The 61,684-nt window shown below is 46.2% G+C and overlaps 3 protein-coding genes and 1 pseudogene across 3 annotated transcripts; 2 read left to right on the forward strand and 2 right to left on the reverse strand.

Annotated features, from left to right (window-relative positions):
* Positions 1–2,717: 2,717 nt before the first annotated feature.
* Positions 2,718–5,344, reverse strand: LOC117851797 (uncharacterized). Its single transcript, XM_034733697.2, has 3 exons — positions 5,054–5,344; positions 3,264–4,451; positions 2,718–3,186 (listed from the first exon to the last, which is right to left on the reverse strand). The coding sequence occupies exons 2-3, from the start codon at positions 4,043–4,045 to the stop codon at positions 2,976–2,978; spliced, it is 993 nt and encodes a 330-aa protein (XP_034589588.1). The 5' UTR covers positions 4,046–4,451; positions 5,054–5,344; the 3' UTR covers positions 2,718–2,975.
* A 38,342-nt stretch (positions 5,345–43,686) lies between these two features.
* LOC117851640 (uncharacterized) lies at positions 43,687–45,069 on the reverse strand. The gene is made up of 2 exons (XM_034733496.2): positions 44,334–45,069; positions 43,687–44,258 (listed from the first exon to the last, which is right to left on the reverse strand). The coding sequence occupies exons 1-2, from the start codon at positions 44,780–44,782 to the stop codon at positions 43,829–43,831; spliced, it is 879 nt and encodes a 292-aa protein (XP_034589387.1). The 5' UTR covers positions 44,783–45,069; the 3' UTR covers positions 43,687–43,828.
* A 5,279-nt stretch (positions 45,070–50,348) lies between these two features.
* LOC117853447 (early nodulin-like protein 12) lies at positions 50,349–51,542 on the forward strand. Its single transcript, XM_034735806.2, has 3 exons — positions 50,349–50,664; positions 50,747–51,021; positions 51,055–51,542. Exons 1-3 carry the CDS (start codon positions 50,451–50,453, stop codon positions 51,289–51,291), a joined length of 726 nt encoding a protein of 241 aa, XP_034591697.1. The 5' UTR covers positions 50,349–50,450; the 3' UTR covers positions 51,292–51,542.
* An 801-nt stretch (positions 51,543–52,343) lies between these two features.
* LOC140222572 (uncharacterized) lies at positions 52,344–60,613 on the forward strand (annotated as a pseudogene).
* The last annotated feature ends 1,071 nt before the right edge of the window (positions 60,614–61,684 follow it).

Below are 61,684 nucleotides of genomic sequence, written 5' to 3' on the forward strand. Positions count from 1 at the left end.
TCGAGCTTAGGGAAGACGAATCCATGTGTAGGGAAGCCAAATCCCTACGGCAGCAAAGGAGGCAAGCACGGCGAGCACCATGTGGCATGACCCATGTGCTAGGGTGTGGATTTTTTGTGTGGAAATTTTATTTTTATCTAGATTTTGTTTTCAAAATTTTGTTTCCATTTTTTTTTGAAATTTTGTTTACCAAGAGAAGTTGAAGCCTAAGGAACACAGCCATTGATGTAATGAAAAAGGTTTCATTACGGGGCAGCTCATGATCTTCATGTCGATCTATTGTCCACATCTTCATCTAATCTTTCTTAGCCAATAAATGGATGGAAGATCCATCCAATTTAGTTATATCATGGACTCACATGTATTTCAAAATTTTGAATCCAATACTTTATTTCAAAATTTGTGCATCCAATTTTTGTTATCCTTTTTTTCTTTTTTTGCTAGGATTTCTCTTTCCATTTTTGAAATTTTGTTCTCTCTCTTTTGTTTCTGAGTTGTGTTCTCAATTGAAATTTTGGGGTTGTTGGATCCAGAGTGTTTGGTTCCTAATTTTTCTCTAAATTTTTGTTCCAAACTTTTTCTTCAATGTTTTATTTCTCTATTTTTCAAATTTTTGTTCTAAACTATATTCCAAAATGTTTTGCTTCAAACTTTTGACTTTGTTTTCTAATTTTTCATAGACATTTGTTCATATAAACTTTTTATGTGTATAATTTTATTGTATTTTTTGTGTGATTTGTGGGGAGAATGGAAAGGCGTGGAGCGCACGTGGGGGGCGTGATTGGTCTTGGCAGTGGTTTAAAAAGGATTCCCACAGTATGTCAGAATTTGATCGGGAGGAGCCCTGCTAACGAGCGACCATCGATTCAAGCCTAGAAAACCGTGCAAAACCAATACTCCGCGTGTAAAACCCGAAGAAAACCGGCAATGACACGCCAAACGCCGTACAAAACCAGGCCTGCACGCAAATGGAAAGAAACCAAGCTTCACGTGTGGAAACCCATCCACACCAGTTTTTGCATAAAAGCCGTTTGACATATCGTTGAATAAACCTACAATCCTCTATTGTACAGTAATTTTCTTCCTTACACTATAAAACTTACTTTCATTTACATTTAAGCCTCTATGACCTTTGCAAGTTTATGTCTTGCTCATATGATCAGAATGGTGAGACTATAGTTGTTACTCCTTTAATTCTCGATAAATAGCATAAAAGGATATAATATGTCACACTTCTATAAAATCATGTTTAGTAATATAGTGTGATAGTATACACATATGATGTAGCATGGGCAGCCTCTGTTCTCAGCAGGTATCAATTAGGAAATGATGTCTACAATTGGCTGGTCCTTCCGCTTGGGTTTCACAACAAAAACAGGTATATACTGTTAGGTTGGCGAAGTAACTTGGACTAAAAGTACTGGCAAGCCTATTGAAAGCCATTCGAGTCTTGTACAGTTTATCTCTATTTTTAGCAACTCCCATGCTCGCGTCATCGTAACAGTGAGATTAAAGTTATGAATCCTTCAATTCTCGACAATAGCGTAAAAAGATATACAATATATACTTCCCCTGTCTCAAATTGTAGGTTGTTTTAGCATTTTTAGGTTCATAGATTTTGCTATCTATCTAGATATACGCTATGTCTAGATACATAGTGAAGGTTATGAATCTAAATATACCAAAACGACCTACAATTTAGAACGGAGGTAGTAATATATTACACTTTTACAAAATAAATCACTTTATTAGCATTATAAAGTGACAATATATACACGTGTCCTTCACTTGTAAGTAAAGCATGAACATATTTGCTAGTTAAGATTACATGATGGGGAAACCTTTGCTCTCAACAGGTATCAATTAGTTAGGAATGATGTCTACAAAAGCAATTGGTTGGGTTTCACAACAAAAACAGGTATACTATTAGGTTGGCAAGTAAGCGTGAACTAAAAGTACCGGTAGGCCTATTGAAAGCCTCTACGAGTCTTTGTAACTAAGAGGAATGTGTTAGAAATTTAGGCATTATTCGGTATATTTTAATTTCGAAACTAATTATGTAAAATGACAATATTTCTATGACTGTGGTGAGTGAATTGAAGCATGTGTGAGTGTTTATGTTTAACACAATTTTAAGCATGAACAGAATGAAACAAAGAGGTTTTAGTGTTCATGTTTAACACAATTTTAAGCAAGAACAGAATGAAACAAAGAGGTTTCAGGATGTACCCTGGGACGGGCCAGTGCCGGAGGCACCGGATGCGCTGTTACCATATGGATTAGTCATACCAATCGTGGGATGGTCTCAGACGACGTAGACGAACAGCTCGGCCACCAGGACGTAGACGAACGGCGCGGCCACCAGGATGTAGACGAAGTAGTCGATCAGGGAACGAGCAGTCATTTTCAACGCTCCCCAAAAACCTTATCGCCCGCCTATCCCGAGCAGGATCTCCAGCAGCAGGTGAGGTTCCGGAGGCTCTGCTACTGTACGCGCAGTGCTAGCAATGGAGATGCAGAAAGCGCATCAAAAAATAGAGAGGGAGAAGAGAGAGGTCTCCTTATATAGGCGAGCAGGGGAGCAGGAGGAGGAACCTGGACGCCTAGCAGTCAGCACAACCCATCAATGGCAATCAATCTGGACTCTGACTGCATCGCTCACCTCACCTCGCCATGCCCACGGCCTTGGCCCGGCGAGGCGAGCGAGCGCGCGCATGTGGCACGCTAATCTCTTTTATCAACTTCACAATGGTGTACACATAGTCCACCTTTTAAGTCGATTGAGATCCTCCTCAAATACCATGTGGGACTAAACACATAGCTCTCTAGCATTTATTAGTGGACTTTTAATTCTTTTAGTTGAATTAAATAAATGGGCCAAACCCATATATTCCAAAAGAATGACGGCAAGCAAACAAATATGCCAACACAGAGCTTCATCAGATCACTGCAGTAGTGGCGCCCCGCCGTCGCGTTCAGCCCTCCACGCTCGGCGCAGAAGCACAACACGCGCTGCAGGCCGCACGGCGCTGATTGCTCGTCGCCGCGGTCCTCGTTTGGCTACGCTCCTCGCGAGGCTGCAGATTCCTCACCACCTCCGCCGGCGCCGGGAACCACTTGCTCTGCACTAGCCTGAGCATGCACGGCATCCTTCTCATGACGAACCTGCATAATTCCGCCATCACCCTGCAAAAAGTATTCGATTACCATCACGCCTTGCCTTGCATTGCATTCGAATAATACGAGCAGCTGATCACACGTACTCTCCGATGTAGATGACTCCTGCGAAGGCGACGCAGGCGATGACGATGATGTAGATGCAGGAGGAGAAGAAGCGCGTGGTGCCGGCGATGTAGGCGCTGATGAGGCTGATGAGGTCGACGAAGGTGGTGAGCATGAGCGCCACCACCTTGGCCTCCGTGTGGTAGAACCGCTCGCTCATCAGCAGCACCATGATCACCAGCGACGTCACGAACGCCGTCGCGTTGAAGTAGTAAAAGATCATGTACCGCGACCAGTGCCGGTCCCGGAGCACCGGGTTGCCGGCGTGGTGCCCATCGTCGTCGTCCTGCCAGAACCCGCCGGGAGGGTTCAGGCCAGCCTGGTAGGTCACCGACGCCGCCACGGTGGCGAGAACCATCAGCCACCCGCGCATCTCCTTGAACCACTTCTTGCGCTGCGCGTCCGGGTCGTCGTCGTCCTTCCGCTCCAGGAGGAGGAAGCCCTGGAACCCCATGCCCATCTCCTGCGCGGTGGCACCGCGGGCTCGCCCGCCGTCGCTCTGGCCCTGGAGCGGCGCGATGAGCACCGGGATGCCGCGCTGCCCCGTGGCTCTGATCTCCGTGGCGCCCGGCGGTGCGTCGGTGACGCTGATGGCTCGACCTTGCTCTGCTTCGTCGACGACATTGATCGGGCAAGACATTTGGGGCGTTAGGTTTAGACCACGCGTTGAGACAAGGTGATCTATACAACTATGCACATGCCCGTTTATATACACTTGATCTATGCGCCTTCCTGTTAACGTCCTTGTGGGCATAGTCTCCATTGCAAGCAAGCAAAGCCTTTCACATTAGTATTCTGTATCTTTAGTAAAGAAGACAAAAGAGCGAAATGCATACATGCGCATTACAGCATTACAAGAAAGGCATTGCATTGGAGAATCGCATACCTCTCATACGGAAGAATGGAATCTCTACTTTTTCATGAGAGATTTCCAGGAGTTCCAGCATTTTTGGATAAAATGGAGATGGCAAATAACAAATTCCGATTAAGTATAGGTAGAGTTATGCAATTCAGGAATTGTTAAAACTTTTGTAACTGAAGTGTTGGACTAGGAGAATAATGCACAATGAGGTTACCTTGTCCATCTCTCTTTCTGCCTGCATTGTGCAACATTGTGCATAAAAAGCAAGCTGCGGCCTAGCCATTGATCCTCAGTGCGCCTCGCTAGCCTGCCACCCCAAAAGTCTCGTCAGTAGCGTAACAAATCTGGTGGAACGAGCATTAGGAACGTGTAAAAGCTATATTGATGGATTACTATATAGTCAGCCCCGTACGAGAATGATGGGAAAAAAGTGGAGTATACATCAGATGACATTTTTATTGGTTGCTTAATTTAATGGGCTACCTTCAAGGAGAGAACAAAACTGATGCTCCTTTATGATCTGTGTAGTGGAAAAGAAAGAAGCAATAATCGGCGAGCTGACGCTCAGACGTTGGACGTCATTTGGGTGTTTAAGCATTGCGTGTGCTGTGTGCATGGAACAGCTCCCATCACATGCATGTTCCGTGGTGGTGGAGTCAGAGAATTGCGTCGCCGTTTGGCACTGTGGTAGCCTTTCACAAACACGTAGCTTAGTTTGCTTTTGAGTATACTTGAAAGCAGCATTTCTAGTTTTTATCTTTTGAAAAATTAAGGTCTCATTTACAGCTTTGATTCATTATGTTCACTAGTAACATGCCCACGTGTGCCGCGCGGGCTATATAATTATACGATAATAATGAAAATTCAATGTTCATTTGCCCGTCTACTAATCAAAAAACAAGAGCTCACATTGCTAGAAAGAATAGAGCCAGAGTTTGCATCTTCATCCTTCTCACTGGATCGGACCATTTCCTCCCAATAAACATAATTGAGCCACTCCTTGTGCTCCGCCGACGGGCCGTAGGAGACCGCCGGTATCTCCCGCGCATCTTCTTCCCTGTCGTCGGCGACTGCTCGACAACGAATTTGGTCGCCGGACACTGCACAAGCTCACGATGGTGCGTGTCACGTTGTCAGGTGGGCTTTGTTTTGCTAGGTTGCCCGCGCTAGACACTTGCCAGTTTATCTTTGTTCCCTGACAGACATGGGAACGTGTTAGAGCTAGATCGCACTGTTATTATACACAGGCATCTGGCATCCGCATGCCTTGGGCATATATGATTGGTGTAGAGCATATTCTCATGTTCATAAAACTCGAAATCGATCTGACCTTGCCGAGGGATGAAGCTAGGTAGAAGGATATAGCTGCTTTTCTTGTTTTCTATAGTATATATACTGTTCTATCTGTAATAAAGCCATCAAAAGAGTTATTCCATCTACTTTTTTTTGCCTTTGGGTTCGTTTGGTTCTTTGCTTATTTTTAGCACATGTTAGATTGAATGTTTAGATCCTAATTAATTAGGAGTATTAAATGTAGACTATCACTACGGGAAACGAGATCTTTGCCGAGTGCCAGGGACACTCGGCAAAAGTCAAAAAACACTCAGCAAATTGTTTGCCGAGTGTAACCCTCGGCAAACGACACATGGCAAAAATACTGCCGGCAAACAAACCGTCTGCCGAGTGCTTTTGTTGGCACTTGGTGAAGCTTTCGCCGAGTGCTCAAAAAATACTCGGAAACATTTTTTGAGAAAAATAAAAAAAACTATCACTGGCCGCTCCAATCACCACCACCGACCGGCCACCACCACCACCACCACCACCACCGGCCGCTCCAACGCTCGGCAGCCACGCCGGAGCTGCCGTCACGCCCCGCCGCCGCCACGCACCACGCCCCGCCGCCGCCAGATTCGGCCGCCACGCCCCGCCCCGCCCCCCTTCCCTACCGGATCCGGGGAAGAAGAAGGGGAGGGACGGCCGGGGAAGAAGGGGAGGGAGGGGCGCCAGATCCGGCCGCCACGCCCCGCCGCCGCCACGACCCGCCCCCGCCGGCCGCCACGACCTGCCCCCGCCCCCGCTGCCACCCCGCGGCTGGGGAAGAAGGGGAGGGAAGGATGCCAGATCCGGCCGGGGAAGAAGGGGAGGGAGGGGCGCCAGATCCGGCCGGGGGAGGAAGAGGGGAGGGGAGGGGAGGGGAGGAGGTGCGCCGGGGAGGGGAGGGCCGGCCGCCGGTGATGGCCGGCCGGCGGCGGGGAGGGAAAGGAGAGGAGGGAGGGGGCGGTGTGTGCGGGAGTGGGAGGAGGGGAGCTGTGTGTTGGGGGGGAGGCAGGAGGGCGTGGGTGGGTGCGTTTATGGCACCGGTGGGGCGCGCGCTGAGTAAAAAAATGGGTCGCCGAGTGTGGAGAAAAAAAACACTCGGCAAACTCTCCTTTGCCGAGTGTTTTATTATTTACGCTCGGCAAACCTCCTGTTTGCCGAGTGTTTTATTTTTGCCGAGTGTTTTTGGGTCGGCAGTCGGCAAAGACCTTGTTTGCCGAGTGTCCGAAAAAAAACACTCGGCAAAGAAAAAACACTCGGCAAATTTGATGTTTCCTGTAGTGTATTTACAAAACCCATTACACAGATGGAGGCTAAACGGCGAGACGAATCTATTAAGCCTAATTAATCCATCATTAGCAAATGGTTACTGTAGTAGCACATTGTCAAATCATGGACGAATTAGGCTTAATAGATTCGTCTCGCCATTTAGCCTCCATCTGTGTAATGGGTTTTGTAAATAGTCTACATTTAATACTCCTAATTAGTATCTAAACATTCGATGTGACAGGTGCTAAAAATAAACCAAACGCCCCCTTATTAGCTAGAAAACTGACCTACAAAATGACAAGTCACATCTACTTTTTTCTATAGTATATATACTTCTATCTGTAATAAAGCCATCAAAAGAGTTATTCCTTCCAGCACACAGCAGGAATAATGGAATAACGCATACAAAATGACAAGTCACATCTACTTTTTTTGCCTTTGTGTTATTAGCTAGAAAACTGACCGTGCAATTGCACAGGTAAGCCAACAATAGGCTGATCAAGGACTTGTATCATCGCTCTTTTGCCTAATTGTTATCAAATCCCATAGTTCTTTTAATAAAAGAGGAGGATTTCTCTGACCAACAGCGAGGTCTCTCCATCTCGGCTGGTGACACATTGTTTAGTATTATCATTTAATACCTGAATAATATAATTCTATTATTGGGAAAATTATTATGTGCCATCTTTTATCTTGATCCATCCAAGAACTAGTATATACATTACTACAATTTTGACCCGAGAAAATACAGGTAGCAATAGCCTAAGTCTTGTTTTTTTTCCAAAAAATGGTATGAGACTAGGAGCCCTAACTATTCAAATACATCGAATATATGTTGTTTTGAAACGTAAGTCACATATGTCAATGCAAAACGTAGAAGCAAACATTTCTTGCAGCGATAGCAATAACAAAGAGAATAAATTGGGGCACCTGTAATTTAATTGTGAATATCCTATGCGGCTATTCCTACATGCAAGTTCATTTCCCGTGTTTCTATCGTTTTTCCCGTGCAAATACATATGTCGATAAAGCTTTGTAAACCAAATATAAAAAATTATATAAAAAACTTTAGAGCCAAGACTCCGACACAAAAGTTTGGGAAAAAATATTTTGACAAAAAATTAACAACAAAAAAACCGTAAAAAGCTTTAGAAGCAAAAATGTTGTAACAAAATCTTTTAAAAGATTGTTAAAATGTTTGAGAAGCAAAAAACTGGATAACAAAATTTTAGAAAGAAAATTTGGAACAAAATTTTAAAATATACACAAAACTTTGGGGAGAGTTATTTATTTTTTTAGAAAAAAACAAAAGAAGGATGGATGAATCATGCCACTCCAGCCTGCATCGCCGTCGCGCCGGAGCTGGGAGCGTCAACGCCGCATGCGCGGGCCCGCATCGCCTTCCCCTGTCCCTCGTGGTGCTGCTGCCAGGGCCCACTCCCCGGCCACCGCCATGGAGATGGCACGCGGTGCTGGATGTAACATCCCGTTTTTTAAAGCATTTAAAAATACGAGTTTTTTAACATTTTTCTTTAAATCAAACCTATTCTCTTTACCCCAAATATTCAAAACTCTGCATGAATATGAGCATACCTGATGCATTTGATTGTTTTAGGAATCAACTCTAACCCCTTTCTTCTGACCCTACAAATATGCCCTTGAAAGTACCCTTCATCCAAAACCTTAGAAATAATATTTGAATTTATTCAAATCCTATGTCAATCTCCTTTGAATATTATTCAAATATAATATACAAATCCTTGATTCTATCTCTATCAAAACCTTTCATCATTATCTTCAACCCTCCCAAAATATTCCATACCTAACTTAAGCTCACACCTCAAACTCCCTTCAAATTTGAACCTAAACACTCCCTTCAAACAAATGGGAAATCATTTAAATGCAACATGGGCTGTAACCTCCATTTCGGCCCACCCTTCCATTTAGCCTGGCCCACCTCCACCTCCCTCCACGCCTCTACCCTAGCTCGCTCTGACCCACGCGACGCTGCGGCCCAGCACCTTGAGCATGGCCCACCCAGCCTAAGTCACCCCACGCGGCTGCTCGCCAACGCCGCCACCGCTAGTGGGAGAAATTCCCCCGCCGCCACCTCATTGCCCCACGTTGCCGCGCTCTGTCACGCCATCGCACCCTAAGCCGCTGCACCAGTGCAGCCCCCTTGCCCGCCTGAACGCCCACGCAACCCTTCCCCCCTGCCACCGCTGGTGCCACCTCGCCCCCGTTGACACCCGCCACCCTGCCGCCATAAAAGCCAGTGCAAAGCATCCCGCCTCACCGGCCTCATCCACCAAGCAACCTCCGCCCCTCCTCATCTCCTTGTCGACGTGCCCGGCGTGCGAGCTCCCTACTCCACCTATAAATAGCATCTCACCTCCCCTCGCCAGACCTCACACCACACCAAGGCGGGCCATGCCGTTGTCCCCCAACGACCACGCCTGTCCTTTCCCTAACAGCCTAGATGAGCTCCCCTTGAGCTCCGCTTTCCCCTAGCTCTAATCGAAGGGCCAGCGACGACCGAGAGCGCTGATCCGGCAAGATCCCGGCACCCCACGCGGCGGCAGTGTCGCCTGACGATGGCGAATCAGTACGCCACCATTTCCCTTCTGTCACCCCTTCTGTCATCTCCCTCCCTTACTCAACCCACATCGTAAACGCCGTCGCCTCGCCGTCCCTCCTCAACACCCCTACGCACATACACCGGGTTCATGTGGACCAGGGGCAAACCACTGACTCACCCACACCCTTGGTCCACAGCCCAAGTCTACAGCTCCACGTAATAGTAGAGTGTGGCCCTGCCACCTGCATCAGCCACCCCTAGATTGCTAGGTCCACCCTGCATATGTACCCCAAATCTCACATAGAGTCCTTCCACTATTCCAAAAATCCCCAAAAATTCATCAAAAATATTAGGAAATATTCTAAACCTGTCCATGCCTTTCTTTTCCATTGTTCACTTCATATAGACCCTTTTCCAAATTATCCACTCCACACATAATAGAAAAACCCTATTATGTGTACACCAAAAATAACCTTTCCATTTATTTGAATTCCAAAAACCCTAGAAAAATTCCTAAGAATACTACCATCCAAACCTATTCCAAACCCTACTCCCACATTTACACCTCATATGCTCCCTTGGGTACCCTGGCATCACTGTTACCCCTTTCCCACCGTAGGGGTTCACTGCGTGGGTGTTGACACAAAATCTGAACCTCAAAGTTCTGTGTTGAACAACACGGAGGACCTGGGAGGTCTGCTTAACTCTAGTGCAGGCTCCAAATTAGCTCGCGAGTGGTACAACGCGTACCAGCGAATTTGACCTGCAATTGACAAGGGAAACGTAAAATTCATGAGTCGATAGGCGGCGAAGCCTTTGGACTCATAGGTAGGCGTTCTTTGAATAAACACCACGACAGATAGATTCAATGTAATCATGTGGGGTAAATAAATAAAATATTAATGGCATGTGCCATCGGCTATGTCAGCCGACGAGCTAAGATAAAGCATTGTAATGCAACAACCATAAAAGGGAGCCCTTGTTAACCACGCGCTTATCAGATAAGCTAACAGATCTAGCCAATGTCTTGATAAGTGTATTGAACTCACACAAGGTAACACGAATGAGAGGGCATTGGCATCAATCTACTAACTTAAAAAATTAGAACATAGCAAAAAGGACCGACCGATGCTGACTATACGCAAGCCGGATACATTAATAAATCTTAATTAATGTCTGGATAGGTGTATTGAACTTAGACAAGGCAACACCAATGAGAGGGCATTAACCTCGATCTGACAACGTAAAAGACTAGAGCACAATCACCAAAGACCTCTTGCCTACCGCTTACAAGCCTATTAAGGTAACAAAGTCTATCAATGTCATGACCGTGTAATTGAACTTAGACAAGGTAACACGGTGAGAGGGCATTAACTTCGACCCATTAATCTTAACAGACAGGCTCGTGGCAACAAGGCCTCACATGCGCCCTTATCAGCTCAATGATGTCATCATGCTTCGATGATATACAGATAAGACCCGACCGAAGCATCGGCTCTCAATGGTAGCACGCTGACGTCAGAGGCCTGACAGTTAGCAACACAAGGGGCAGGGGTAAAGATCTATTGGACCTAGCATATATAAAGCAGTAAAAGCATGCAGAATCTATGAGTCAATACAATCTTATAACTGTGAACATTTAAACAAGGCAAGGGAGCCGATGAAGATAGCCTAATAAGATCTAAGTTGTTCAATAACTTGAGCAACGTCGAAAACAAGTAAAATATTGGACAAAGCCTAGAAAGTTCTACTTGCAATCTAAGAATACTCGATAACTAGCCACATGATAATATCAGAATATAAGACTTAATGACCGAGTGATGGTACTTACAAGCTCGCCTGAGATCAAAGCCGATGCAGCCCTGCGCGCTAGAAGGAACTCGTCGAAAAGATACATTACTCCTACTCCTAAGGGTTTGGCGGCGTGTCGTCGAAAGATTGTATTGATTGATTGAGAGATGCCCATTACAAGGCTCATGGGTTTATATTTATACCCTGGAGCAAGCTAAAGTCCTAGTTGATTATGACACGAGCCATTACAATTATTACCTAAAAACTACCTAAGATAACTTTCTCCATGCTTTCCCTTATTTGGTGGAGACACCGTTTCCGCATCATGCTCTTTTGGCTTCTATCAGCTTTGGGACTCTAATCCTTTCGTAATTTACCCTGGCGGATGCACCTAACTTGCCATGGATGCCTCTTCTTTCATCAACTCTTGGAACCTTATCCTCAATATTTGACCCTGGTCAAAAACCAGTGTCAACACATGCCCCCCAATTTTGGAATATAATGTTATGTTCCAAAATTCTCTCATCAATATTTTTTCATGCTCCAAGTTGATGTGCTCCGACGGTAGAGGAAAATCATCGTTTTAATCCTACCTCCCCTATTTCAAGTCCTCCATTGCCATCTTCAGTGAGCTCCTTGAAGATGCCGAGATAGAAGTATACCATCTCTTATCTGACCTACGCTTCCTCTTGTATTTTCCTCTTTATTTTTTTTCTAAAGGCGATATTAATGGATATCTGCCATTTATAGACGATAGATGTAACCATCGGCTTTTTGTCTTTGTTCTTGCTTCAGCACCAGTAAACATATTATGTTGTGTTAGACCTTTAATCCATCATGCTCGCGTCAAGTGTTCCTCAGTGTGTTTTGTCCACGTTTGCGCATGTTTTCTCCCTTGTGCAGACTCATGTACCTGAAAACACTCATTTGCTAATACAAGTGGAACTATGTTATTATAAATGAATATGTGAGTAACAAATGTTAGTTTTCCCTTGTTTGTTGAGTATATTGATGGTCGGATTTGGCACTTAAGGACCATCAACAAACTCCCCTAAGCTTGCCCTTTGCTCATCCTGAGCAAAAGCTGAGACTTAGGTTGTTGATCAGGAGTTGCTACAATGCCTCACTTATTTCATGTACAATGCGTACAACAAGGAACAAGGATTCTTCCTTGAATTGAATAAGTTGACATTGTCCACCCTTTTTTTTACCTTAGTCCTCATGGGGTTTTGGCTTTTACTTGTCTTGGGTGGTTGTAAGCTAGAACGGTTATATAAAGTCACCATTCACTTTATTCCTTGATCAACTATCTTTCCAGAGGGTTTTTGATAAATTTTTCAAATAAAAGCAAGTTCCTCATATGATGCTCTTGATCGCTCAATGTGTATAATCCTCGCCAAGGCATGAAGTTGCCTCTTTTTCATCCTACAATTATAAGGCTTTTTGCGGGTTTTGGGTAAGATTTGAAATGAGGCATACTTGTATCACATAATATTGCAAAGTCAAAGACTGGATCCATGGAAATGTAAGTCATACAATCTGACCAAGAAGTGCATGTGTGTGGAATTTCTTGGTGGAATTTATTTGAACTCTTTTTTTACTTGACTCTCTCCCCTTTTTTTTCTTTGAGGATATGGGCTATCTTTCTTCTTCTTCTTCTTTTTTCTTTTTTTTTATATCATGATTTTGAGCATGGATATTTTTTGTTTTTTCTTTCTTATTTTTGCATAGCCCATACCCTTTTACATAATGAATATAGAGAATCATGTTTAAAGGGATCGTTAATAGCTATAACTAGCCTGATGAGTGTCATTATGCCTTTAATCATCCATGATGAGTGACCTTTTATATTAGGCCTTCAACATCGATTGCTTCACCCTCATCACCACATTGGTGCCCATGTTCCAGGTGTGGCGGAAGCGCCCAAATTAACTTGGCTAAAGCACACTTAAGTCGCTTAACACGCGATCATATACTTTAATCAAGTCAATTCGGTCGTCCGTCGGATTTCATCCGATAAACCACTTATCTCAGGATCGAGAAAGCAAGACTCGCATGAAGGTGAGTGGTTACAGAGATTACAATAGTCCATCATAATTAAACAAGTGCATTAAATTATTACAACCTCAAGTTCAAAATTCAAGCAAAGTTTGCAGAGTTCTCAAAAATCGAAATAACTCAGCGGAAGCTAAACGTCGTTGCAGGATATCATGACGAAGCCAATCATGACATCAATGATCTTGATCCTCATCATCTAAGGAGGGATCCCACTCAACTGTCCAACCAGGAGGAAGTTGGGGAGGCCAAGTGCCACTTGCAGCGAGCTCAAAGTCATCAACATCACCTGAAAAGATGTGACACAACAAGGCTGAGTGACTACTGTAACAACCTAGCCTAATTAAACCATGTTTAATCTTAAATAAAGCTATTAGAGCATAAAGAAGAACATTTGGCAGTTGAGAAGACAAGTAAAAAGACACTTGTGCCCCTCACAAGCTAAACCGCTGTTTAAAAAATAACTCAAATTTTTACTTAAGAACATAAAAATCTGTCCAACTAAAAGTTGTAGAACTCAACTTTCCCAAAAATGTTTATTTTTGGTGTTTTGTCTGAATCTGAGCACAAGACCTTCAAAAACTCAAAATTTGAATCTGTGTCAATTTAAGAAAAACAATTGATGTCCCAACTTTGGGGCTCTTTATTTCGAAATTTCTAATATAATATCAAGCTGAACTCTATATCAAAGTTTTATAGCTTCAAGCTCTTAACAACTTTGACTAAAGGAGTAAGGTCGAAATCGGCACAAAAAGCTTCCAAAACCTCGGTCAAAGCCAGCCAGTTCGGTCAAACCAGCCTCAATCAGCAATCTAGGCTAAGTCTGGAAGCAACTCAACCAGGCATCTTGGCGTGAGCTTATCTCTTAAAAGTTGAACAGAATATGAGAAAAACCCTTCATAAGAGTTTGAGAACTAAGTTTATACAACAACTTTGTCAATTGAACTCTGATCAAATTCGCATTAGAAGCTTTTCAAAATTTGGGCTCAAGTCAGCCATAGACCCAAAAATCGGGCAAACCGCCGTTTTTGCCTAAGTCTGAAATCCGACATTCCTCCAAACTTTGAAGCTATGTATCTTCAAATCTGCTGCGATTTTGAACTCGGCTCAATTACAAAAGTTGAACTTGGATTTGAGGACTACAACTTTTGCAAAGGGAGTAAATGCCGCGCAGTTCAAGATTCTGGAGTTATTGGCACTTGAAGATCGGCCTAGCGAGAGATCCCGCAAATCCCTCAGCCCAGAGCGCGCCCGAGCACGCGCGCCGCGCGCTCCCAAGCGCTGCCGCCGCGTAGCGCGTCTTCACCGGCGAAGCCGTCTCGTCCGGTCTCCGGCTGCGATAGGACGATGCTTCGAGCGCCCAATGCCCAGTCGTGCTTCGCGCTCGCCGTGCACGCCCTAGCCGCTGCCTCGCCATGCCTCACTCGAGGGCACGCCCTGTCACGGCTCTACACGCTCGTGCCCCGCGACACCACCTCCTCCACCAACCGTCGCCCCGGCCGCGACAGCTCCTCTCCGCCTCGCTAGTGACGCGTCCCGGCAAAGCCGCTTTTGCCACGCACGCTCGCTTCGCTCGCGCCTGCACGCCTCGCCTGCAGCGCCCTCACCTACCGCGCCCCTCTCCCTCCTCTGTCCGCCAATGGCGCCGTCACCATTAATGACTGCTGCAGTGCCCAGACGCCCTCTAGTCCCGCCCGCTAGCACCGCTGCTCCACCTCGCTCGCCGCTCCGCCATGGCCCTGTAAAGGGAAGCCCGGCGTCGCCTGTGCCCCTTTCCCCGCTCACCCTCGAACCTCACCGAAGCTCCCCTACTCTCACCCTCAGCTCCACTGCACACCCTCTCCATGGAGCTCCCCCTTTTGCACTACCCCGAACCTAACCGACACCACCACCAGCTTCACCTCCCCCTCGCGCAGCTCTAGAGCCCGTTCGTTGCCGCGAAGAGTGCTGCCGCCGCCGGAACACCGTCGCCCGTAGCCACCGCCGCCGCACGACGTCCGTCATCGCGTTCCTCTCCCACCGAACGTCCCAGAGGCCCGCAACAACCTCAAATCGGTTGCAGGTGAGCCACCACTCCTCCGTCGGCGCTTCGCTGGGATTTTGCCCGCCCGTCGTCGTGCACCGCCAGGGGACCCGATTGCGATTGAGAAAATTGAACAAGGGCTTTAGCGCAAAAACTAGGGACCCCTACGCAAATAAAGTATAGACACGAGGGCTAGATCACAAGTTTACTTCGGTTTTTGTTTTATAATCGGCAGAAAATGTGTTTAACTTTGGAAATTCACCAAAACTCATAGAAAATTAAGAAAAATGTCAAACCAATTTTGCTAGACTTAGTATAAAGTGTAGTTTCTAATAAAAATACTTTTGGCACATGTCCCTACTAGGATTAATGTTATATGTTTTAATCCTTGTTTAAGCTATTTAAATCATAACAAATCACACAAAAATGCTAAAAAGGTAAATTCAACTCTCAAGTGCTTGTTTCAGAGAATGGAATCTTATAAAAATGATGTGGAGACTAGCTCAGATGTTTAAATCTCTATTTTAGTTTTATCATGGAAATCTAAGGTTGTTTTTATCTTTTTGCACAATAATTAAACCAGAGATGATAAAAATATGAAACAAATTGGAATAAGTCAGTGGGGTAGTGTATTTTGTAGGAAAAAGATGGAACCTGATCAGAAACAGAAAGAAAAAACACTTTCCTTTTTAGGCAAGAATAAATAGGGTAATTGTATGGAAAAAGATGCCCATCACTAAAAAATATGAAAAATTCACCAAAAGCTCTATTTCACCTCTGGAACCTACTGTTAAAATTTAATCCCCAATTTCGTTATGTTTTTTGTTTTAAAAATGTTTAATTGTATGCTACCTTAGGGTAATAAAGTAATTCTAATTATTTTTATGCACCTCCAATGGTCCTCAAATTTATGCAGTGGCTTATCTATGACAAAGTTAAGTTTCTGTCAATTTGTGGCTTCATAGCTTGATGTTTGAAGATGGAAATAGAATTTGGAAGATGAACCTAGCTAAGTGAAAGAAAGAAACCTTGAATAATGATAAAGGTAATTTTTGGAAGAGGTACAAAAGAACATTCAGAATTAGGATAACTTTCCGATCTAAAGTTTAATAAAGTTAAGTGCATATATGTATACAATCACCATCAAATCAACCCCAGGGTTTTGTACCACAACCCACCTTACCTTATGCAGATAAAGAAGGTGTAGAACCTTGTTTAGGTGAATGTGGTCATGATGTAATTTATATTTCAGTACTAATTCGTGTTTTACATCCTATGAGAAAGCTTGGAAATTAAACTTGATGCATTTACATTTTGTGTAGAGCTGAACCTCGCTGATGGGACATACGAGCTTCACCCGACGCCAGAAGAAGGAGCCGTAGCTGATCTGCAGCCAGTCGGAGCCGAGCCCGTACCGAAGCAAGCCAAGGACCAGTTCGCTAACTCCCCGCATGAAGGCAAGCCTCGGAGCATAAATTTCTATCTTTAACTACTTGCAATATATTTGGTTGCTTGATTGTGCATTTACGTTTTTAGGAATTGATTGAAACCGTAGATGCATGAATTAGTTCCCTTTTGATCTGGACACTAGTATGATAGGTCGAGTAGTGCAATGCTTAATAGGACTCGGTAAAAATCGAGTGATCGACTGTCACTCGTGAGTTATAGTAGTTGTTTGCTTTCCTTTTGTTACAACTATAAGGACGATGGATGGGGCAGGGCTCTGTGAACTGTTTTTGGTGGTCGGTGGATTGCCCTATCTGTCTACATTAAATTGGACTAAGGTCGAGATGTGATAGTGTTCGTGATCAAGTGTTTGAAAGTACTAATCTCATACCTAGTATGGGATGGGGAAGCCTAGTACCTGATTGAGCTGGAACGTGAGCGGATTGTTCCACTGTCTCTTGAACGGAGTTCCCATTACAGCCGCATGTGGTGACAAGTGCGGTCATAGAACGATAGAGGCTAGGTCTATGGAGCCTGTACCAAGGGAACTGGGCCCGACATGGGTTTCGGAATTGATGGGGACGGCTGACAAATGAAGCGACCCTTCGCGATGCGCGGATGTCGTGGGATTAGGTTCGCCATGCATGGTTAAGAAATTCGAATTGATTCGTCTGCCTCTCACAGTTTGGGATTGCTTGATCGCTATGCTACACTGAGTAAGAATGAAAGATGACGATGATCTAATATGGTTACCTGTGCTAATTGCTTGGAAAACTATGCTTGTTTAGTATAGTTGCTAACTTAGATTGGTAATTGAACGTAGAACTTATGGCTAAAATATTGAACGTAAGGACCTATACTAATCGCTTTTGGCAAAACAAACCCATCTAGCAAAAAAGCTTGCATGTCTAGGTGTTGATGGAGTAGTATCACAGGTCGGTTAAGTCTTGTTGAGCGTAGTCGCTCAGCCTTGTTGTGGCACATCTTTTCAAGTGATGTTGATGCCTCTGATTTCGCTGCAGGTGGCACTTGGCCTCCCCAACTTCCTCCTAGTTGGACAGTTGAGTGGGATCCCTCCTCGGACGGTGAGGATCGGGATCATTGATGTCATGATTGGCTTTGTCATAATATCCTGCAACGACATTTAGCTTCCGCTCAGTTATTTCGGTTGTTGAGAACTCTGCAAACTTTGCTTGAATTTCGAACTTGAGGTTGTAATAATTTAATGCACTTGTTTAATTATGATGGACTGTTGTAATCTCTATAACCACTCACCTTCGTGCGAGTCTTGTTTTCTCAATCCTAAGGTAAGTGGTTTATCAGATGAAATCTGATGGACGACCGAATTGACTTGATTAAAGTACATGATCGCGTGTTAAGCGACTTAAGTGTGCTTTAGCCAAGTTAATTTGGGTGGTTCCGCCACAGCTACACTCAACAAGACTTAACCGACCGGTGGTACACACCAACACCTAGACATGCAAGCTTTTTGGCTAGAGGGGTTTGTTTTGCCAAAAGCGACTAGTGTAGGTCCTTACTTTTAATATTTTAGCCATAAGTTCTACGTTCAATTGCCAATCTAAGTTAGCAACTATACTAAACAAGCATAGATTTCCAAGCAATTAGCACAGGTAACCATATTAGATCATCATCATCTTTCATTCTTACTCAGTGTAGCATAGCGATCAAGCAGTCCCAAACTGTGAGAGGCAGACAAATCGATTCGAATTTCTCAACCATGCATGGAGAATCTAATCCCATGACATCCGCGCACCACGAAGGGTCGCTTCATTTGTCCGTCGTCCCCATCAATTCCCAAACTCGTGTTGCACCCACTTTGTAACATCCGTAAAATTTACTAACTCAAATCACCCGCTAAAAATTTGTTTCAAAATCTTTCGACCATTGAGCTTCCGAAAATCTTTTCCTCCTCGGCGCCCCGCCGTCCCGGCACCCAACGCCGACAACCATCTTTTCTCCCTCCGCAAATTTCGCCGCGTGCCCATCAAAATCCATCACGCGTGCCCAACCATTTTCCGCATTTTTCACCAACTCTCCCTCTCTTTTCTTACCTTTTTCCCCTTCTCCTTTTTCCCCCTTTTTCTTTTTCTTCTTTTTCTTCCTTCTCCTTCTTCCTTCTTCCTTCTCCCTTCTTTTCTCCTTCTCTCCTTCCTCTCCTTCCTTCCTGGCGCGTGCGCTCCCCTCCTTCTGGCGCCTAGCACTTGGCCTGCCTAGCGCCGCTCGCCCAGGCCGTCCCGCGCCTGGCCCCGCGCGCCCGCTGGCCCACCCGGCCCCACGCCGCTCTCCTGGCCGCCCCCTGCCGCACGCCATCCTCGCCCCGCACCACACGCCAGCTGCTGCACGTCGCCCCTTTCCCCGTATCATTGTTGGTTTAGTTCTCCTTTGGGTGTGGCTTGCTCGCCCACTCTTTCGGGAGTTGTACGATTTTTGAACCATCTGTTGAATAAATGTGTTATTAGCCTCCTGGGACTGATATTTGTATCACATTTAGTCTCTACTTATGTGGGGAAGCTTCACAATTCCCTTGGTACAAGGCTCCATAGACCCGGCCTCTGCCGTTCTATGACCGCACTTGTCACCACATACGGCCGCAAGGGAACTCCATTCCGGAGACAATGGAACGATCCCTTACGTTCCGGTTCAATTAGGTACTAGGCTTCCCCATCCCATACTAGGTATGAGATTAGTACTTTCAAAACTTGATCACAAACACTATCACATCTCAACCTTAGTCCAATTTCATGTAGACAGACGGGGCAATCCACCGACCACCAAAAATAGTTCACAGAGCCCTACCCCGTCCATCATCCTTATAGTTGTAACAAAAGGAAAGCAAACAACTCCTATAACTCGCGAGTGATAGTCAATCACTCCACTTTGACCGAGTCCTATTAAGCATTGCACTACTCGGCCTATCATACTAGTGTTCAGATCAAAAGGGCACTAATTCATGCATCTACGGTTTCAATCAATTCCTAAAAATGTAAATGCACAATCAAGAAACCAAATATATTGCAAGTAGTTAAAGATAGGAATTTATGCTCCGGGGCTTGCCTTCACGCGGGGAGTTAGCAAACTGGTCCTCGGCTTGCTCCGGTACGGGCTCGGCTCCGACTGGCTGCAGATCAGCTACGGCTCCTTCTTCTGGTGTCAGCTGAAGCTCGTATGTCCCATCAGTGAGGTTCAGCTCTACACGAAATGCAAATGCATCAAGTTTAATTTCCAACCTTTCTCATAGGATGTAAAACACGAATTAGTACTGAAATATAAATTACATCATGACCACATTCACCTAAACAAGGATCTACACCTTCTTTATCTCATAAGGTAAGGTGGGTTGTGGTACAAAACCTTGAGGTTGATTTGATGGTGATTGTGTACATATATGCGCTTAACTTTATTAAACTTTAGATCGGACAGTTATCCTAATTCTGAATGTTCTTTCGTACCTCTTCCAAAAATTACCTTTATCATTATTCAAGTTTTCTTTCTTTCACTTAGCTAGGTTCATCTTCCAAATTGTATTTCCATCTTCAAACAACAAGCTATGAAGCCACAAATTGACAGAAAGTTAGCTTTGTCATAGATAAGCTACTGCATAAATTTGAGGTCCATTGGAGGTGCATAAAAATAATTAGAATTTCTTTATTACCCTAAGGTAGCATACACTTAAACATTTTTAAAACATAAACCATAATGAAATTGCGGATGAAATTTTAACAGTAGGTTCCAGAGGTGAAATAGAGCTTTTGGTGAATTTTTCATAATTTAAGTGATGGGCATATTTTTCCATACAATTACCCTATTTATTCTTCCCTAAAAAGGAAAGTGGTTTTTCTTTCTGTTTCTGATCAGGTTCCATCTTTTTCCTACAAACTACACTACCCCACTGACTTATTTCAATTTTTTTCACATTTTTATCATCTCATGTTTAATTATTGTTTAAAAAGATAAAAGCAACCTTAGATTTCCATGACAAAACTAAAGTAGAGATTTAAACATCTGAGCTAGGTCCACATCATTTTTATAAGCTTCCATTCTCTAAAACAAGCACCTGAGAGTTGGATTTACCTTTTTAGCATTTTTCTGTGATTTGTTATGATTTAAATAGCTTAAACAAGGATTAAAACATATAACATTAATCCTAGTAGAGACATGTGCCAAAAGTATTTTTATTAGAAACTATACTTTATACTAAGTCTAGCAAAATTAGTTTGACATTTTTCTGAATTTTCTATGAGTTTTGGCGAATTTCCAAAGTTAAACACATTTTTTGCCGATTATAAAACAAAAACCGAGGTAAACTTGCGATCTAGCCCTCGCGTCTATACTTTATTTGCATAGGGGTCCTTGATATTTTTGCTAAAGCCCCTGATTCGATATTCTCAATCGCAATCGGGTCCCCGAGCAGCAAACGGCGGCGGACGGGCAAAATCCCGGCGAAGCGTCGGCGGGCTTGGGGTGGAAAGAGGCTGGGGAGGTGCGGTTGCTCACCTGCGAGCGATTTGAGGCGGTTGTGGGCGTCTGGGAGGTCCAGCGGGAAAGGAACACAACGGCGAACGGCATACGACGCGGCGTTTCGGCGGCGGCGGCACTCTTCGCGAGCAACGGACGGGCTCTAGGGTTGCGCGAGGGGGAGGCGAAGCTGGTGGTGGTGTCGGTGAGATTTGAGGCAATACAGAAGGGGGAGCTTCACGGAGAGGGTGTGCGGCGGAGATGAGGGTGAGAGCTGGGGAGCTTCGGCGAGGTTTGAGGGCGAGTGGGGAAAGGGGCACAGGCGACACCGGGCTTCCCTTTATAGGGCCAGGGTGGAGCGGCGAGCGAGGAGGAGTAGCGGCGCTAGCGGGTAGGACCAGAGGGCGTCGAGGCACTGCGGCAGTCATTAATAGCGACGGCGCCATTGGCGAACAGAGGAGGGAGAGGTGCGCGGCAGGCGAGGGTGTTGCAGGCGAGGCGTGCAGGCGCGACCGCAGCGAGCGTGCGCGGCAAAAGCGGCTTTGCCGGGACGCGTCACTAGCGAGGCGGGGAGGAGCTGTCACGACCAGGGCGGCGATTGGCGGAGGCGGCAGTGTCGCAGGGCATGAGCATGTAGAGACGCGGCAGGGCGCACCCTTGGGCGAGGTGAGGCGAGGTAGTGACCAGGGCGTGCAGGGCCAGCACGAAGCGTGACTAGGCGTTGGGCGCTCGAAGCATCGTCCTGTCGCGGCCGAAGATCGGGCGAGACGGCTTCGTCGATGAAGCCGTGCCACATGGCGGCGGTGCTTTGGAGCGTGCGGTGCGCGTGCTCTAGCGCGATCTGGGCCAAGGGATTTGCGGGATCTCTCGCCGGGCCGATCATCAAGCGCCAATAACTCCAGATCCTTGAACTGAGCGGCATTTACTCCCTTCGCAAAATTTGTAGTCCTCAGATTCAAATTCAACTTTCATAATTGAGCCGAGTTCAAAATCACAGTAGATTTGAAGATACATAGCTTCAAAGTTTGGAGGAACGCCGGATTTCAGACTTAGGCAAAAATGGCGGTTTGCCCGATTTTTGGATCTTTGGCTGACTTGAGCCCAAATTTTGCAAAGCTTCTGATGCGAATTTGACCAGTGTCCAATGGACAAAGTTGTTATATAAATGTAGTTCTCAAATACTTATGAAGGATGTTTTTGATATTTTTTTCAAATTTTAAGAGATAAGCTCACGCCAAGATGCCTCGTTGAGCTGCTTCCAGACTTAGCCTAGATTGCTGATTGAGGCTGGGTTGACCGAACTGGCTGCCTTTGACAGAGGTTTTGGAAGCTTTCTGTGCTGATTTCGACCTTACTCCTTTAGTTAAAGTTGTTAAGGGCTTGAAGCTCTAAAACTTTGATATAGAGTTCAGCTTGAGCTTATATTAGAAATTTCGAAATAAAGAGCCCCAAAGTTGGGACCTCAACTGTTTTTCTTAAATTGACACAGATTCAAATTTTGAGTTTTTGAATGTCTTCTACCCATATTCAGACAAAATATCAAAAATAAAAGTTGTTGGGAAAGTTGAGTTCTACAACTTTTAGTTGGGCATATTTTTAAGTTCTTAAGAAAAAATTTGAGTTATGTTTTAAACAGTGATTTAGCTTGTGAGGGGCACAAGTGTCTTTTTACTTGTCTTCTCAACTGCCAAATGTTCTTCTTTATGCTCTAATGGCTTTATTTAAGATTAAAAATGGTTTAATTAGTCTAGGTTGTTACACCAGGTGTCCTTCACCTTCTGCAACTCAGTGACAGTCTCTTGAAGCTCCATGTTAGCCTTTGCGTGTTCTTCCTTCCACATCCATGCATCATTTTCAGCTTTCAGATTCATGTTACCATTTCCCATTTTCAGTGAGATATCAGTGCATCGTGTCTAATTTTCTTCCTTATGTTCATCAGCTCATGGGTTATCTCCCCAAAGTGTCTCTTCATCATGTGTATCTCATAGATTGTGTCTTGGCTTCCTTCTTAGCAATTCTCCATTCTTTAGTCCTAGTATCCCATTCAGCTTTTTCCTTCAGCTTCATTAGCTTGACTAGAATACCTTTAGTCTGAGTATCCGATTCAGGATCAACCCATTTAAACGCCGTGCATTTAACCCCTTCAGGCTAGAGACACCGATTACGTTCATACAATTCGCCATTTACAACACTAACATCAAGAGTACAAGCAAGGTTTATTAGAATTGAAACAAGTTATCATTTACCTTGCAGCAGGATGCATACCAGCGCCCAGGGTTGTCAAATGTCCAATCATACTTCACATGGAGAGGAAACCCATGCTCGCACTTATTTTCAGGATGCACAATGATAACATCAGGCGACGGCGATCTAGTGCTAATAGTGAGTCTAGGTTCATCTAGAAGCTAATAAAATACAAGAACCTATCAAATTATAAACTAACTGCATCACGAAAGTCATTGTAACTTGAAATTAATGCCTAGCTTTGCACTTCATAAACTATAGCCTATCAACTTCTAACACCAATCGAAATGCAAAAATCTAAGGGTACAACGAAATCAAAATCTTGTCTCTTCAACCCAGATCCCCAAATCTAGAAATCCACTTCCCTATGATGATAGGGGAAAGTAGCGGCAAAAACCAAGGGACTGACCTGACCATACCTCCTCCTCCTTCCATCGCTGCTAGGAACCACCATTCCCACCACTGGTCGTTGCAGATCTGCGCACCTATGCTAGCTCTAGTCTTTGCCACAGCCAACAGGAGCATGGTACCGACGAGTCTTTTGCAGTAGTGTACACCGTATCGAGAAATGAGAAATATTTAGCCAATGCTTGGGCATGCAACTGGCATGTGGACCACACTTGTTAGAAGCAAGATATATAAAATGTATCCTATCTACAAATGTATGCATAGTTCATGTCTTAGTGCTAGTGCTGTCTCAGCACAATCAAGAGTGGTAGTGCTGTCTTAGCACAATCAAGAGGTCATAGGTTCGAGCCTTGCTATGGACACTCATTCCTTTTAATTTTCCTTCCCTTTTACATCTCAGACTAACATAACTTACCAAAACTTCTGCCACTAACTCACCTGAAACTTACATGTGGGTCCCGGTTGCGGTAATGAATTCCCATTCGATCGGCGACAGGTTCGACCCATGGGAGGAGCACGTTTTCCATTTTATTTTACCATCCTATTTATCAGCTTAAACTTACATGTGGGACCTAGTTGGTTTATGATGTTTTCTCGGACCTTATATCATCACAAAATCACCATGAAACAGCGAGTGACATTTTCTTTTTGGCTTGCATTCCATAACTTTATCACTAAATGTACTTAGATGTGAAACTTTATGATGTTTTTAGCTAGAAACATCAGAGATCTATGACGAGAACAAATGGGTCATAAAATTTTCATCATAGATCGGAAGACTTCTTATAGTGGACTAAGAGGGTTGCAGACCCTGGGGGCAAAGGCCTCGTTTGATACATTTGCTTGTGCGCACTTTCCAGGGATGATATCCGTGTTACGGATGATGGTTGCCCATGTTTAGATCCTATTTTATCTATGGATGGACCTAGGGGATCTTGTCTAGATATAGACATGTGCGAGAATGGATCTCGTAGGTCAGTACCGCCTTAGGCTAAGGTATGGGCTGATCGAACATGTGGATAAAGTGTACACCTCTGTGTAGAGTATAATCTATCAGGATAGCCGAGGCTCACAGTCACGAGTACACATAGTCAAAGCTCTCGTTGATTAATAATCATGTCTTTATAGATGGCATGCTGGTAAGATAGGACCGAGGCCCTAAGAGAGGAATTTTGGAATAAGGCGAAAGCCAGCCTAAAAGGACCCTAACGGCCTCTGGTGCTCTTTAAAACTTGGGAACTAGTAGGGAGGTAAGATTTCCCCTCCAGGGCAAACAACTTAAAGAATATGCTTTCTTCCTTTTCTTTTTCCAAAACTCACATCACCCTGCATAAAAATAAGTTTCTTTTGATTAAACCAAACCATTTCCTTGATTTTTCCTGCATTTAATATAATTTCAATGATAGGATTTGCTGAGTACCAACCATAAATGTACTCAGCTTTGCTTTCATTTGTATAGGTTTAGGGTTTCTGGTGCTATGGTTCGTTCTGTCCGAGGAATGGGTGAAAGCGCCACTCTCCGCTACGCATAGGTGAAAACTATTTTCTATTATTTTATGCGTCATTTATCGTTTATGATACTAATCTGTGATAAGAACTGCATCAATTACTGATCCAGGGCCTGATGCGGGTATTCAACGGGAGCTTCAGAGTAGGGCCCCACAAGGAGCTGCTCGCCTGCGCACTGCCGCTCCCCGTAGCACCCGTGGGTGGTGCTTGCCATGGCCACCGCCGTCGGCACGGCTCATCCATGGATTGGGAATTTGGCAAAGAAGAGAAGAAAGAGAGATTAAGTAGTAAAAAGAAAGTGAAATGGAGAACGAGAAGAGTGAAGAGATGGCTATCGCTGTGCAAAGTGGGGAGATAAGGTTCTGCGGGCCCTACCATGTGCTAGCTGCTGGAGAGTGGAGGGGATCGATCGGGAGAAGGAAAATGTACAGTCAACCGTGAAATTAGCATTGGGGACCGCTAAGGCCTCTGAATTGTAGGGGAGCCAAAGTTAGATTAAGCACACCCTAGAAAATCTATTGCTATAGTGGGCTTTATTTTGATTATTTTTGTAGTCCAACCAAATTGCTAGCCTACATGTGGCTCAGTCTCTCTTTCCATTGACTCTTCCAATCCCATACAAACAGATGTAGGGCGATGGGCTGACCGCTAAAGATTCATTTCCATCTTTGTATACCTATAAAATTTGCTAAATGTGACTATGTGAGTAGACGCCTTAGGTCATTTAATTTGATCCACACTGAATAGTGGCCCTACAATCCTTGCCAAAACAATGTTATGTTCATCGGCGTTGATAGTGCCCGGACATCCTGTGATTCATACATCTATGAGCCCACAAGAAGGTTTGGACAGTCCTATAATACGGGATTGTACACCGTGACATGTCAGATATGGAGACTACGGTGCAAGATGGTGTGGTCTACTTCGAGGACAAGAACTAGTCGAGGATTAGGAAACTACTCGTAGCAATTAGAGTAGGACACTCTAGTTGAATCCGGCTAGTATTCTTATAAACAACCGACCTGTAACCCTACCCCCAGCAATATATGGTGAGGCAGGGACCCCCTCCAAACAAGTTCAATCAATACAATCCAACCAACACATAGGACGTTGGGTATTACGCGACATAAGCAACCCGAACCTGTCTAAATCGTGTGTTTGAGTTCACCTTCGAGTTCCTGATCTCAGCGAGTCCCATGCATAAAACACTACCTTGGGTACCCCCTCGGTAGGTTACCAGGTGTAAACACAGACAGCTGGTGCACCAGGTAGGGGCTCTTGCTGAGAATCCACTAGTGAACTTGATGGCTTAAGTCATCATCAAGCCCATCGTCGCGTTCGAAGCGGGCGCGATGTTCATCTTCGGCTCCTAGGTTTGCATCGCAGACGGTACTGGAAACTTCCACCACCATATCACGCCAGCCCCAGAGGAGAAGCAGTATGACATCAACCTTCACCGCCAAGCTTTGGAGGATTTCATTGAAAAATTCAATGAAATTTTCAACCTCTTCCGAGGTTCGAGGGGCGAGTCCGAGTACAACTCGACTTCTCCCACTAGTTGGACTGGTTCCCACGAGCTGGCGCTTAAGCCATCGTGTGAATCGGTTTACAACACAAGTTGATTCCCATTTGGACTCCGAAACTCGGGTGCTGCCTACCAAGCTACCCTGTCCAGATCACAATCCAACTCAAATTTAATCGAGGACCCTGATTACTACTCGGATCCGGACAAGGAGACTCCGTTATCAGGTCCACAATAGGGCCTGGTCATCACGTCTACTCCACAAGGTACATTCATCTACTGGCCCAACATGAAACCACCTGCTCTCGCCAAGGATGACGAGTCACTTCTTGTCGACTACCTTGACACTCTCCCATACTAGGAGAGAACTCCTCTGTCACCCATCTCTGAAGAAGACGACTCCACAGAGGTCATCACATCAAGTTTGCATAGTTTTTCTCCAGAGCGGGAACTTCTCGCCATCATTGCTGCACAAAGAAGGTGAAGGCGAAGAACCACCAGAAAGGAATCTGTGACACAAACGTCACCCAGACGACATCTTATAGGATGAAGTTATCACCAACGTAGAAGGAGAGGAATCTAAAACTCAAAGGAATTGACGGCAAGCAAGAAACACTGCAAGGGCAGAGCGTCGTCGCCGCCTTGCATCCAACCTACCCATCATGAACTTGGATCATGTATTTGAAGCAGTTCAATCATGTCAGCACTGTACCCCTCTCGCCACCATCGCATCTATTGACCTGATTACTTAGGCAATGCCACAAGACAAGTATACCAGGCAACTAGCTCAACTGGCGGAGTGTGTGTACGAGCAACTCAATCAGCAGAGTCCGATACACTTGGTTTGACGCACCTCATCTCATCATGGTAGCAGCGGTAGGCAACCAAGTTGCAATGAGGGAGCCAGACCTGGTCGCAATAAGGGTGCCAGAAATGAGGCCCCAAGAATTGAGGGTCCCAGATCGAGTCAAGCAAGAGCAGAGGGTAGTCGGGTGGAACCCTCATGAGGCTGTGGCCACCGTGGGCCCCATCTGGAGCCTGAATGTCTAGTACATGACCTCCGTCAGAAGATTAACAACAGTTGTGACACCCGTAACATCATCGAAGGGCACTATCGCGAATTCGAGCAGGAAGTCGAGTACTCGGGAGAATATTCTGACGGGTTCCCTGCCTTCTCAAAATGAGTATGAAAGACAGTTCTACCCGACAAGTTTAAACATCTGGGTATTACCAAGTACGATGGCAAGCAAGACCTAGTCCAATGGCTAAGGCGCTACTCGGTGTCAGTCATGGTGGTGGGAGGAAACGACGACACCAAAGTCATCTACTTCCCCATTTACATGGAGGTAGGGCCACTCACATGGTTCGAATTCCTAGAAGGGAACTCTATTGACACGTGGAGTCAACTAAAGGCAGCGTTCACAAACAACTTCGCAGGGGCAATGCAGCGTTCTAGCAATAGGATCAACTTGTTTCAAGTCAAATAGCAACAAGGCAAGAACCTGCGTAGTTATCTACGCTGTTTTCTCGACAAGAAGGCCACTATCATGGACATCACGAAGCGGGATGCCATAGATTGCTTCCAGAACGGTCTCTACGACTGCTGCATGTTCTAAGATTTTTGCAGGAGACGCCCGAAAGATATCAAGTCTCTCAAGATCCTGATACAAGCCTGGGCGGATGAAGAAGATAAAGAGATCGAGAGGTTTGGGTCTAGTCATAATAGAGGCTAGAACAACAACAATCAGAGTAATGGCCAACGCAATGACAAGAACCTTAACGATCATCCCAACAATAAAAACAGAGGAAACTACTCGGGTAGTCAAAATCGTAAGAGAAAGCCAGAAAATACTGTCATGGCAATATCCCAGACTTCCAAGAAAGGCAACGGGAATCAAGAAAGGACTCCGTTCAAGGAGCTCCTAAAAAAGAAGTGCCCATGGCACCCACACTCTAAGCACTATGCGATGGATTGCTATAGCCTTCGCAAAGTCATGAAAGATCTACCAGAACCTTCTGGAGCAAAGGATAAGGACAAGGTCAAAGAAGACGAAGACGATGATGATAATGGCAAATTCCAGAACCTGTCCAACACCGCCAACGTCATCTTCGGTGGAACACCGGGTACTGCCACCAAGCGGTCCCAGAAACTAGCCCTCCGGGAGATCATGTCCATTGAACAAGAAATGCCTACGTTCCTCAAGTGGTCTGAGGTGCCAATCACCTTCTCAAGGAAGGACCAGTGGACTAGTTTCTCAGACCCAGGACGCTATTCTCTCGTCCTAGATCCAGTAGTCGCAGGCTCTCGACTCACCAAAGTCCTCATCGATGGCGGTAGTGGTCTCAACGTACTCTTCGCCAAGACCTTGTGCAAGATGGGCCTCGACATTACGGATATGCTCACCCTGATGAACTCTCCATTCTACGGGATTGTCCCAGGCAACGCGGCTATACCCCTTGGTCAGGTGGTTTTGCGAGGTTACCTTCGGGACCAAGGAACACTACCGAACAGCGTACATCCATTTTGAGGTAGCTGATTTTGAAACCTCGTATCATGCTATTCTGGGAAGACCTACACTAGCCAAGTTCATGGCCATCCCGCATTACGTGTACCTAGTACTCAAAATGCCGGGACGTAAGGGCATAGTATCCCTACGTGGAGACTTGAAGAGATCGTACGATTGCAACATTGAAGACGTGGAGCTGGCAGTGACTACTCAGGTGCCAAATTTGATGATGCAAGTCTTCGCTGCTTCCAAGAAATTGTCCACGATAGAACTCAAGATCCTAGAGAAGAAGTCAAGGGCAACCAAGGTCAAGCCAGGAAGTGAAGTCGATATCAAAGCCATTGACCTCGAGACTGGTGATAGCTCCAAAATAGCTCTGATTGGCTCAGGACTGGATCCCAAATAGGAAGACGCATTCGTCAGCTTCCTCCGGGCCAACCGAGACATCTTTGCATGGAAGCCTTCAGATATGCTGAGGGTGCCCAGGGAGTTGATCGAGCACTCACTAAATGTGGATCCCAAAGCTATGCCAAAACAACAACAACTACATCGATTCGTCCAAGACAGAAGAGAAGTAATCAAAAAAGAGTTGGCCAAACTACTCGCGGTTGGCTTCATAAAAGAAGTCTATCATTCAGAATGGCTAGCCAACCCTGTCCTGGCATGGAAAAAAACAACAACGAGTGAAGGATGTGTGTCGACTACACAGACCTCAACAAGCACTATCCAAAGGACCCCTTCAGGCTCCCTAGGATTGATCAAGTCATTGACTCGACGGCTGGATGCACTCTACTCTGTTTTCTTGATTGCTACTTGGGGTATCACCTGATAGCTCTCAAGGAAGAAGACTAGATTAAGACCGCGTTCATCACCCCGTATGGAGCTTTCTGCTATACTATAATCTCCTTCGGGTTGAAGAATGCAAGCATCACGTACCAACGAGCCATCCATGAGTGCTTCAAGAAACAACTACACCGTAACATAGAGGTGTACGTGGATGATGTGGTCATAAAGACCAGAAATCCCGATGACTTGATTGCGGATCTCAAAGAAACTTTCGCAAGCTTGTGAGAATTCTGGTGGAAGATGAACCCAACAAAGTGCGTGTTCGGTTTACCCTCTGGAAAACTACTCGGGTTCATCATCAGTCACCAAGGGATTGAAGCTAACCCTGAGAAGATCGCTGCCATCACCAATTTGCACACCCCATCGTGCATCAAAGATGTCAAGAAGCTGACTGGATGCATGGCGGCCCTCAACAGATTCATCTCAAGACTTGGAGAACGGGGACTACCCTTCTTCAAATTACTCAAGCGGCAAGACAAATTCCAGTGGACCGAGAAGGCGGATCAAGCCCTTCAATAGTTGAAGGACTTCCTACCAAAGCCACCAGTCCTTATAGAGCCAAATCCCAATGAAGACTTGCTGCTCTACATCACTGTGACTACTAATGTCATCAGCACGACAATCGTAGTCGAAAAACCAGAACCAGGCCATATATACAAAGTACAGAGGCCCATCTACTTCGTTAGCGAGGTATCGTCAGATTCCAAAACTTGGTACTCGCCAGTTCAAAAATTGCTATGCGCAATACTACTCACCTCGCGGAAGTTGCGACACTACATCCAAGAATACAACATCTCCATCATCACAGATTTCCCCTTAGGAGAAATTTCCACAATTAAGATGCAACAGCAAGAATCTCTAGGTGGGCAGTAGAACTCAGAGCCTTGTCCCTGGAATTCAAGTTAAGGACTGCCATCAAGTCGCAAGCACTAGTCAATTTCATGGCAGAGTGGCGGGAAAATCAAGTACCCACACCGGCAGAACGCCCAGAGCATTGGGTCATGTACTTTGATGGATTACTCAAGCTCGAGGGTGCTAGTGCAGGAGTACTCCTAATCTCTCCCAAAGGAGAACAACTCAAATATGTATTACAAATCTTCTAGGAGGTGTCCAACAACGAAGCTGAATACAAAGCGCTTCTGCAAGGGCTCCACCTGGTAGTCTCACTAGGAATCAAGCGATTGTTGGTCTATGACAACTCACTGGTGGTCATAAATCAAGTCAATGACGAGTGGGAACGCCACAAGGATAACATGGATGCATACTACCTAGAAGTACACAAACTAGAGAATAAGTTCTCTAGTCTGGAGTTCCATCACGTGGCCCGTGATAACAACATAGCCGCGGACATCTTGTCCAAGCAAGGATATACTCTTACTGAAGTTCCAGCTGGGGTTTTCGTCCATGAGCTACATAAGCCATCCATGGAGCCGGCATCTTCAAAAACCAACGATCAAGGCCACAATTTGCCAGACCAGGAGGTTATGATGATCAATGTAGATTCGAGAATCTCTTTCATTGACTACATTAAGGAGCACAAGTTGCCTCGAGACAAGATAAAAGTAGACCAAGTCTTGCGGCGTGGCAAGAACTACATTCTAGTTGGGGACAAGCTCTACAGACGAGGCGCATCACTACGAGTACTCATGAAGTGCGTCTCACGGCAAGATGGCAAGGACATACTGCAGGAAATACATAAGGGCATTTCCAACAACCACGCATCTCCAAGAACGATTGTGGGCAAAGCTTTCAGAGCAGGTTTCTATTAGCCTACAGCTCTTGCTGATGCTGAAGAGCTAGTCCGTTGATGCCAAGAGTGTTAATTCTTTGCCAAGCAACAACACGTCCCTGCCTACAAGTTGATCACCATACCAACCTCCTGGCCATTTGCATGCTGGAGGCTAGACATGATTGGCCCTCTGCCTACGGCACCTGGGGGCTTCAACTGAGTACTCATGGTGATCGACAAGTTCACCAAGTGGATCAAGGCAAAGCCAGTGACCTGCCCGAAGGCAGATAGAGTACTCGATTTCCTCGATGAGATAATCCATCTATGGCTTCCCCAATCGCATCATCACAGACCTGGGCTCAAATTTCAATAACCACGAGTTCTGGAAGTACTTTAAGAACAACAGGATCGATGTCCGGTACATCTCTATCACTGATTCGCGAGCCAACGGCTAGGTTGAGCGTGCCAACAAGATGTTACTGGAAGCTCTGAATAAAAGACTACACAACATTGGCAACACCAAAGGGGGCAAGTGGCTCAAGGAGCTACCCAATGTCCTTTGGGGGCTTCGCACACAGCCGTGCAAGCCTACAGGATACTCACCATACTTCCTGGTCTACGGATCAGAAGCCATCCTCCCCGCAGTTGTCATGTAAAAATATTCAATAGTCGAACAGTACGAGGAGGGCGCGGCAGAAGAAACAAGGCATTTAGACTTAGACAGCCTCAAAGAAGCTTGTTGTGCAGCACTCGTCCAGTCAGCAAGATACCTTGAAGGGATTCGCCGCTATTACGATCCCGTCAAAGAATGTTTGTTCAGTACCAGCGACATGTTCCTTAGGCGTATTCTAGACACCAAGGGGTGGCACAAGCTCAATTCACCATGAAAGGGTCCTTTCATCGTCTCCAAGGTCATTGGACCTGGGTTGTACAGGCTCCAAACTCTCTCTGGTGAAGAAGTCGACAACTCGTGGAACACCGAACACCTGTGTCGATTCTACCCATAGTTTACATACTCGTGTAAATTGGCCATCGGCCTTAGTCGTATAATTTTAATTCAATAAAGTAGAGTTATTTTTTGTCATAAAATGACTAGTCTCTTCCTGATTGCAACTTGCAAAAGCAAGAACGCTAAGCTATTCAGCTCCCTCGGGTACTACCACCCAACTCGTGGCTTGTATTCACAAGTCTGCACATATATTTTTTGAGTTATCCAACTTGTTGGATAAAAAATCATCCACATACGGCATGTAAATAACAAGTCTGCACACATATCTTTCGGGTTATTCAACTTGTTGGACAAACAACAACTTGCAAAACGAAGCCTGCACTCACAAAAATGAGCTAGTCAGCTCCTTGGACAAGTTTGTCCATTGACGGTCTTCGCAAACAAAGTCATCAGTAACTTGGGAGTTATCTATACTACCCGAAATCTTATCTAGAGAAGTGTTGACACCGAATCATCGGACTTCTATAATTAGTTTCGGAACATGAAGCCTTCATACTCCGAAACTGGGGGGCTGTGTTAAAACCAAAATTTGGAAATATGCTCTGAAAGGAAGGAATCAGCTGATGATGCAAAAAATGATGAAATCTCCTAAATAAGGCTATTTGCGAGCTGGCCATAGAAATCAGGAATGTGTGCATGAAGAAAGAGAAAGCAAGAAAGCTAGAAGATTAGAAGAAGGAAATCAACGCACACATGTACACGGCAAGAGTTCCAATCGTTTGGCATCCAAGGGAAGCGCACGTACGGGAGGTTATTTTATAGAATAAAATATTCTAGAGATAGAGTTGATTAGGGATAAGCTTATTTAGAGATAGAGTTGGGTTAGTTAGAGATAGAGTTTTGATTAGAAAATATTGTGTACGTGACTTGCCTTGTACGTGATTAAATGCCAATTATGTAACGTCAAAGGCCATCCACCCTATAAATATAAAGGGTCCTGGCCATTGTAATTTTTATCCAACGATCAATAAACAAATATATTTACCTTTATGTATCTACCTTTTGGCTTCACGCCATTGCCTTAGGAGTAGGAGTAATGTAGCTTCTCGACGAGTTCCTTCTAGCAAGCCGGGCTGCATCGACTTCGATCTCCGACAAGCTGCAAGTTCCTTCACCAGGTGTTCTAGGATTTAACTACCGGGCGCATCGCTATAGTTTCATCTAGTTTCATCTACCAGTTATCGAGTATCTTGGATCTTTGACTTACGGCGCATCGGTTTTGTCTCGCTCTACGGTATTCACCAGTTATCCTGCTTTGATTAAGCTTGCATCGGCTGATATTCATCTATTCTATCATCTTGCTGTTCAGTTTGCTTTAATTAGCTTTAGATCGGTTCATCATAGATGATAGATTGCTTAATAACCTGTTGCATCTTAATCCTGACTACCCTTCGAGTGCTGTTAGAATTAAGTTCCATTGTGATTAGATTCATCGGCTGGTGGGGTTTAGATTGACGCTCTGCTAAGTGTTTCTAGGCTACAACTATCGGGCGCATCATTGTGGTTTCACCTAGAAATATTGGTGGTGATATTAGTTTAGATCTTATCGGTTTGTGGCTCTAGCTATGGTGGAGCAAGGACTCGATGGCACTCCATTTCCTATCGGCTTACTAGCCGATGGTTATTGCTAAATTATGTTGAATCGGCTGGATAGCCGATGAACCATTCACGCTCATCAAGGTACTAGAATCAGCTTCATAGCCTATATATTTATTCATCATGCTCTATTTTGCTATATCATTATTACTGCTGGTGTCAAGATCACATCGGCCTGATCGGCCAGTTGCCTTGGACTTCAAGAGGATCATCTTCTCCTTGTCAGTTGAATGGTCAAACTTATTGGCATGCCCACGCACACCACGCGTGCCGATCTATAGGACCTACACCGGAGTAAAGCAGATCTCCCAGGCCTTTTGTGTGTTAGTACATGAAGGTCGTCTCCTGATTTTTGCATCAACACACTTTTGGCACGCCCGGTGGGATAGAAATATCAAAGGGAAATTAGTCAAGTACAAGCGTTATCGATCATCGGATTCTTGGTTGTCGCCCGCTTGTGTTTCTATCAATAGTACACTTTTGTTTAGTCACAGCTTGTAAAACCAAGTCTGTAGTTCTGGGTCTTCAGGGCGCAACACCCAAACAACCTAGAGAGGTTGCAAATGTAGGCTCATATTAATGAAGTCCTAAAGAGTCTACTCGCCTAAAGAGTCTGACTACCTAGATACCCGAGTACTCTCGCTCCGCAGAAAGGGGTTGCATCCTACATTTACTCTACATCATGTATATGAAGAGGCTCACAAGAGTAGCCTTGTGCGTAGACACTCACGACTACCACACAAGCAACTATCAGGGTAGTTCGGGAGATGCACTAAAACAAAAAACTCAAACAAGTCGACAAGCAATAGAATTTGCAACAAGACTTCAAATAATTTACATTTCATCAAAATCATGTTTATATTACAATGACATGCTGTCTTTACATACATTTACTCAAGGTTTATTTGATCGGCTACCTCCTTAGCAATGGGAGCCATCTCTTGCGGGTATTGTTGAAATCGCTCATCAGAGCAATCTTCTGCAATTCCCTTTGCAACAGGAGCCAAGTCATCCTATGGGTAGGACTTTACCATGGCCAACAGCTGCTTTGAGATGGACTCTTCCATCTTCTGGATATAGCCAGTGATCTTCGTGGGTACATCCTTGAGTATCTTCGCCAAGGGGCAGGGCTCCACGTCTTCTACTGGGGGCTCCACCATATAGGCGACGGGCTGAGCGGCTTCTGTTAGCTTCTTCAGAGCAAGTTTGGTTGCCACCAACTCAGCCTCACGCTCTCGAAGAATCGTCATGGTATTCACCAGGTGAAATTTCTTTTCTTTCTCCAGCTTGTGCTCCAGAGTCTCGTACAGAGCGGACAACGTATCGTGTTGATCTGTCACTCTGTAATACGAGTTCTGCCAGTCCGTAACGTGGCCCTGGAGATCTTCGTTCTCTTTGGTGAGAGCTACAAGAACAAAGCAAACAGCAAGTCAGATTCATCAAGCAAAAATTGGTACTCCAAGACCATCACGAGGTGACAACTTACCTTCCAATCGATTGTTTAACGACTTGTTGCGCCTCCGCAAGTGGTCCTTCCCCTCCGTGGCTTTTTGGACAAGATTCCGGTACTTCGCAGCTTGGCCGTCGTATTTCATGAGTAGCCGGGAGGAGTATTGCCGCTCCTTAGCCAGCTCCTGTTCAAGCGCTTGAGCTTGCATGGTTATAGATACCTGGGTACCCTCATGGAGGGTCAAGCCGACCACTAATGGGTCAGCCCGACTTGACGAAGAAGGCAGAAGATAGAGTCCAGCTAGGGCTCCCCACGTGTTGTAATCCGACTAGGTCCCATCTATAGTAATCGACTAGGGAACTTGCCATGTAACCCTACCCCTCGAAGTATATAAGGGGAGGTAGGGGTACCCCTACGAGGACATCCAATCCCTCAACACAACAACCAACACCCGAGCGCAGAGCACAATACAATCCTCCAAACAGGACGTAGGGTATTACGCTACACTAGCGGTCTGAACCTGTATAAATCTCTATGTTTTGTGCCTTGCGTTACCATAAAGTTCATGGCCTTGCGATCCTCTCTGCCTACAAATCAACCATCAGAGTACCCCCTAGTTGGACTGCCGATCACTAAATCTGACAGTTGGTGCACCAGGTAGAGGTGATCGTGAGATCCTCCCCAGCGAGCTCGATGACATCTCGCCCCGGCGTCATCTCCTTCAAGAGCATGAATGACTTCCTCACAAACGCCCACCCACCCACGCCTTCCGATCTAAACGCGGGACGAGCTTGATGGCAGTCGTCAACCGTAAAATCGGGTGAGTCATTCTACGAATTGGAAGTAGGTCGGTCAAATTTTGCAGTATCTAATTGCAGATCGACCTCTCATTTACAATTGGCGCATGGGGCTTCTCTTCCTCCAATCGAGCGCCGCCTGGTTTCATGCGCCGTTCCCCACAACGATTACGTACCTAGGATGGGGCAAGTACCAAGCCGGCCGCCGCCCAGGATCCTATCTACGTCGGCTTGATGAGCACAGGAGGCATCCATACCAACTAATCTGTCCTCGGCGTTGACTCCACGCTCATCTACATGCGACCAACAAAATCAATCTACAAAGACCCTACGTGAAACAGGGAGCATATATTATTTTCCATATCTGATTTTCTTTCTTAAGTTGAATCGGCCAGTTGTACTCCTAATTATTTCCATTGGCCCGTTCCATAGCATGCACGAATTCGAGCTGCGTGTTTTTGTCTGTAATCGAATCAGGTACCAGGGCACCTGGGATCATCGACGTACGGACGTCCGTATAAAGTTGTGGCGCGGCAAAGATGGGCTCGCGCTAGCTTAACGCAAGATGGCCGGCAAACGTTCTGACGACTGGAGACAATAGCGACTTGGCATCAACAAAGCCTGCTGGCGACTTGGCAGCGACATGCCCGACGGCAACCATGCTTCATCGACAAACCCTGACTCGGATCTTAGCGATCAAGATGACACCCGGGCTTCTAAGCCCAAACGTGAGGACGCGTCGCCTATTCTCCGACTCGGCCATGAATCAAGCTAAGTCATAATTCAATTAAATATTTTTATGGCTTCCGTATATCTTCATACGTCTTGGCTTTTTATCTATGTCTTCGTGACTTCCGCCGACCACCTTGGTCACACCCCGACTGCTTATACAGCTTGGTCCATCCACTATACGGTCAGGGTTGTGCCCTACGAGTGCCCAGCGCACACTCTCGCTTTTCCGCACAGTTCTGACTACTTTGCAGCTTGTCCATCTCTCTTAATGGTTGATAAAGTACTCGGGTAGCACACGCCTTAATCCGTGAAGCCTGGCACTCACGTGTCGCTTCCTACTAAGCACGCTCGAGCCCGCTCTCGGCAACACCCCGGCAAGGTCAGGTGCTTAAATGTAACGGGCTAACTACTCGGAGAAATTACATGGCCTACAAGAGCAGGATGCGCAAGAATTTACTCTACGCCGAATAAAACTCCGAGTTATTCAATTATTAAATGCTCTACATTATGCTACATACTCTTTGTATTGTCCTTTTACAACTCCGAAACTACTCGGTGTGCCTCCCATTGCCCAGCCAACCTCTATGGCTTGGGGCGGGAGGCGACTCGGCGTGCTTTCGTGGCTCGGCCGGCTCCCAGGCTCGGGGCTAGGCACCTATTTTAGGTCGACGTGCCTCTGCAACTCTGCCAGTCCTCGCGCTCGGGGGCTGGGCACCAATTTCTGATCGGCGTGCCTCTGTGGCCCCTCCAGTCCTCGTACTTGGGGGCTGGCGCCTATTTCTGGTCGGCCCGCCTCTGCGGCTCCGCAGTCCTCGCGCTCGGGGGCTGGACGCCTATTTCTGGTCGGCGTGCTTCCGCAACTCTGCAGTCCTCGTACATATGGATTCATTCATGCTATGTTATGTTTTTGACAATTGGAGCAATTATTTTAATCGCTTCAATGCTCGGGGGCTACTCCATATGGAGTGCGTCTTGCGATGCCCTCTATGTTCGCTTCGACCTACTGGATGCCCGACATCCATCAGCTCGGCGCTCAACAATGTTCTGCGCATATGGCTCCGCGTTCGCTCGAATTTTCTTATTTTTTGAGCACTGCGCAGCCTCTCCGTCACTATGACGCCATCAGATTCAGCCGACCACATTCCAAGCTTCGTTGTGATATCCTCAGGTTCTTGTTCGTCTATATATCACTCGGGGACTTGAGGGATATGGGTACCCCATGGGTCCCCACCGACCAAGATATTGGCCAACCCGGGCAAGTGGGCCCACCCGACTAGGACATGCGGGCTAAGGACGTGAAGATACTTGGAGCGCAAGTCAAGGAGGCCGGGCGCAAATCAGCCCGGATTGCGGGATACTTGTTGTAATCTGACTCAGGTTGCTTTCCATGTAACAACTGACTAGATTAGATTCAAACTGACTTGTAACCCTAGGTTGTCAGCCTATATAAGGCGACCAAGGGCGCCTCCCGAGGGCATCAATCTGTTCTTCGCACCCGCGCAAAGCAATACAAACTAGCAAAACATAGGATATAGGGTATTACTCTCTGGAGGCCCGAACCTGTCTAAACCTTCGTGTTCTCATGATTACCTTTGAGTTCTTGATCTTGCAATCTTTCCTGCCTACAAATCTACCACTTGGATAATCCCCTGGTGAACTGCTAGGCTACTAAATCCGACAATAGTGTCTCCATAGCCTTGGATCATCTCTGAGCAAGTACTCGTATAAGTAATGAGTACCGATTTCAAGTCATCACAAATGCAACAGTGAAACTTACTATTGTGTACTCGCCTACACGGCGGTGCATCTCCATCACCATGGCATGTATCCCTACGGTGGCTAGAGAGTCAGCTAACAATTGGATCATCTCCCGGTCCACCCCTTTGGCTATCCATGGTTCCTCGTGCTCTTCAGCTATTGGTGCACCGAGAGGAACCAACGCCTGGCTAGTTCATGGACTGGCTTCCAAAGACGCAAGGGAGGTCGCGCCGCGACTAGTCGATGGTCCTGCAATAGGCGGTGGGACGACGGCCAGCACTTGTAGAACCCCGGCAGCTTCGACTTCAGCTTCTGGCTCGGGGGCTACAAGTGTAGCCTCAACTCCAGTAGTAGTCGCTGCCGCCACCTTGGTCTCCACCTCCAGCTCGGGAACTACCAAAGTCGCCACCACTGCGGAAGTAGTCACCGCAATGGGCTCGGCCACCGGCAGCTCGGGGGTAGGCACTACAGAAACATTAAGTGATGCAATCACATCGTGCATGAGTGCAACAACAAGGGATACAGCACCTGGAGTGACCTCAGGCACATGCTGCTCCTCTGGTGGTGGAATTGCAAGCTCCAGGACGAGTTCTTGGGCTGAGCGGCTGCTTCCATCAGCTCCAAATTTCGAGCTTGGACTCCCAATGTCCACGCTGGCGGATCTCCTAAACAAGGACAAGTGTCACAACACATCACAAGACAACAACGGTTCATAGTCAGTACTCGAACACTTACTTTGTGGATCGCCTTATCTTCAAAGAGGGCTCTGCCCCCAGGCACAGGGAGTTGACAGTGGGCGACGGCTTCTTTGGCACGGCTTGTTGGATCACAGCTGGATCCTCGCCAGCCTAGGTTGCTGTCTCCACTCCTTGAGTAGCCTGCGCGCTGACTAGGTTGTCCCTGGCGACAGGAGGTTCTTCATCATCGTCAAGATTGATATGCTTCTTGATCTCCGGCAGCACCTGCTGCACGATTTCCATAGTCATCTGTTCCACCTCTGTCTCCTCCTTGACTACCTACTATTCACCAATATCATAATCAAGTCAGGTATGGCGGAAAGGAAAATGACTTATGAGTACTCGATCTTCAAGATCTTGTCCTCCTTCAAATGTGATTACCGGAGGGGAGGACTTCATCGGCAGTCGGTAGTTTCTTCACTACCCGATTGACAGCGATAGTACGCTTTCTCTTCGGGGGTGGCACCAATCCGGCCTCTAGGACATCTTTGGGCTTACACTTTGAGCCCCGGAGGAAGACCCCACCTTGTCTGACAGACGGGGTTCGACAAAAAAAAATTAAGCAGCTTCTGAATCAGAGCTACCGAAGGAGGACCAACCCTCTGACTCCTCTTCTTCCTCCTCCTTGATCGCCTTCTGTACAGTTGCAATGGTTTGTACAAGTGGAGCAACGTCAGAGCCATCCGATCCGAGCAGAGGATGAGCGGAGCAAAATAAGTTAATTTCTTCCTGCAAGAGAAGACACGTCAAAACTATCAAGTATAAAAATTGGTACTCGGAGGCTAAGGCCACGGGTACTTACACTACTCGTCAGGTTGGTGGCGCAGTATTCTCGCACGATAGTTGGGATCGTCGTCGGCGTGCTTGAAGAAGCGCCTCAGTTGCGCCATCACCTCATCCACGGACAAGTCGTTTGATAACATGCGGGATGGGTCTTGGGGACTTGCCTCTGCATGAAACTAAAGGCCACACCTACTCTTGTTAGCCCCTGCGACTTGAGTACAGCAATCTTCTCCAGGAGCTCAAGAATCTGAAGGCTACCCCCATGAGTCGGCTCGTCCAACCACCAGTTATTCCACACTGGGCGGTGGACGGTCACCTTGGGTAGTCATGGCTCATGATTTTCAATATAAAATCACTTGTCATTCTATCCCGAGTGAGAGTCAATCAGCTCATAATCCACGTACGAGCCTTTGACCTTCTCCCGCAGTTGGATACCTGCCCCCCCCCCCCACTACTTTGGTGTGTTCCAGTGTGGGGTGGGACTTCACTTTGAACAACTTCCGGAAGAGCTGGAAGTGTGGCTGGATTCCAAGGAAAGCCTTGCACAAATGCACAAAAATTGCTATGTGCAAAATCGAGTTGGGGTTGAGGTGGACTAATTCCAATTTGTAGTAACTCAACAAACCCCGAAAAAAGTCCAATGCAGACAGAGCTAACCTACGCTCGATGAAATGCATGAAGATTACCGTCTCATGGGTGTAGCTCTCCAGTGGCCAAGGGTTTCCAAAGGCATCCCTCCAGTCGATGAAGTCCTACTCCTGGAGAAGCTTGGCATCTACATACACCTGGATATCCACCTCCTTCATCACAGACTTCTTCCAGGTGCAGGCTTGATTTGGCGGCGCCGTCTGGTCAGTCTTCCCATAATTTGGCGCCGGCAACTTGATCTCCTTCTCTTTCTTCGTGACCTTCCTCTTTTTGCTCTCTGCCGCCTTGCTGGAGGTTGCTTTCTTCCCCATTGGTGTTGCCATGAGGATCTCCTTGCGTATGCGCTGGGAGGCTAAGTGGTGGGGGAGGATGGCACTCAAGCTCAAGGATCGCAAGCGGCGGTGCTAGGGCTACAGTGTGGAGGATGAACAGGCAGAATGGTTTCGGTGAAACGAAAGGGATGAATTCCTCCGTTATTTATAACCAAGCCATAGTTAAAATAGAGGTGAGATTAACGAGAATATTCCATTTTTAAACGCCCGCAGTTATCGCTTGACAGTTTCCAATTTTTTCGAAAGAGATAAGATTACTATTGGTGAACGGTTACGTTGACTAGTAGTTGACCCTTATACCCAAACTAGTCGTGTAACGGTTTGGGGGCTGTGTGCCACGTGCCCATTGGCTAAAAAGTTTTTTCATTGGGTTTTAAGGTAAAAGAGATGTAAAATTACAAGATTGACCCTCAGCCTGATTCTTTGATTCAACCTAAGGCTCGGGGGCTACTCCATATGGAGTGCGATTTTCATCGCACTTCCATATAAAATTCAAGGTTGAAGATTCAAAGACTAAGTTAAATGAGGTTTGACCACATTCTAGCCGCATGGCAGTACTGGAGTGCATTCGAAGACTCAATCCGATGGAGTACTCTAAGGAGCACCACAAACTAGTCGGAGACATCTACAGAAGTACTCGGAACTGTTACATTTGACTAAAAAGTACTCGGGGCTTGTTGTCCATACATTCATGGGCCCACCATAAGGTTTGGACAGTCCTACAATACGGGGCTGTACACCGAGACGTGTCAGACATGGAGACTACGGTGTAGGACGGCGTGGTCTACGTGGAGGACAAGAACTAGTCGAGGATTAGGAAACTACTCATAGCAATTAAAGTAGGACTCTCTAGTCAAATCCGACTAGTATTCTTGTAAACAACCAATCTGTAACCCTGCCACCGGCAATATAAGGCGAGGCAGGGATCCCCTCCAAACAAGTTCAATCAATACAATCCAACCAACACATAGGACGTAGGGTATTACGCGACATAAGCGGCCCGAACCTGTCTAAATCGTGTGTTTAAGTTCACCTTCGAGTTCCTGATCTCGACGAGCCCCATACATAAAACACTACCTCAGGTACCCCCTCAGTAGGTTGCCGGGTCTAAACACCAACACATCCGATAGGAAATTTTCCATCGGACGCTCCGACGAAACATAAGAAATTACCTTGTGCAATATCAGTAGTCACTATTTGTAATATGACAAATAGTGTGTAAAAATGACTACGTCGTTTAAGACTCTGGGATAGAAAATTTCCGCCACAACATGAACACTATGCTTCATACAACATTTATTGTGAAACATGCAGAAATAATAATTGCAACATCAATGCTTAACAATTACAACATATGTCGGAGCGTTGATCCTTTTAGATTTCGGACGTCAGTTACGTAGCATTACCATTTGTTCAGCCTTCACACAAGTCAAATAAGAATATTGTGCTTTTAGTCATTCTATTCTAAAGTATTGCAAGTGTGATTAAAATTACATTCTAACAATACAACTATAAAAATATAAATAGAACTTTTTATCTCAATCTAGCATTTACAATGGTTAATAATGTTCCACGGCATGAATTTTAAGACGCCCAACGGAAATAAAACTAAAAAAGTACAGGACATAACACAGAATTGAATGGAATCGGGCTAGCTAGACAATGGGGATTGGGGAACCAATGCACTGGTGTGACACCCCAACCTCATCCCTGCCACCCAGCTGTCTCTCCTGCCACTACTGCTAGTCTAGCCTTGTGCTCACAATCCTCCCTCAGAGCCAGTAAGAGGTTAAATCCCCTCTTGAAGCAATTTGCAGGAATAATGGTGTGGCCGTTGCATTTTACACAGATGGACTGTGCATCTATGTTTCCGGTCATCTGAATTTCTATCATCAATCTAGCAGTTTAAAGATGTTAAAAATGTCTGACGGCGTGAATTTTAAGACGCCGAACAGAAATGAAGGTAAAGAGTAGAGGACATAACCGCACCATTGACTGCAATTGGGCTCATTTAGCCAGCGAGCAAATAATCTTGATACATCTAGAGACTAGAGAAAAGTGGATCCAGCTAATTAAAGTTTGCTGAAGCTCTAGGAAACGGAATTATTCACGATCGCCGCCATCACTCGTCCTCTGGTCGGGTGACCAATCCTACCGACCCCGGCGGCGCCGACTTGGTCCGGCCGATGTCCACCCGCGGCCTGGCCGTGTGGAGGATGTCGTGCGGCACGGGCAGCGCGCCTCCCTGCGCCGCCTTGTGGAGGAAGGGCACGTGGACGAGGAGGCCCCAGAGCTTGGGCAGGAACTGCGCCGTGTAGAGGACGTAGAGGAAGACGACGACGGTGAGGACGATGATGTAGATGGAGGAGGAGACCTCCCGTGTGCACCCGGCGATGTAGGCGCCCATGAGCCCCGCCATGTCGAGCACCACGATGACCTCCAGCGCCTCCACCTTGGCCTCCGAGTGGTAGAAGGACTCGTTCATGAGCAGGACGATGATCACCACCGACGTCACGAACGCCGTCGAGTTGAAGTAGAAGAACACCGTGTACCTGCACAAAGATTAATGACGAAGCTCAAAGGCCCGTTGCACTGGCAATCAGTGATGGAAACGAAGAATCGCCGACCGCTTGGGGAATTTGGACTGGAGCACGGGCGTGCCGGCGACGTTGCCCTGCGCGTCGTCCTGCTGCCAGAAGCCGCCGGGAGGATTGAGCCCGGCCTGGTAGGTGACGGAGGCGGCGAGCACGGCGAGCACCATGAGCCACCCGCGCATCTCCTTGAGCCACTTCTCCCGCTTCTTGCCGTGGTCGTCGGCCACCCCGGGCCACTTGTGGCTGTGCGTGTGCATATACAGCACGCCGGTGTACGCCGGTGGCAGCGCAGCAGTAGCAGCAGCAGGACCAGCCGACGAAGCGCCGGCGGCGGGGACGGCGACGATGGGCGAGATAAGCACAGGCACGGGCCTGCCACTGGCCGGCGGCTGAGGAACCTCGTCCTCCACCGCGTCGCAGGCGGCGCCCGGAGGTGGGGGAGAGGCAGGGTGATCCATTGGGATCTGCACGGACATGGACATGGTGGGCGGAGATGGAACTGGCCAACTGGGTGGGGATGCTGATTCTTGGGAGTTTGATAGATTATCCTTTTTGCTTGTGCGGTCGATCCGAGCAGTTGACCTACCTAGACTGGCCGATGATTTGTCAAGATCATGCGCTGATGTGTTCGAGCACTAGCGGCGATTCGCCATGGATAGAACTGGAGGGGGGTCAAGTCTCTGTCGTGATGGGGGTGGGGGACTGTGAACTGAACAGTACTGGAGAGCAAGCCTCGCATTCACAATTGACCAACAGGCAACAGATGGGACGAGACCAGACAAGCCCTGCTCCACTGGCTAAAATCCACTTCACCATCACTTCAGCTCACCCACTTTCCTGCAACAGTTTACTCCACTTGGATTGACGCAAGCAGATAAACGAGCGACTCGCAACCAGGTGGATGGTAAACTCGTACCGATTACCGTACACTCTGTGCATGTACTGCTTTCCGGAAGAGAAAAAAAACGTGCACATGTATTTCTCGTGACGTCAGCGGCAATCAATGTTAGTAGTAGAGTACTCTCGGTTGTAACCTAATGGGTCAGACTGACCACTACTATCTGTGTTGTTGCCGAACCTTTCGCTATGCATGCCCTGGGAGTCTACCGCGTGCTCTCCCTTCACCGTCCGCGCTAGTTTGTCCGCTGCTACGGTCACTACGGCCGGAGATCCTACCTGAGTTAAATCGGAGTTCTGATGATTGGCCCTGATATTGACATTTTGTGCTGGAACGTCCGTGGTCTAAACCAACAATCGCGTAAGGATGTGGTTCATCAATTTATGGCAAATACAACGTGTAGCATTGCATACTTTTAGGAAACGAAGCTTCAATGTATTGACGACCCTGTGGTGTCTTACCTAGGAGCCTATAAGATTAACAAGTTTGCTTTTGCACCGGCCGCTGGTGCGATGGGAACTAGAGGGGGACTCATACTTCTTTGGGATGAGGGTAACGTAGAGGTGACTGAGATCAACAGTGGTGTGCATCACCTTTCGGCCACTGTTTCATCAACGGACGGCAGCTCCTTTTGATTAACAAATGTGTACGGGCCATCGCGTTAGGGCAAAAAAAGAGCTTTCTTGCAAGAGATGTTGTCGATCAAACCGAGCAATGGCATTCCATGGGTCATAATGGGGGACTTCAACCTCATCTATAAAGCCGATGATAAGAACAATGCGCGACTGGACCACAGACTAATGAGTCTGTTTAGAGAGGCGCTTATCGAATGTGATCTTTCAGAAATTCCACTACAAAATCGTAGGTTCACATGGAGCAATGAGCAACAAAACCCAACGCTTGTGAAACTAGACTGCGTCTTCTGCAATGCGGAAGGAAGATCCTTTATTTGGATCGCACGTCTTGCACGCCTTATCAACGTCTCACTCTGACCACTGCCCCCTGCTTCTATCTAATCAAAACGGCCCGAAACGCCCACGCACATTTAGATTCGAGGATTTCTGGATGAAACTTCCTCGCTTCAAGGAAGTGGTAGCCGAAGCATGGAACAAACCAAGTAATCACCATGAACCTTTCCACCACCTTTACCGCAAGCTACTGCAAACCGCCATCACACTAAAAGCCTGGAGCCAAAACTTCTACCTGGATGCCAAGATGCAACTCCTCATGGCATCCGATGTAATCCTCAGATTGGACATGGCATAAGAGCACAGAGTCCTCACCGTGGAGGAAACTACACAATGCCAAAAGCTAAAGCGGCGAATCCTAGGCCTTGCGGTCGTTGAAAGGGCAAGGAAGAAACAAGCATCACGCATAAAGAACCTCAAATTGGGTGATGCTAACACAAAATACTTCCATAGAAAGATAAATGGCTGGAGGAAAAAGAACCACATCCAGAGGATTAAACAAGATACACTCTGGGCTTTCAACCATGAGGACAAAGCAAAGCTAATCCAAGACCACTTCACGAAAATGATGGGCCACCTCGGTGACAAAGCATAGATGAACTCCTTCACCGAAACGGAAATCAAGTGAGCAATAGATGAACTGCCCTCTGACAAGGCACCCGAGCCAGATGGGTTCACAGGTCTCTTCTTCAAGACATGATGGGACATAATAAAGATTGATCTAACTGAGGCAGCAAATGGCTTCCACAATCTGCGCTGCACGAGTCTACCGTTAATCAATACAGCCAACATTGTGCTCATACCAAAAAAGGAGGGTGCCAAATCAGTGGCTGACTTTAGGTCGATAAGCCTGATCCATTCCTTTGTCAAGATCATTACCAAGGTCCTTGCCATGCATTTAGCACCTCATATGAAAGACATCGTATCGCAATCACAATCGGCATTCATAAAAAAAAAGAAGCATTCATGATAATTTCTTGACAGTCTGCAATATGGTGAGACGTTTCCACCACCTGAAAATACTGAACCTTTTCCTCAAACTGGACATTGCAAAAGCTTTTGACTCAGTCCGATGGGATGTTGTCCCTCCTAGAGCGCCTCGGTTTCCCCTCACGTTGGTGTGACTGGATGGCATCACTGTTTTACACATCGTCGACAAGGGTCCTTCTGAATGGGATCCCAAACAGCCCCAATAGACACCATCGAGGACTACGACAAGGTGACCCACTATCGCTTCTATTATTCACCATAGCAATTGAGCCGCTCCGCGCCCTTCTAGAGCTAGCCACAGAGCAAGGTTCCCTTACCAAACTTAGGGGCAAATGCCTCAATCTACGAACCTCCATGTACGTCGATGACACGGCCATATTCCTAAATCCGACCAATAAGGATATCAATGCGTTGGCCGACCTATTGACCCGATTTGGGGAGGCGTCGGGTTTGAAAACAAACTTTGAGAAATCAAGCATGGTGCCTATAAGCTGTGAGGGTGTTAATCTGGATGACATTATTGGGGATCTCCCAGTGACAAGAGCCGTCTTCCCGATTTGATATTTGGGACTGCCACTTACGATGACAAGATTAAAGAGAGTAGATTTCCAGTACGTTGTTGATAAGGTGATTGGCAAGCTCACTGCGTGGAATGCAAGGAATATGACCATGGCGACACGTCTAGCACTCACAAAATCGGCACTAACTTCGAAGGCGGTATACCTCCTTTCAGCACTAAATGCTCCACAAGAACTGATGAAGGACATCGACTGCAGACGAAAGAAATTTTTCTGGACAAGGGCAGCGGCCATCACAGGTGGAAAATGTAAAGTCAACTGGGTATGATCCGCAAGGCCGACTAGGCTGGGGGGTGTGGGTATCCTAAACCTCACAAAGTTCGCAAGAGGATTAAGACTAAGATGGTTATGGCAAGAGTGGAAAGTGGAGCATAAGCTTTGGGTAGGATCCGAAGTTCCCTGTAACAATACGGATAAAAAGCTCTTCGCCGCATGCACCACCATCGATATAGGAGATGGAGCGAGGACTTTATTCTGGAACAGTGGATGGGCGCAGGGGCAATGGCCAAGAGACATAGCGCCACACATCTATTCGGTCTCCAAGAAAAAGAATAGACATGCACCACCATCGATATAGGAGATGGAGCGAGGACTTTATTCTGGAATAGTGGATGGGCGCAGGGGCAACGGCCAAGGGACATAGCGCCACACATCTATTCGGTCTCCAATAAAACGAATAGGTGTCTGCAGGAAGCCTTATATAATAGAAACTGGATTAAGGACATCAACCTTCGGCACAGAGACTTTTCCGCGCAACACTTCCGAGAATTTGTTCTCCTATGGCAAACTATCCAACAAGTGGTGCTTCAGTCCGGGCTGGGAAATGACATCAAATGGAAACTCAGCGCCGACGGTATCTACTCCGCCAAATCCACATACAATGCGCAGTTCATTGGTTCGATGTACACCAACTTTGACATGCTCATATGGAAAGTGTGGGCTCCTAGAAGCTGCAAGATTTTTTACTAGCCCGCGATCCAAAACAGGCTCTGGACGACAGACAGATTGCAGAAACGGGGATGGCCGAATCAACTCAACTGCTCGCTATGCTGCAATACACATGAGCCAGCAATGCATCTTTTCATTCAATGCAGAGTAACACGTAGACTATGGGACATGGTGGCGAATTGGATATCCTGTCCGGCAATCCATTCGATGCTCTGGGAACAGGTGGAAACTCTGCATCAGTGGTGGATGGCGAGGGCTGCAACAAATTGCTGCTCAAGGAAAGCCATGCGTTCTCTGATCATGCTCGTCTCATGGACAGTGTGGAGGGAGAGAAATTTGAGAATTTTTGAGCGAAAGGAATCTACAATCAGCATGATTTTTGGAAGAATTAAAGATGAGGCCGCGATGTGGATCATGGCTGGGGCAAAGCAGCTCTCTGCTATCCTACCACGTTGATAATACTTTCTCTTACAAAAAGATTTTTTTAATAAGTTTTTTTTCATCTTCTTTTTAATATAATCGGCAGCTCTCCTACCCCGTTCGTTTCAAAAAAAAAAGTAGTAGAGCACTCCCTCCATCCATTTTTATCTGTCGCTTGGGAAGCGTGCTTGTGAGGGTAGGACGCTTCCCAAGCGACTGGTATTAAGGGACAGAGGGGGCAGTACACATTTGCAATTTGCAAGCCGGCCAAGCAATTGTGGTATCGCTAGCACAACTGGCTTGCACAGTAACCATGAATGTTTACTGGCTTGCACAGCTGGCAGCTCGCAAATTGCAAGACAGAGTCAGGAGGCAGAGCAACAAATGCCCTCGCAACGGAAGCAGCCTCGGCAATGTGCTTTTTTTTAAGTTGTATCATCAGAAAAAGTTTCATAAATTTTGAGGTGATTTGATGGTAGTTTCGGCCGACTTAGTTGACGGAAGTGATGAAAATGTTAAATAAGAAATTAGAGTTAAAGTTATAAGGAATAAAAAAAGAATTTAGGATCAAGAAAAAGAATTGAGTCAATCTTGCAATATGAAATAAGAAATTTTCTCAATGAAGATGACCATACTAGACGGGGGTCTTAGTTCCCGATCACAGTTATAGGATGTTTCCTTTTTCCTTAACTTTTAATCTTTTCAGGGCTACCTTTTATTTTGTAGTTTCCAGTCGATTTTTACGGTGTTGGATCTGCTTCTAATATGCTTGTTATTCATTTGTTAGGAATGTTGTGGGTTGCTTGCTGCTTTCCCTAAATCCCCCATTTGCTTAGTGGGCATTCTGGGCTTAAGCCGTCTCGAAAAATATAGGCCATGAGCTCATGACCTCAGTAGTTTTAGGCTTTTAGCCCACTTTCGAGCCCAGCAGCCTTCTCCCCCAGCTTAGACGATAGCCCAGTTGTCACTCACAGCATTTCCAAATCCTCCTATCGCAACGTGTTGCCACGTGCGCGCTTTACACCGCTCCCGGACCAAACCGCATCTCTCTGTGACCAAGTCACCCGCCCAGCAGGATCCACACACCGTTCAGAAACTCGCCCGCCGCCATCATCGACGGCCCTGGCCCCAGCCACGTCCCGCCGCGGAAGCGCCCGTGCTACGCCACTCCCCTTCTCAGTCTTGTCCTTACATAAACCCTCCCGCATGCAGAGCGCTCGGAAGAGACGCTGATCCGATCGCGATCGCGAGAGGCGAATCGATTCGTCCAGTTCGTTCTCGCGCTGCATCGATCGAGAGGCGGCAGCTCGATCCCGGCGCTCGGCGTCGGCCGTCAGCGGTCGGTGTAATGGCCAGCGTTGTTGCGTTCCCGGCGGCGGTCGCCTGCGCCCTTCTCGTCGCCGCCGCCGTCTTCCTCGTGGGCTCGGCGTCGGCGTCGTGGCACGCGCAGGTGTTCGAGGTCGGCGGCGAGCCGAGGGGGTGGGCCAAGCCGGCGGCGCCCAACGGCGAGACCTACAACCACTGGGCCGCCAGGAACCGCTTCCACGTCGGCGACTTCCTCCGTAAGTACTCCTGCAATGCATCGATCGCATCCCGTGCGTGCAAGCAAGGTGACCCGATCCCATCGCTCTACATCATTTGCAGACTTCAAGTACGATAAGAACGACTCGGTGTTGGTGGTCTCCCGCGACGCCTACAAGTTCTGCGACGCCGTCAGGCCGTCGCAGCGCTTCGACGGCGGCGACACCAGGCTCCGCCTCGAAAACAGCGGCTTCTCCTACTTCATCAGCGGCGCGCCGGGCCACTGCGACGCGGGCCAGCGGATGACCCTGCGCGTCCTGCCGCAGCAGCAGCAGCAGGACGGCGGGAGCGAGGCCGCCCCGACGGGGGCGCCCGGCGCGATGGCGCCCGGCGGTGCAGCCGGCGGCGGCGGCGGCGACGAAGGCGGCGAGTTCGGCCCGCCGCACGGCTCGGGCTCCGGCAGTGGTGCCGGTAGTTCCGTCACCGGGCCGGGGTTGATGTCGTCGTCGACACCGCCGCCGCACCCGCACGGAGGGGTGGTGGGCACCGACGCGAATAATACCAGCGGCGCGGCGCCGGCGCGTGCGCCGTCGTCATTTGGTGGCTGCTGTCATCACGTCGTTGGGGCGGTTGTTCTGGGTGCCTCGCTGCTGGTCTTGGGCGCTTGAGATGGTATGCGTGCCTTCGCATGTCTGCACTGTTCGTGGTAGTGCTAGGAAAAACTACAGCAGAGTGAAATTACGGCTGAGATGTTGTGTTTGTTCGTTGGATCATTTGTCGTGTTGGTGCTAGGGCACTGAATGTTGTGCAAGTGTCGTGGCTCGTAACGTGATTTTTTACGTTCTTAGACACATGTCAAAATAATAGCCTGGGCTTAACGCGCGAGCGCGACAGGATGTCTTCTTCGCGATCAAGGTGTTCCTCGAGCACGCCATAAAATAATAATTTTCGTCGTAAATCGCTGAAAAACCGTCAGAAAGCAGTATCTATGATGATTTCACGTATCATCATATATTGAGCGTTACAATTACGCTTTTTGGGTAATCATCACAGATCGACACAATTCGTGACGATTTTTGGGTAATCATCACAGATCAACACAATTCATGACATTTCTAATTGAGGGATAAGGGTACCCACGGGTCCCACCGATCAGGATACTGACCGGCCTGACAAGTGGGCTCCACCCGATCATGGCATGTGGGGCAAGGCATGAAGTTACGTGAGGCACAAGCTTGGAGGCCAGATGAACCGATTCAGCCCGGATATCATGAGATACTTGTTGTAAACTGACTCAGATTGATTTCCTTGTAATAACCAACTAGGATTAGATCCTATCCGATTGTAACCCTAGGTCGTCAGCCTATATAAGGCGGCCAGGGGTGCCCCCCAAGGGCACGTTAACTGTTCACACCTTCGATCAACAATACAATTCACCAGGACGTAGGGTATTACTCTCCGGATGCCCAAACCTGTCTAAACGTTGCATCTCTATGTTACCATTCAAGTTCTTGGTCTGACAATCTCCCCTACCTACAAATCTACCACTTGGGTAAACCCCTAGTGGACTACCAGTCACTAAATTCGACAGTTGGCGTGCCAGGTAGAGGTGATGGTGAGATCCTCCCCAGCGAGCTCGATGGCATCCCGCCCCGACGTCATCTTCCCCGAGAGCATGAAGGACTTCCTCACCAATCCGATCCAGCTCCACTTCGGGAGCATGCCGGTGGACTCCGACTCCACCGCCTCTATCGCCGACTCTGCATCCATCACCACCTCGGGCTTCGTCGAATCTACATTGGCAACACAAGATCTCCACCCAAGGATCATTGCTCCGATCATCCAGCGGGTCGGCGACCTTTCTCTCATGGAGAAGGTCCCGCACATCCTCGTGGCAACCCGCCCACCCACGCCCTCTGATCTAATCGCGGGGCTAGATCGCATCAGCAGCACCATCGCTGAATGCATCAACCTCTCTGAGTCGGCTCTACGCTCTGGGAGGTCGGGCCAGGGCCCTTCTCATACCCCTTTTGGCCTCAAGAACTCAGCTATTGTGTTTTCCGAAAAACTCGCGCAGTCATTCCAGATCCAATTTGATGACCCACCTGAACCCACCCAGTCTTCGGATTGCGGCGAGTTTCAACTCCAAACTCCTACGGTGAGGGCAAAGATGGAAGGTTCACCCCACCAGATAGGGAAGTCTTCGTCTTTAATGATGAAACTCCACAAGATGGCGAAACTTTCTCCCAGGAGGAAGGCCACAACACTAGGAACCGCGATCACGTGGTCCAACGTCAGCAGGAACGAGCCGAGCAAGCTTGTCAGCCACTTGCCGCTCCCGCAACGGCCGGTAACAAGTATCCATTACCCCGAATTGATTTATTATTTGATCAATTAGGTGGAGACAAAGTTTTCTCCAAGATTGACTTAAGATCGGGTTATCATCAAATCAAGATAAAACCTGAAGATATTCCAAAGATAACATTCTCTACCAGGTTTGGGTTATATGACTACTTGGTGATGTCTTTTGGATTGACAAATAACCCAGCACATTTTATGTACCTGATGAATTCTATATTCATGCTCAAACTAGACAAGTTTGTTGTGTTATTCATTGATGATATCTTGGTATTTTCAAAGAATGAAGAAGAACATGCAGAACATTTACGCATAGTTCTGAACAAGCTCCAAGAACATCAGCTATATGCCAAGTTCAATGAGTGTGAATTTTGATTAAAGAAAGTACCTTTCCTTGGACATGTTTTATCAGAAAAGGGTATTGAAGTGGATGCAGGAAGGTGAAAGATATTTTGAATTTGAAATCACCAATATCTGTGCATGAAGTGAGAAGTTTTCTTGGAATGGCTGGATATTACAGAAGCTTCATTCCAAATTTTAGAAAAAAGATTCCCAAGCCCATAACTGAGATATTGAAGGAAGAAGTTTAATTTGAATGGAGCTCAGAATGTGAAGAAGCCTTTCAGGTTTTGGAAAAGTTATTAACCAAAGCCCCAGTGCTAGCCCAACATGACATTGAGAAGTCTTTTGATGTTTACTGTGACGCTTCAGGAGGAAGGGTCATAGCTTATGCTTCTCGACAATTGAAGCGACATGAAGAGCATTATCCCACTCATGATCTGGAACTTGTTGTAGCAGTTCATGCCTTAAAGATATGGCGACACTACCTTTTGGGAAGTGAATGTCATATTTATACACACCACAAGAGTTTGAGGCAAACAAGATCGTTGGAACTCATTAAGGATTACAAGTTGGAAATCCATAACCATCCAGGTAAGGCTAATGCAGTGGCTGATACTTTAAGCAGAACAGCTCAATGTCATTGTATTACTGCTCAACCAAATCTCAGGACCTTGTGTCGAGAGTTTGAAGATTTAAATTTGGAAATGGTAATGCAAGGTACTGTCAAGAACATTACTTTGCATGATATTTAAAGGAGCAGATAGTAAAACCTCAAAAAGAAGAAAAAGGAATGAGAATTCTTCAACATTGGATAAGCAAAGGTGAAGTTTCTTGTTTCACCCAATATGGGAATGGGATACTCTATTTTAAAGATAGAATAGTAGTACCCAAGAATATGGACTTGAGAAAAACAATTCTTGATGAAGCCCATCTATCAAGATTTTCTATTCACCTTGGAAGTAATAAGATGTACCAAGATCTGAAACAAATATTTTGGTGGACAAGAATGAAAAGAGAAATAGCAAGGTATGTATCGGAATGTGATACATGTCAAAGGGTTAAAGCTATACATCGGAAATCAGTTGGTTTATTGCAACCCTTAACAATTCCCACTTGGAAATGGGAAGATATTTCTATGGATTTCATAGTAGGATTGTCTACCAAAGGATATGATTCAGTTTGGGTCGTAGTTAATAGATTGACCAAAACTGCTCATTTTATTCCGGTCAAGACTATTTACGTCATCAAACAATATGTAGAATTGTACTTGCACTAGATTGTGTCGCTGCATGGAGTACCTAAAACAATTACTTCTAATAGAGGTTCTCAGTTTGTTTCAAGATTCTAGGAACATTTACATAAAGCAATGAGTACAACATTAATAAGTTCAGCTTATCATCCTCAAACTGGAGGTCAGATTGAGAGGGTCAATCAAATATTGGAAGATATATTAAGAGCTTGTGCCATTACCTTCTCAAAGAAATGGGATGAATGTCTACCTTTGGCAGAACTCTCCTACAACAATAGTTATCAAACTAGCATTCAAATGGCACCTTTTGAAGCTTTATACGGTCAGAAGTGTTGAACATCTTTGAATTGGTCAGAGGTGGGGGAGAGAGCAAACTTTGGGCCAGACTTAATTACTGAAGTTGAAGCCAAGATTCAGAAGATCTGTAAGCATCTTGAGGTAGTTCAAGCAAGACAGAAGAGTTATGTTGATAAAAGAAGATAACCCTTGTTCTTTAAAGTTGGGGATTTTGTATACCTCTGAGTATCACCGATGCAGGGGGTGCAACGATTTGGGGTTAAGGGAAAGCTAGCTCCAAGATATTTTGGGTAATATGAAATTCTACAGCGAAAGGGTCCTGTTGCCTATAAGCTTTCTGTTGACGCCGGATTTTGACACATATTTTGAATCAGTGTCAAAGAAGGAAAAAGGGGGAGGGTGATGCGGCAAGCTAATAGCTACAGTTGGGAATCGACCGATTGAAGCTACAGTGTTTCGGCCGATTAACGAAAGGGGTCGGTAAAGGTGGCCAATTGGGGACTAGAGCGGCTTGGCCAGTATGGGCCTAAGGTGGGCCGAAGAAAAGAATAGCTGAAGAAAGGAGATCGGTCTGTGAGGATATGGTAACCAACTCCGATACAAGTTGTCTTTGTAAATATTCGTTATCATTTAAAATTAGAGATAGATCCTAGTTGGTTAGGAAATCAGTTGTAACAGGCTATAGATAGCCACCTCCAGAGGCTTGTAAAGACAACACATCAACCAATACAACCAATCTACTTTTTCCTCTTACTTTACTTTCAAGTTGGCGACTTTGCCAGAGTACCTTTTTCTTTCACGAGTTCGTACGGGTTAGCAGGACTGCATCGACACGATCTCCGGCCGATTCTGTAAGTTCTGCTTATCGAGTAATATCTAAGCTTTAACTTCGGGCGCATCGTTGTTGTTTTGTTTAGATTTATTCACCAGTTATCGATATTAACTAAAATCGTAGGTTATACCTGTTATTTTAGTTCTTATCACCAGTTATCCAGCTTGAGATACGAATTGTCGGCTTTTTATTGCTCTTTTTCTTCATTATCATACAACCAATTAGATCTATCCTAGGTGTTGTTTCATTAAGTGTTGTTTAGTTTGCTCTAACAGTTTTTCTTTACAATTGCTACACAGTATCGACTGTCTTATAGCTGGCTACCTCTACAGTAAATCGGACGATTCGCTGATACGCTTTTAAGGACAGATCAGAACTCTAGCCGATCGGAACCCCTAGAATTTAATACTTTTGTTTCCTTATCAATCAACACGTCAGATTAACTAGCACGCTGCGCGAACCGTACCAGGGCGATTACCCGAACAGGAGTTAAGCAGATTCTCCCGGGTCGTGTGTCCGACGCTGAAGATCATCGGCCAATTTTTAGCGCCAACACTTTCGTTACCTGATCAACTTGCCTCTATACATGACGTGTTTCATGTATCTCAACTCAAGAAATGTTTGAGAGTTTCAAAAGAAATTCTAGAAGATCTAGAACTAGAGTTGGAATCAGATTTGACTTATGAAGAAAGACCTATTAAGATCTTGGATCAGAAGACTTGAGATACTCAAACCAAAAGTATCAAATTCTATAAGGTACAACGGAAGGACCATACCAAGGATGAGGCTACTTGGGAGCAAGCAGAATATTTAAAATCTAAGTATCCTGAGCTCTTTGAAGATGTTTGAGATCAGATAAGCAAGTGTATAATATGTACAAAAGCAATCAAGCAATTTCTTTTGTGAAGTCATATGATGAAGGGTTTATGACACATTTTCCTTTCCGTTGTCACAAAGAAATCTAGCACCGAAATCTCGGAACAAGATTCTTTTAAGGGGGAGAGGTTGTAACACCTCTGTGTTTAAAACCATTAAGAACGATTATTAAGGGCAATAATGTGATTTATGGGTTTAAAATGTGGATTATTGGACTTGGTCAACTTATGTTGGAAAAGGTCAAATCTGATCAAAATTCAAACAAAATATTCAAATATGTTGAAAAGAGGTTTGAAAGTGTTTGGCACGATAAAATTAAGCTTGGGTCAGGACCTGGACTAAAAGCTTTTCAGATCAAGTGTCAAAGACAGAGGTATAGGATCAGTTCTGTAAGCCTCTGCAAATATAAGTCTAAATGTTGTGGTAAATGGCTAGTTTGGGCCAAGATTTTGGAAAATCTTTCATGAACACTTTGAACAATTTCACTCAAAATAGGAAGTATGATATATGGTAAATATATGCCAGCAGTTGTAGCGCATAGAAGAATGAGTTTGGAGGCCAAAGATTAAACCGTACACAGTTTCAACATGGTCTATATAACTGACGAGAGAATCCTAAAAGTACAGTAAGAGCAGGGGCAGATTTGGGCCCTGGGCTGCCCGGGCTGCAGCTCGGGGCGAGGCCCATGAACAGTGGATAATTATTTCATAAAAATAGCATAAAAAGGCCTATCATCCTATTAGCCCACCCCGAGAAGGAGAAAGCCCAGTAGGCCAGCCGCCTAGCAGGCCGTCGCGGACTCGCGGGCCTCGCGATCGCGACGTCGCCCTAGCTCGTTAGCGCCGCACGCCTGCACCGCATTCACCCGGCCGCCCGCACATTTCCCGTGTCCGCCTCCCTGGCTCCCTCCCGAGTCCTGCCCGGCGCCCGCCTCCCGCAAATCCGGCCGTCCCGGCGTCCCGGCCCCCGCTCTAGCAGCGCGCCTCCCGCAGGCTGGTCCCGGTCTGGCGGTCTCCCCGGCTGCACCGCACCTCCACCGGCCGCGCGCGCCACCTGCATTCGGCGGCCCCGGTGCCCCGTCGGCCGCCGCCCCCGGCTCCCTGCGCGCCAGGGCGACTGGGCGACCAGTGGCCCGGCCGCCCGGCGCTCCTCCGGCTCCTGTCCTCCGTCATCACGCGGCGTCGGCCCCGTGTGGCCGCACCCCCGCCGGCCGCCCGGCCCCCTGGCGCCTGGGCGCCTGGCACCTGCGGGCTTGCGGCATTGCCCCCTGAAGTGTTGTGGACTGAGGTTGAATTTTTTTTTTGAAAATTGCTCTATGGTTGCTACTGCCTACTAGCAAAATCATGAATATTTCAATTCATTGACTGATTGAGCATGACTATGACTGGTATTTGAGTCTTATTGCAAGTTGCAACATTTCATACCTTAGAAGTTAGAATGGAGAAATACTGTGCTAAAAAAGATGCGTCAAAGAGTGGTGGTAGTGCCGAAACTATAGAGAGCCGGGTTGAGCAAAAAAAGACCACGGATTGAACTTGATACGAGAGATATAGTTGCTGATCCAGGACAAAGGAAGCCAATTGATGATTTTCATCATGACATTAGGGATGAGGCAAGGAGAGCATATCTACAAATAGGTCCATATAGGCCAGCTGGTCATATGTTTCCAAAAACGAAAAGAGATGGTAAAGGCCAATCAAGAGGATTTGTTGGATCATGGTTTGATCAAATTGATTGGTTAGAGTACAGTGTAGCCAAGGATGCAGCTTATTGCTTTTATTGCTATCTCTTTAAGCCACAACAAGCTGGGTTTCATACTAATGATACATTTACCAAAGTTGGGTTTAGAAATTGGAAGAATGCAAAAAAAAAATTTCAAGGAGCATGCTCAATCAATTGATGGCTTTCATAATAATGCAAGAAAGTGTGCACTTGATTTCAAAAATCAGAGGTAAAGTGTTGAACATGTATGGACTATTACAAGTGCAGCAGAAGAGGAGGCATATAAAGCTCATTTAAGTATCATGTTAGGCATTGCTAGATTTCTCCTTTTGCAAGCTCTAGCCTTTCGTGGACATGATGAGTCTAAAACATCAAGAAATAAAGGGAACTTTATGGAGATGCTTGAATGGTACAGAAAGAAGGATCCTAATGCTGCACTTGTGACCGGTGAAAATGCTCCATAATAATCAAATGAGTAGTCCAATGGTTTAGAAAGATTTGGCTAGGGCTTGTGCAGAGGAGACAAGTGAGTTAATTAAAAGTGAAATAGGAGATCGTTGTTTTGCGGTTCTTGTCGACGAGGCTCGTGATGCATCTATTAAGGAACAAATGGCTGTGGTTGTGAGGTATATACCTTCTCTTTATTTGGTTATTTTATTGGTTTTGTTGTGTTGCTTTCAAGAAACACTATTTTCTCTTTTCTCTTGTAGGTTTGTCAATGATAAAGGAAGTGTGATTGAGAGGTTTCTTGGCATTGAACATGTTTCTGACACCACATCAACTTCACTAAAAGAAGAATTGGATACTATGCTTAGAAGATATGGTCTATCTATTTCCAAGATTAGAGGGCAAGGATATGATGGAGCTTCAAATATGAGAGGACAATTTCATGGGTTACAAAGACTAGTATTGAACGAAAACCTATATGCCTTTTACATCCATTGTTTTGCTCATCAATTGCAGCTTGTGGTAGTTTCTGTAGCCAAGTGTTGTGGTTCAACTTTTGATTTCTTCAATTATGTCACTTCAATCGTCAATGTTGTTAGTGCTTCTTGCAAGAGGAAAGATCAACTCCTTCAAAGTCATCATGATAAGCTTGTTGAGCAGTTAGATAGTAGTGCTATTTTTTCTGGGAGAGGGAAAAACCAAGAAACTAGTCTTGCTAGGCCTGGTGATACACGGTGGGGTACATCACAAAACATTGGCACGTCTTATGATCATGTGGTCCTCTGTACTGGAGGTGTTGGAGAATATTAGTGAAGATGGAACTGATGGGGAAAAAAACTACAGCCTCTGGATTGATTCAAAGAATGGAGTCATTTGAATTTGTGTTCATATTACATCTTATGATTAGAGTACTGGGGATGACTCAAGACTTGTCACAATGTTTGCAAAAAAAAAATCAAAACATTGTTCGTGCAATAGGATTAATTGGCTCTGTGATGAGAAATATAAATGAAATGAGGGAAAATGGTTGGGATGCTCTTTTTGAAGAGGTAAAGGAGTTTTGCCTCCTCAACAACATAAAAATTCCTAATATGGAAGATATGATATCAGTTAGAGGTCGTTCGAGATGTCGTGGTGCTAAACTAGTGAGTTACTACCATCATTTTCATCATGGAATTTTCAATGTTGTGATTGATCAAGTTTATTGTGAGTTAAACAATCGATTTCCAGAAAGATCAACTCAACTCTTGAGATGCGTTACTTGTCTTGATCCGAGGGATTCTTTTGCCAACTTTGAAGTACAGAAGTTAGTTGAGCTTGCTAAGATTTATAAAGATGACTTCTGTGATTATGACTGCATAAAGCTTGCGGGTGACCTTCCTATATTCATTGATGAAGTCAGAAATGATGATAATTTTGACACTTGTATTGATCTTGGTAACCTTGCTGCGAAGATGGTTCAGACTGGAAGAGATACAGCTTTTCCTTTGGTGTATCGTCTCATTGAACTTGCATTGATTTTGCCGGTGGCAACAGCAACAGTTGAAAGAGCCTTCTCTGCTATGAATATTATCAAGACTGAACGAAGAAATAAAATGAATGATGATTGGTTGAATAATAGCATGATGTGCTATATTGAGCGAGATTTGTTTGCGTCGATTGAAGATGAAAAAATTCTAAAGCGCTTTCAAGGCTTAAGAAACCGTAAGATGAATTTGCCAAACGAGGGCTCAAGGTGCGTGTTGTTTACTTGTATTAGTCTATTTCAATACATAATGTTATCTTGCTTTATATAGGGCTGATATGTTGAAAATTTTTATGTAGAATTGAGGACGTTGGAACAAGTGGAAGTAGTGTTAATTCATGAAGACATCTATGGTTCTTTTTTATCATGGAAGACTCTTAATTTGGTACTTTTCTACCTTCAATGTTCTATGTATTGTTTGAGTCTACTGGTTGAATTGTGCTCTTTGAAAAATATATTATATCTAATAGTGTATGGCTAGTAAGATTTTAATCCTTATATTAGTTAGCCCGGGGCGGAGCCCGTTTCTGGATCCGCCACTGAGTAAGAGCTCTTGTTTTGCACTAAAGTTCAGAAATTTTTATCTCCAAATCCTTTGGTCATTGGAACAAAAGTGCTATCTATCACTTGTAGCTGTTTATACCAGCTCCAACTTTGGTTATAGGCTCATGGCGAGTTGAAGCTTGGTTTGGACGAATTTCATTGAAGAAGGCGCTGGTTTTCTGTGCATTTTTGTGCTAAATCGCTGAGCAACCAGCAACTCGTCTGCCTGCTTGCCATCGAGCGCCACCGCCATCTCAGTTCGTGGGCCACGCAGCTGTCCGCCTGCCACCGATGTTTTTCACCATGCCACGTTCACGCTAACCAAGCAGCTGCTGGCACCAGTTACCGCCTTGTCGAGGTAAATAAATCCCGAGCTGCAGCTGTTGTGCTCTTCTTTTTCCTTCGTCCGCAAGAACAGAGCGGAGCAGAGTTCCGCCTCGCACTCAATTCCTTGAGCTCCACTGCTTTCCGTTCAAATCCTTTGCATCCGCAGCTTCGCCTCCACCCCATCCCCGCACCACGCACCTAAACCTCGCCGCTCAACGCCGGCGAGGTCGTCCTCGGCGTTTTCCCCATCCGCCGGCCACCGTGAGCTACCTCCTCGGCGAGCACCTGTGTGCGCCGGGTGCTCTTTTAGATCCTGCAGAAGCTCTAGAGTGTGTCCCTAGCCGGAGTCCCATCATCGTCATCGTTCGCACCGGCCAAGCCACGGCCATGTCCGCCGCCATCGTCGCGCACCCCTACACAGCCTACCACCCTGGTCAACAACACCGCCGGTCGATGCGCGCTGACCTAGGGAATCGCCCCAGCTAGGTCTCGTCACCGGCGAGGTCACCGACAGTGAGTTTCCGCCGTGACCCGCCGGCGCAC

Source organism: Setaria viridis, chromosome 4, assembly GCF_005286985.2.
Source record: "Setaria viridis chromosome 4, Setaria_viridis_v4.0, whole genome shotgun sequence".
Classification (NCBI taxonomy): Eukaryota; Viridiplantae; Streptophyta; class Magnoliopsida; order Poales; family Poaceae; genus Setaria; species Setaria viridis.

Bases quoted from the DNA above. Each gene is read 5' to 3' on its own strand.
- LOC117851797 (XM_034733697.2), bottom strand. From the start codon at position 4,045: ATGGAGACTATGCCCACAAGGACGTTAACAGGAAGGCGCATAGATCAA. The intron at 3,187-3,263 runs GTACGTGTGATC...TACTTTTTGCAG, and splicing joins GGAGTCATCTACATCGGAGA to GGTGATGGCGGAATTATGCA.
- LOC117851640 (XM_034733496.2), bottom strand. From the start codon at position 44,782: ATGTCCATGTCCGTGCAGATCCCAATGGATCACCCTGCCTCTCCCCCA. The intron at 44,259-44,333 runs GTCGGCGATTCT...ATCTTTGTGCAG, and splicing joins CAGTCCAAATTCCCCAAGCG to GTACACGGTGTTCTTCTACT.
- LOC117853447 (XM_034735806.2), top strand. From the start codon at position 50,451: ATGGCCAGCGTTGTTGCGTTCCCGGCGGCGGTCGCCTGCGCCCTTCTC. The intron at 50,665-50,746 runs GTAAGTACTCCT...CATCATTTGCAG, and splicing joins CCACGTCGGCGACTTCCTCC to ACTTCAAGTACGATAAGAAC. The intron at 51,022-51,054 runs GCCGGCGGCGGC...GAAGGCGGCGAG, and splicing joins CGATGGCGCCCGGCGGTGCA to TTCGGCCCGCCGCACGGCTC.